Here is a 63329-nt window from a genome sequence, read left to right on the forward strand (position 1 = left end):
ACCATCGAGCACCTATTGTGTACCTGTCCTCGCTACGACGTACAACGCCTCTCTCTCAGGTCAACTTTAAACCGGCTGGACTCGAGACCGTTCTTTGAGTCAAAGATACTCGGACCGTGGCTACACCCGTCATTGGCACAAAAAGCGTTGCGTGCATTAGTACAGTATTTGAAGTGCACCGGTTTAAGAGACCGCCTATAGTGTCCCTGTACATCGTCCCACGTGTACTCAGTGCTCATTCTCTCCCTATTTTTCTCTTTCTATTTCCCCTTTCCCTTACCCCTAGTGCAGGGTAGCAAACCGGATGCTCTTCTGGTTGACCTCCCTGCCTTTCCTCTCCTTGCTCTCTCTCTCGTTTCTCTCTCTCCCCCTTCCACTCTCTCTTTTTATCCCCCTACTACTTCCCCCCGTGAGGGGAGCCAACCGGAACTACCTCTGGTTAACCTCCGTGCCTTTCTATGCATCCTTTCTCTCTCTTTCCATCCACAGAATACACAGCCTTTATAACGCTTACTTTCGTGATCTTGATATCTTTCATAACCCGTTGTCATCGTTCTTTTCAGAGCTTTGCCTTGTTGTGTTATAGTTTCATGCATTTTTCAAGTGCCCTTCTCCTCCTTTTCCTTTTGTATTTACTTTGCGCTTTGTTGTAGGTACTCTCTTCTTTTCACAATTTTTCTTTTTATTAATTTATTTTTTCATGTTATTTTCCTGCAGTGTTCTTGTTTTTTAATTTATGCGTGCGCCAGCACTGAGGCCTTAGGGTTGTTCCTGGGCATGCTAAATAAACACGATTGATTGATTGATTGATCGAATGATTGATTGATTGAATGATTGTATGTTCACTCTTATTCTCAAGATTGTTATTTTTCATTAATTGTTGTTTCTTTACTGATATTCCCCTGCTGTATTTTTTTCTTGTTCTATGTATCCGTGCGCCAGCACTTAGACCTCATGGTTGTTTTTGAGCACGATAAATAAATGATTGATTGATTATTAAAGACATGCTGCTAAGACCAAAGTCATGACTTTCACCCGCAAAACAGCAAGCATTTATTTTTATTTTTCAATAGATTCTGTACCATTATGTAAGGTCCGTGAGGTCAATGATCTCTGTGTACTTTTTGGTACAACCTTACACTTTTCAGCTCACACTAAACGCGTTGCAATGCGGGGTATGCGCACTCTTGGCTATAGACTATAGTGAGAAATAAATTCTCCTACACCGTTCCGCAAGTTGTACACAACAATCTGTCTTTCTCAACTCGAATACGCGTCGGTCGTCTGGAACGGCATCTCTAGATCCAACAGTTACATTATAAATCGGGCCCAGAAAACGTTTCTAAGCATATATCGTCACCAGGGGCGTAGCCAGGGGGAGGGGGAGGGGGCTGATGGGGCTTCAGCCCCCCCCCCCCCCCCCGAAATTTTTTCGTGCTGTCATGCACCGCCGACCACAACAACCACGGCGCCGGGAATCATTCTGGATTTTGTCTACAATGTCTTTTTCACGCTCGAACAGACATTTCAGCGCGAACATTGCGAACTCGGGCTGGATTTCGTGGCAACGCCCATGCACCTGTAGTCATATAATGCAAAGAGCCCCATCCGAGCACAAAGTTCAATGGCTTTTCGATAGTGAGCGGGCGCGCGTCGCGGCATATCGCAGCGGCCGCGGAATCTATACGGAGCGCATGGATTTCAATTCCGAAACTTTATGGGTATAAAGTTCTCATAGACTTATGACGCGAAAGGTGCACTGACATTTCCAAATGCGTGCTTTATATTTTCAATTCTGGAACTTCATGGGTTTAATGTTCTTATAAACTTGGGCCAACATGCGCGCACTGGAGCCCTCGTGTCCAAGCCGATTCAGAAATGGAAGCACGCGCTCGCAATCTTCCACATACTAGAAAATATTAAATATCAATGTGACTGCCAGCTGGCAGCTCATAATTTTCTCCAAACATTTTCAGGAAGCGCGCCCAATGTGATACATCAGCTGGACCAGGGCAGGCAAAGCAAAATAAGAGAAAACAGAAGGAAGTTAACGGCCTATTATTGAGACAGTTATTTTTTGCGAGCGACAAGGTCTGGCTCTCCGTGGCCATAGAGACAGTGGTCCTATGGATTTAAACAAAACCCCCGCTGAAAATACTGGTATTTTCAGAGCCCTTCTCCGCATGCGAGCTGATTGTGGAGATATGCATATCTGAAGAACCATTTGGAAAGTTGCCCCAGTAATGCCTCGTATTTAAGCCCAGATGTACAAAACCAAATTATAAAAAATTATGGTGAAATTATCAAAGAAAGCCTAGATCCAAATGTAAACGCTACAGGCTGCTTCTCCGTACTTGCTGACGAAGCGACGGATATTGCTGGAATCGAACAGCTTACTGTTTGTGCAAGGTACCTAAACAAGCACAGGATTAGATGCCCTCTCTCATTGCGACTGCAGGTTCTATGTAAATGTGTACAAATTGCTGCAGATTCTAGTCACCCTTCCAGTGACCACTGCCAGCACAGAGAGAATATTTTCAAACATGAAATTAATAAAAAAAAGTACTTGCGTTCAACAATGTCTGAGGAACGCATCGTTAGGCTGGCGCTTATATACTCCCACAGAGACGTCGGCATCAACGTGTCCGAAGTCATTAACCGCTTCGCTAAACTTCCCCGCCGAGAGAAGTTTGTCCTTTAGATAGCGAAGCAGCAAAAATCAATGCATGTAAAAAGCTCTTCCTTCACGTTCATAAGCTCGTAATTATGAAAACGTATGACTGTTCATCAGCTTTTAAAACCGCCGAAAATTTCACCGTTTATTGTAACAGTTAGCATCATGATCAAAATTATCCTGCGAATACGAAAATTACGAGGACATCAATAAATTATTTTGAGCGACCTTGCTCATTGAAAGCCTGGCCCACGCGGCGTTTTCCAACAAACACTCAGATATGGGGTACTTCAACTTGCCGCATCATCTGTGGCTTTCGTTTCTCCTTTTCTTTCCTTTTTAGCTATCTGCTTTTACTACTTTTTTAAAACGAAGCAATACCCTTCTTTAATTTTGGGTGCTGAATAATTGTTGCCGCTGTGCAGGCAGTTAAAATACACATTTTCGTACTGATTTCTGCATATGGTGCTGTCGGCGACCGCAGCATGGCCCAAGTAAATATCACAATTTCTGCGATCATAGTTTTGTTCTTACCTGGATCGTCTGTCTTTATATGCGTGAAGTTTACTATCTGCGACTGCTCAACATGTTTATTTGTCTTGTTTGACGCATTATATACAGTGACGTTTGCTTACATACGTAGATTTATTAGAGACTTATACGTAGCATCGTCTGTTTCTGTAGCCTTATATCCCTTACATTCACAGTTGCTCTCAGGGTCAATCAGTTGCCTCTGTCCCGGTGTCAAGTCAGGCGTAGTCATGACGGAGCTCCTGCTGCTACCAGATCGGGCTCTTCTGCAGGCTCCTATCGAAACGGCGGGAGGCGAAGCCCCCCCCCCCCCCCCCCCCCCGGCCTCCAGTAGGGAAGGTATCTTGGCGAGTCGTCAGACGTCTTCGACACTTGCTGTTTTTATGGATGTTTCCAAGGCTTACGACTACGTGTCTGCAACAGCCATCATCAGCCAGTTAGAAGTTAGAGGCGTCACGGGTCATCTCTTGCACTTCATACATACGTTTCTCAATGATCGCCGCATCAGACTCCGTCTTGGTGACACTTTGAGCGATGAAATAGGTATATTTCGCGGCGTGCCACAGGGGAGTGTTTTATCTCCCTTATTGTTTAACATCGCCATGGCTAGCCTCCCAAGAGTACTAAACCATCGAACACCAGTGAAGATATCTATATGTGCCGATGATATCTGCATATGGGTCTCCGGCTACCAGGATCGGCGCCTCGCACGAATAGCACAGGAAGCAGTAAATGCCGTTCAGGGCCACTTGGCAACGCTTGGACTATCACTATCAGCAGAGAAATCATCATTCGTACTATTTCCTGGAGTTTAAAGAAAATCTACACGCCTGAAGCTGAATATGGACGGATACCACATTCGACAAGTCAACAACGTCCGATTTCTTGGCGTTACCTTGGACCACAGGCTACTCTGGCGCCGCGCTGTTGACCACGTTATGACGTCATCGTCACAGAGGCTACATGTGCTCAAGCGAGTCGCTGGCATACGTTGGGGCAACCACCCGACGTCGATGCTACGGCTACACACAGCGTTGGTTACCAGTCGGATCCTATACCAGCTAACCCTGATGTCACCTTCAGATAGCCAATACGAGCGCTTAGAAGCCATCCACAGAAAAGGTATTCGACTTTGCCTTGGAGTCCCTCAGCCAGCGTCGAACAAGAAAGTGCTCTACGAAGCTGAGTCACGCCCTCTGCGACTTCAGACTTCCCAGACTCTCATGATCCAGCTACTACGATTGAGTGAGTCTACGCCTGGCAAAGCCCAGTAACAGGCCGCGCTCACATTTTTATGCAGCACTGAGCACACTTCGCGTCTTAGGATTGCGCTACTCGAGACAGAGGGAAAATATAGAACCGCCATGGACATTCGAGGATATCGCATGTGACTTAAGTATACCACGATTGCAGTCAAAGAGCTGCATTCGATCTGCAGAAGCCAAGTCACTAGTCCTGGAACATTTGCACACGACTTACCCGAATCACCTACAAGTATACACAGATGGCTCTGTCAAAGTAGACGAAGACCACTGCGCAGCTGCATTCTATATTCTCTCTCTGAGATATACATGGTCTGGCCGTCTGGACTGTATGGGCTCGTCGACAGTTGTGGAAGGCGTAGCAATAGCTTCTGCTCTGCGCAAACGAAAGACTCTGCCTTCGCAGAATGTGGTTGTCCTTACGGACTCAAAGGCCGCATTACAACTATACCGCAGTCTGCCATCCATGTAGTTTCCACGCAAATCACTAGCCCTTGTGAAAGAACTCAACAACAAAGGCTTCACGGTAAAGTTTCAGTGGATTCCCTCCAACATTGGTATTACTGGCAACGAAAAAGCTGACGCGCTTGCATACGCAGCGCTCTATCATCCTCCCAATGTCAAGGTTCCAAAAGTAATCAAGTGAAAAAATCGGGTATTCGAAATCACCTTCGGTCGCTTTGGGTTCCACCACATATGCCGTGCGTAACCAAGAGATTTCATCGAGAGGAAGCCTCACTTTTATATCGAATCAGGACAGGATCTGCTAGTACACCGGCCTGGTTATTTAAGACGGGACGAATCAATTCTCCGAACTGTACGGCATGCGACGAGACGGAAGATATTGAACACTTTCTGTGGTCGTGCCCGAAATTCCAAGTTGAAAGGGACGCTCTCCTGGAGAATCTACAAAAAAAAGGACCTTCCGCATGCGTGCCTGCAACACCTTGTATTTCCCGAGGGATCAGTTAATTATAGCCCGCACAGAAACTTCACGACTCCTTATGGAATTCTTAAGAGAGACTGTTTTGATGGACATATGGCGAAACCCTTCAGTGATATTGTAAGAGACGCTCAGTCGGAGCAATTGCCGGCCTTGATCACCAGGCTAAACCCACCTGTTGCTACAATTCACCACCACCACCACGACCACCACCACCACCACCACCACTTATGCGTATACTTAAATACCTTGTTGCGAGGTTTTGTGTACACAAGCAGTGAACTTTGTTTCAAGCGACACTTTTTTTTGCCCTTCATCAAGTTGTATCTTCGCATTTGTATATTCCATTCTATCTTCGCACCCGCCGTGGTTGCTCAGTGGTTATGGTGTTGGGCTGCTGAGCACGAGGTCGCGGGATCGAATCCCGGCCACGGCGGCCGCATTTCGATGGGGGCGAAATACGAAAACACCCGTGTACTTAGATTTAGGTGCACGTTAAAGAACCCCAGGTGGTCGAAATTTCCGGAGTCCCCCACTACGGCGTGCCTCATAATCAGAACTGGTTTTGGCACGTAAAACCTCATAATTATTAATTCTATCTTCGCATTTCTAATGTATATTTTGCAGAACCTCCTGCTTTTTATATGTACTCACTGTTGCGACTATAAATTTCGGTGCAATATTACTCACAATACACGACCAGTAACAGCTGCTCCTGCGCAATCCATTGCAACGAAGGACAGCGTCATGGAGGTTTTTCCCTGGCAGTTGCATATGTACTAAAATGTAAACAAGGTTCCTGAATGACAAAGATTCATCAAAGTGTTTGTCCTCAACTTGTTCATTTCATGGTCTTTACGTTTTTTTTTTTTTATATCATCTGCATGCACTGCTTTGTTGGTTTCGAACTGATATAGTTCTAAAGTTCGCGTGATATTTTATTTACTTATTAAATGGACAAAAAAAAACGCGGAAGCATTGATATCAGTTATTTCTGCCACAATTTTTGGGACATACGAAGATGTTCTTTTATGAAAAAATACATATTTTACTTGTCTTGACAGTGCGTAGCGTTCAATAATTCGTTTGCAGCATCTAGACTGCACACTTCTAATCCGTCTATGGCTTGGAGTAGCATTTTCAAATGCGTACTCCTTTCGTATCGGAATGGCCAATAGCCCACTTTGTGAATCCTGCGGGTGCAACGAAACAATCGCACACCTTCTTTGTGAGTGCCCTCGTTTCAACCCGCAGAGAGCAGCTCTCTCAGCGACAATAGATCAACTGGACAAACGCCCAATAACAGAAAAGGACATCCTTGGAAACTGGCCTACACAAACAACGGCGCGAGCCGCCCTGAAGGCACTGCTGCGTTACTTGAAAGACACCGGACTCAGTGACAAATTGTGACTCTGCATTGTGTTACTTGGGACCGAAGGTTCAGACAATGCAACACGAGAACGCCTTCGCGGACTTCATGACAGTGCCCACAGAAACAGTTCTGTTTTGTGTGCGTGTGTGATTTTCTTGTTTCCTTCCTTTTTGTTTATTCTTTATTTTCACTTATTTCTCTCTCTCTCTCCTTTCGCATCCCTTTACCCCTCCCCCCGGTACAGGGTAGCCAACCGGAGATAACCTCTGGTTAACCTCCCTGTCTTTCCTTTACCTTTTTCTCTCTCTCTCTCTTTGCAGCATCTAGTATACAATGGTATTGGCAATGGCAATGCAGTTATTATTCATGTATTTGATCCCTCGACAAATTCTATCGAACAATATTTATGGCTACGCCACTGATCATCACCGCTTTGCTAACACGGACGCTTGACCTTGCTCTAGCCTTGTTGGGTTATTGTCATTGCCCTCATTTCGCTGCCGACGTAACCGTGCTGACATTCTGTTTCTATTCAAACTCCTTCACAGTATCCTCATCTGCCCCGAACTCCTCAGTTGTATCAAGTTTCATATTCCGCGCAAGATCACCAGAGAACACAGACCTTTCCATGTTGCTGCCTGTCACCACCAACACTCAACCGTCCACAGAATACAGAGTCTTTATAACGTCCTCTTTCATGACCTTGATATTTTTCACAACTCGCTGTCATTGTTCTGTTCTGAGCTTTCCGTTGTTGTGTCTTGGTTTCACACATTGTTCAACTTCCCTTCTCCCCCTTTTTCTTATGTATGCATATGGCGCCTTGTTGTATGTACACACTTCTTTTCAAGATTGTTATTTTTATTCATTGTTTATTTTTACTGATATTCCCCTGCTGTATTTTCTTCTTGTATCTATGCGTGCGCCAGCACTTAGACCTCATGGTTGTTCGTGGGCACTATGAATAAATTATTATTATTATTATTATTATTATTATTATTATTATTATTATTATTATTATTATTATTATTATTATTATTATTATTATTATTATTATTATTAAAATGATAGTGCATGATTTAGGTTATTCGCATATAAGGTACGACATTTGCTGTTTTTTTTTAATTGCAGCGGATTTTTGGAAACATAAAATTGACAGCCTATTAAAAAGCACACAAAAAAGTGTTGCGTACAACCAAACCACGGATAACTTATTTTGAGATTTAGAAATGCCTGATTTTGAGTCCTTGTTTCGTTCGACAATTGTGATGCGTTATTTCTGGAGCAATGATTTCCGAGAACCTGTACATAAAAGTGTTGCTTTGCGTAGACATTCCAGATATGTAGTTCCTCGGACAAGAACTCGTTATGGAAAAGGACAAAGAAGGTACTATATCCCCCACCTGTTTAATAACCTTCCCAGTGCAGTACTGGATCAGCCAAATTTGTTGGATTAAAAAAGGCCCTCAAGGCAATGGTAGAATAGTTTTCACATGTATAAAGTCTATTTTATTGCAGTGTGATTTTTGCAAAATGAATGTAAGACTGTGTTATTCGCGCTGCTTTCACAATTTTTTTTCTCGATAGGTTGTAACGTTGTTTACATCTTGTGCCATGCTTTCTCAGTTTTAATGGTTGGTGTGTGCTACGTGTTTTCATTTCAACATTAAGTATTGTTTACTTGGCATGTTATACGTTTTCTCCTTTTTTTTAGTTTGACCTATAGTGTGTAATAAGATTACATAATGCTTTGCACTGACTGCCAGATTTCTGCCATACAAGCCCACGGAAGGCTTCGGCAGACCTAGCAAAATTATGTGTACAAATTGATTATTATTATTATTATTATTATTATTATTATTATTATTATTATTATTATTATTATTATTATTATTATTATTATTATTATTATTATTATTATTATTATTATTATTCGGCGGCGATACAATGACCAGACATTGACAGCACATATTTTGCAGGCTCACAATTGCTATCGTCTGGGACACATCTGCCTCTGGATCGGACCTTTATCTTGGCTTCGAGCCATCACCACTTGGGAAACGTCATCGCAGAAGCTTTTTTTTTTTTTTTTTGGAAAAGCCAGATAGCCCCTGGAAACCCTGGCAGAGGCAACGCCTACTTAACCAGCCTGCAGTGCACGATGCTTTGCAGTCGGCGGCGATATAACGACCAGACATTGACAGCACAAAATTTACAGGTACTGTGCTTACATTATAAAGCTAACTAGGGTTTTGGCCGCCGACTGCAGAGTGTGCCTTGTTGAGTGGTATTATGGACAATTGTATTGCTTGTAACAAACTGCTGCCCGATGATGGTCGTTTTATTAAACGTGCAGAGTGTGGAAACCTGTATCATTTGGGACAGCAATGCTCAGGGCTAGCTCAAAGCACCTTCGCAGCGAAGAGTCAAAGTAAACGTGATTCATGGGTGCGCAAAACATGCCGCGCGCCAAAGCAACGAGGTGGGGCGGGCTCGCAGTCAACAAGTACGACTCCACCAGAAGACAGTCCAGAAGCTGCGTTAATGTCAGAGCTCGCAAGTATTAAGCAAACTCTAACCTCGTTGCTGACCTTAAATAGAAAAGTAGACTCACTACTCCTCCTAAAAGCTGAATTCACAAATTTGAGTGTGACAATAAAAGACCTTGAAGAAACAGTATCTTTTATGTCTATAAACAATACGACATGGTGTTAGCACAGCTTTCAGCCAGTAAAGAACGGGAATCTGCACGGACTACCTGTAGAACACGAAGAAAACCTAAAAGAAGTCTTATGAAACATAGCTGGTAAGCTGGAGCTATCACAGTGTAGCTCTGATATCGACGTGGTGCATCGCTTGTCAATCAAACATGAGACAAACCCGACAGTACTAGTACGTTTTTCTTCTGTGACCGCAAGGGAGGCGGGTTTGATGGACTCCAAAACGGACAGATACCGATACTTTTTATCAACGATAATCTGACAAGAATGAACCGAAATCTGTTCTGGCGAGCTAGAACTGCAGCAAAAGAAAATAGCTACAAATTTGCATGGGTTAAGGGCGGAAACATTTTCGTGAAGAAGGATGAAAATGCACCCCTGATCTGAGTTTAAAATGTAGCTGATATTCTTAAAATTTCGTAAGTAATATGGCAGTGAATTTTTAATAGTGGAAACTAATGTCACGGCAGAAAAGACGAGGAGGTGGACTGGCGTTGTTTGTTAGGACAAGAGAGAGAGAGAGAGAGATAAATGAGATGCGAAAGGCAGGGAGGTTAACCGGAAGGTAAATATCCAGTTTGTAGGCCTATCTCCCCCCCCCCCCCCCCCCCCACACACACACACACATAAAAGAACTCAGGAGCGTCACAGTCGTTCAAACAGGTCGCTTGACCGGAGGAACTTCAGTAGCGCCCTCGTCGCCTTCTGCTGTGAAGACCGTATCAGTCGGCATTCTAAAATCGTCTGCTCAGAAAGCGGCCGGTCGTCGAGGCGTGCCAACTCCGTTACGAGCGACTGTCTCTGGGAGCTGTAGCGGGGACAATGACACAGGATATGTTGGAGTGTTTCCTCGCTGCCGCAAGTATCACAGGCAGCACTGTCGGCCATTCTGATGCGACAAGCAAAGTCATTCGTAAAGGATACTCCAAGCCACAGTCGGCAGAGAGCAGTTGTCTCGATTCGAGGAAGTCCAGATGGAATGCGTAGTCGGAGGGATGGGTCCAGGCGGTGCAGTCGAGTATGTTGGAAACCAGGTGTGTTCCACATGGCTCGTCTGGAATCACGCGCGATTATGCGAAGCTTTGTTACTGCATCGGCTCTTGATAGCGGGATGGGTTCCTTCATAGCATTTTCGTGAGCCCTCCTCGCAGCTTCATCGGCCTGTTCGTTGCCCATGATGCCGCAGTGGCCTGGGAGCCACTGAAAAGTGATGTCATGTCCTTTTTCTGCCAGTTGGTGACAAAGGTGCCTTATTTCCAGCACAAGTTGGTCTTGTTGTCCACGACGTAGAGCGGATAGCAGACAATGCAGGGCGGCCTTTGAATCTGTAAATATGCTCCCTCTTCGTGGTAAGTCTTCGTGAAAGATATGACACGGTGGTTAGGACAAGATATGACACAGTGGTTATGGACGTGTGTTTAAACCAAGCCGAAAGCCTGCCAGTAAAAATCACGCTAACACAGAATTATTACTGCTAGCTATTTATCGTCCTCCTAATAATAGTGTCACACAATTGTAGAGTGCACTTGAATAATTTTTAGAGGGTCAAATAGCAGCGGATCAGATTTGCTTGGCGGGTGACCTAAACATCAATATATTGAACACTAATTCAACTATTGTATTGGATTACCTTTCCATTTTTTCGACCTACGGCTTACAAATGACTATAAATCAACCTACGAGAGAAGAACTCCAATAAAATAGACTAGTATCCTCCTGTCTAGACCACATAGCAATAAGAGCACCAAATTATTCATTAGCGGCTTGTGTCATTAGTCAAAAGATAGCGGATCACTATTTTGTGGCATGTCGCCTTAGCGCAAATTTGCTCCTTCCCAGAAAGGACAAGTCAGGAGAAAAAGATAATAGCAATCGAATAGAAGTGCAGATTTTTAATAGGAAAACATTTGATCATTTGATTGCACAGTTTGACTGGGCGCAAATGATTGGGGATTCGAACTATACTGGAGTGTATGAAAAATTTTGTGAGCAGCTAAAGAAGTTTGAGCTTTCTAGTATGTATACAATAACTAAAAAACAAAGGAAACATTACGCCTGGTTTACGGCCGACATACTGAGAGCTATTTCTTACAGAGATTGGTTGTGGAAAAGGAGCAAGCGTACGCCGAAAAATAAAGATTTGAAAACGGAATGTCAGATTGCGAGAAACAGGGTCGTTGCTCTCTTGAGATCAGCAAAACGGCGGTATTTTTTAGGTAGATTCAATCAAGCATACAAAAATTCAGCAAAAACTTGGGCCTTAATAAATAATCTCCGAGGCAATGGTGTCGCGCCTACGAAGTTCCTAGAATCTTTTTCAGATATAGTGGTAGATAAGTTCAATCAATTTTTTACACGTTTTTCTAATACTGCGCAGTCGCAGAGACACACTTGCTCGCTCAAACAAACTGTTGAAGCATCTGCTTTTTTGCCTACGTTGTCGAAAGAAGACTTGAGGAGAATAATTTTCAGTTTTCGAACTACGTAGTAAACAACCAGGTATAGATGGGGTGGCTGTTGCCACACTAAGAAAAAATTTTGACACATAAGCAGACATACTGCTTTTTATGATTAATGGTTTTATAAACAACGCATCAATTCCAGAGACATTAAAAACCGCAATTGTTAAGCCGCTGTATAAAACTGGGAAAAAAGATGATGTGGAAAATTATAGGCCTATCTCCATTTTGCCTATACTCTCCCAAATACTGGAAAAGTTTCTGTTTGATTGTATGACTTCCTTCTTAAAGAAATTTTCTGTACTAACACCAAGACAGTTCGGATTTATTGCTGAGCGAAGTGCTATATTACTGTTAGAAGAGTTTACCGATGATTTATGTTCTGCTGTAGATAAGAACCTGTATAGTTGTGCTTTGTTTTTGGATTTGGCAAAAGCATTTGAAACTGTTAACCATGACATTTTATTGGAAAAGTTGTTTCGTTTGGGTTTCAGGGGACCCTTTTTTGATCTTCTCTATAATTATCTGCATGACAGGTCACAGGCGGTCATGGGTAGTAAAGAAATTGTTAGAAATAGGAGATATATTACAGCTGGTGTTCCCCAAGGATCCGTGTTGTCACCGCTGCTTTTCAATTTATTTATGAACGACTTTCCCTCCATAATCAGAAAAGCGACGGTGTATCAATATGCAGATGATACGGTCCTACTCACACGCCACATACGTTATGAGGAAGCTATTAACACTCTGCAGAATGCAGTTCATAAGGCCATGCAATGGTTTGAAGAAAATTGTGTATTTACCAATGCTAAGAAAAGCAAACTCATGTGCTTTCGAAGTCCATTAAAACTCAAAACATAAACTTACCAATATTTTTACATGATGAACAATGCAATTCATGTACATGTACTGCTATAGAATATGTAGAGACATTCAAATACCTGGGTATAACGTTCCACAGCGGCATGTCATGGCAATATCTTATGGCATTTTTATGTGGTAAACTAAGGAGTGTTGCATATCTACTCTTTAACATAAAGGGCTTAGTACCTGTACCGATCAAGAAAATGATAGTTCACGCACTAGCATACAGTGTGCTGAGGTATGGCATAACAATTTTCGCCTTTTGTTCAGAGAGCTGGGAAAATCGGATTGATAAATTACAAAAAATATATTTAAAATGTGGCTTATGGTACTACACTACATTCCAATAATATATTTCATGAATTGGGATTTTGCACTTTCGAGGATTTGTTTATCGGACGGTTATTATTCGACATAATTGGAGTGATGAATTTAAAGCGGCATACGTTGCTCCTCGATTGTTGAGAGAAAAAAAACGTTTTAGAATACCCTATTCTGCTACTAAATATGGAGAATCTAGAAGAATAGTATACATCCCAAAAATATTTAATGATTTGTCTGATGAATTCTTTTCTGCAGCTTCAAAAAAACAGTTGAAGAAATTATTGACGAAATGTTGAATTATTGTTCCCATTCGTTATTTCAATTATTTATGCTTTTGTATCTTTCTTTGCAATGTCATTGTCTGTTAACATGTAATTACTACCAACTATGTGTCTGAAAGATGTTAAAAATGAGTTAATATGTAAATATGTAACCACATCGCTGTACCGACTCTGCCGGGCCTAGTCACACAAGACCTCATGGACTTAGACAGGCCCGTTTCTTTGTATTGCTATTGGATGTGTATGAATAAATTATTGTTATTATTATTATTATTATTATTATTATTATTATTATTATTATTATTATTATTATTATTATTATTATTATTATTATTATTATTATTTGCCATCAATACAGGGGTTGATGGAAGGCGTACGTGATACTAAAAGCGAGAAACGCTTGACGAAGGTCTCACACCTTTTACAGCAGGCAATAGCAGAGAACATCATACATTTACATTCATACACATCATACAGAACATAATACATTTACAGATAACGTATTCCGAATAGAAACAATTACTGGAATACATTTCGAGGCGTTTCATTCAGCCTCGGACATGTTACAAAAAAAAACGTGCAAATTAAGTTCGCAGGACATCAGCAATAGGTAAAATAAAGATAATAACGAAAAATGATCACGCTTAAAGATGGAATAATAATTCGCTGTACAAGTAGATTGGGCATTGTAACATGTTTGTTTATGTGAAGAGGCATTGCCGATGCGCGACGTTAAGAAGCTGTTCCTGTCACGCGGTGACCAATAGTATAACTGCGTAGATGTGTATTCGAAATGTTCTTAAAGAAAGTGTTCGAGTTATTCAGCTCATTTAAAAACACTGGCAGCTGGTAACTAATCATCTCGTAGCCGTAATTTGTCTGTACAGTGGGCAATGCCCAGACAGTCATCTGACAGAGTGTATACGGAGATTTGAAAGGGCATAAGGACGCTTTGATATAAACTTTAGCGATTGTTTTTGTTCTTTCTTATAATTGAAAAATAACTTATAAGCATGTAAATTGAATGGATCTATGATTTTCTGTTCGTTAAACAAGTGTTTGGTTGTATGTTCGTAAGGTATATTATACACAATACGAAGAATTCTTTTTTATAGGACATACTTCGTATATCTGTTTTAAGATTGTAGTTGTGGTGGTTGCCCACGTTAATGGACAGTAATTTAGATAAGAACAGAATAGGGCATTATACAGAAGCAACTTTACTTTATGCGACGTGGCACACCTGTGCCATGTTACAAAACCTATAACATGGCGATATGATTTATCTGTCTGTCCCACAACACATGTGAGCACCTCTACAACGAATTTTCCTATACAACGTAGGAATTTAAGTGTTCCCAATGGCTGATTTGTTGCTTTACAACGAATGTAATGTAGCAGTGCCACCATAGCACTCCGCAGGAAGTGCCAGCTGCGCACTTGACGAGTGTGCCGAGATCAGAAATAGTCCTGCTACACTGCTCCAGGAATCACTCAACTCAAACGCTATTTGTCATAACGCATCTACGGGCAATGAATACGTCGCAGTTGATGACGTGATGATGTAATCGTAAATGACGACCGATGACATCTTCGAAGCCATCTAAGGAGGAAAGGACGCAAATGTCAACGAAGTCAACAGTGTAAACAGTGTAAACGAACCAAGTGTTTCGACGGCAAGGGACGCGATAGCGGCATTCCACGACCTGCAGCTTTGATTTGCGTAGCTCCTGCGTTTCGCCACGGGGCATGCTGTGAACTTCCGCACAATAAGGTTGGCTGCAGTCACACATTCCGCCAGAGAAAGAGTGCAAAGAAAAATTAGCGACCTATTTCACTAAGTATCTCTTGAATTACTGTTAAATAAAGGTTTTCTTCTGTTGAACGTGCTTAGCTTGCTCTGTTGTGAACGGTACGGAGTGAGACATTTACAACGAAGTAACCTGTATAACGAAGTATTGTGGAGGTCCCCAGCACTTCGTTATATAAGCTTTTGACTATATAACGGGAATCGTAAGACAGTCCAAGCTAGCTATAAGTCGGTTTCTTTGCATGTTAAATATATACGACGTTCTACAAATAAATGTTCCAATGTTTCAGGCTCACTGCGATAGTAACATTGAGGGGAAGGAGCCAATCCAGGCATGTGGGAATAAAAACTAATCATTTGTATTCAGCAACGCATTCTGGTAAATGATAGTTCAATTTTTCTAGTAAAACATCATCTGATGTGCCAAGAGAATCTAAGATGCTGAAAATCAGTGTTGTGTAAGACGGATGATTTGGCATGTTCCTCATGAACAGAATTTTTTTTTAAATTTTGCTACAGTGATATATGGCGAAGGTTGTAGAATCTTTAAGGGAGACCGCCGGCTGTGCGTCTGCTGGCTCAGGTAGTCGGTCATGGTAACAGCCGAAAAAAATTAACGGGGAAACTTTTCGTATAGTGCTAGAATAATAATTTTGTCTGTAATTTTGGTGTGAAGTCGGGTAGGCGAAGGGAAAAAGACCGATTTATTGATGGTGAAAAAATGCCCACTCTTTCCTTCTCTTGAGTGATAGAAGCATCTTTGGTTATCACTTAATTTATTCGGAGGCTCTCAGTGTAGTCCTCTAAAAAGCTTTTTAGGTATCTAATAGGCAGGAGTTTAGAATTTTTAGGAAATACATTATCGAATTCAACGCTTACTGTAGCAGCCAGTATAATTGCGAAAACCACATCATGGATTATTACATGTAATGCTTCCATAAGCTTGTGCACAAAGATTACCTGGGGACAATACAGTCGAGGCCATTGATTCCCAAAAACGCGGTCAGCTTACGAAGGAACACATAGTAGGAACGTCTCTGGGGAGAAGCATAGAAGCATAGATGTTCAGTAATGTTTGGACTGTCAGTATACGAAATCGAGTTTGAGGAGAAGGGAAGTATGTTATTTGCTATAAACTTTGGAAGGCCAAGACATAAACGTAATGCCTCGCGTTCTAAAAGAGGGCGTAATTTGTAAACAGAACCCCCAGAGAGTAACACGCAACCAAACTCCAAAATGGGGCGGACATACATAAAATAAATCAGTAGAGTCTCTGCTTCTGCTACGACTTCAGCTTGATCTTCGTAACAATCATAAACCGCACGTGTTCCTTTAGATACAGCATACTATCTACCATAGGCGGAAAGTTTTCATTTTTCCGGGGGGGGGGGGGGGGGGGCTGGTGCCCGACCATCTTTCCGAAACCTACCCACGTATATATATATATATATATATATATATATATATATGCTCAGTACCCCAATGGAAAATGGTTAGCAAAAGGTGTATATATATATATATATATATATATATACACCATTTGCTATGAATTTTCTATTTCTCGCTTTCTGGCGCATGCAATTAATATATATATCGACACTCCAGGCAAATTTTCGCTGTTGTCGTCGCCGTGATGTTCCGTATTAAATCCAAAAGCCATATAAATGAGCGAACCATACACTGTGGGTGCGGGAAAAAGCACGTAACAATGATCCGAAAAGGATGGCGGCTTGTTGGGCATTATCTTCCCGTTAGTTGTAGGTCACGTAATCCAACGCGAATGGGAAGGAGAGCACGCGTCTTCTCCTGTAGCCCTGCCGTAGCTGTGAATGAATGTGCGCGGCTGACGCTTATATGACCCGCGTGCCATATCTAATTGTTGGTAATCATTGGTGGGTGCAATGATGAAGGGCGAGCAGGGATGGCTGTTACTTCATGCGTGCCGTCTTCCTTGCAGGGCTGTCTATCCACGCCCCTAGTGTTGCAGAGTTAAGAGACAGAGGTCATTGCAGATCACTGACAGAGGCCGTCTGTAGGGGACATAAAAATAGGAAGATAATGATGATGAATCCAATTTTCGGAGTTGCGGTGAATCGCGCGGCTGGACGAACCGTTCGCCTCCGCTGCCGGCGTTCTTCATAATGCTTGCGTTGTGAAAGCGAGTGCTCGAGGTCATCCAGTGAGGTATTTACAGGTTTACATGGTCCGTGCATGCTTGCTATTTTAATTTTATGTGAATTTTTACTACAATTTACATGGCCACTACAACTATTGACTCGTGTAAGGGCCGCACTTTTCTGTTGCGATTTTGACGGGCCTTTCATGGGACCAGGCCATTTTACCTCATTTCTCCAACTACGAGTATGAAATCCGCCGTAAACCTCCGCGATCACCTCCTGTCGACACCCAGTAGCGACGCGCGATATAGTACGCTGCGCGCGACAAATCGCTGTTGAGCCCGATCAGAATCAGCGCACGGAACGCGATCGCTTCTCGGTTGGATATATTTTTTTAATACTGGCTGTCAAGTTGGGGGTGCGGCCCTTACACGGGTGCGATCCGTGCACGGATTTACACGGTAAAAATCTTCCTTCGTGTAACTGTCTTCTACTTCGCGATCACTAATACTGCTTCGCCTTCCAGGCCAAACTGCACTCTTTTTTTATACTTTGAGTCCGAGTATAAGCGCTGCTGCGCATTACTTCTAGACTTCTATACATATTCTGATTTCGAATGAATCCGGCTTGGAATCATTTCGGCTACTGAGTGAATTCTATATACAAGGTGTTTCAGCAAACACTTTAAAATTTTTTTAAAGGTTGCCTGTGGCAGATAGCACAATTCTAGTTCATGTGATGGTCTACTCCAAGAGGCGGATATTACTTGCACAATAAATTGAAATTCATAATCGACTAATTAATAAAACTAACGAATTAAGTTTTTAGCAAATTACTTTATGACCCATGTGGCAATTTAAAAATTCTAGCCATGGAGTTCGGATCCACTTGTAACTAATTCTAAGGCTGACACCAGTGTCGAGATATCTCTAACTTTCTGGAGAAATGCATTGGCGTGCCAGTCACTTTATTAACAAAACGTCAATTTATGCATCGAAACACAAAAGTATGAATATATATATATATATATATATATATATATATATATATATATATATATATTATGGGGTTTTACGTGCCAAAACCACCATCTGATTATGAGGCACGCCGTAGTGGAGGACTCTGGAATAATGTAGACCACCTGGGGTTCTTTAAGGTGACCTAAATCTAAGTATATGGTTGTTTTAGCATTTTGCCCCCATCGAAATGCAGTCGCCGTGGCCGTGATTTGATCCCGCGACCTCATGCTTAGCAGTCCAACACCAAGCCACTAAGCAACCACGGCCGTTTAGCACAAAAGTAACTGGAACGCCAATGCATTTCTCCGCAATGTTCGGGGATTAATATCTCGAAACTGGTGCCATCCTAAGAATTAGTTCCTAGTGCATCCGCTTGCGAACTCCACGGCTAGAATTTGTAAATTGCAACATGGACCATAAGTTAATATGTTAAAAACCTATAATTGGTGAATTTGTGTTGATTAGTCGATTATGCATTTCAATTTTTTGTGCAAGTAATGTCCGCCTCTTCGAGAAGACCAGCTCATGAACTAGAATTTGGCTATCTGCCACACGCAACCTTTATAATTTTTTTGAAAGTGTATGCTGAAACACCCGTATTTATGGCATCTGCATACAAGAGGCGATGTTTCCATCCCTGATGCGTAAATGTTGTAAATAATTAGAAGAGCTTTTTTTTTGTGTGTGACCAGTCGTTAGCTGGAAAGAGAATCAATATTGAGGCACATATCACTCACGTGCTTTTCACACGCCGTTGATAGAAGACTCTGCCGAAGGGGTCACTGAAGTCTGCAGTTTTTTTGTTTTGTTTTTTTCAATGTCAAAAAAAGCAGGCAAAGGAATTTGAAGCGAGGTGAACATACATCAACATATTCGTTCTCTAGGCATAGGCTATCCATTTAGTTGGCTATCTCCTTCTCTTTCAAAATATAATAAACTTTGGCCTGTGTCAACCCCCTGTTTTTTTATCCGTCAACCCCCCCCCCCCCCTCCCCGCCCCTAAAGTGTCATTACCGGAGTTCTGTTACCCACATAATTTGAGGATTCTTTTGGTTGACGGATATTCAAATATATTGTGTTTGTGCATGGTGTTCCCAGCGTAAATTTAAAAAACATGTTGATGTGAGGAAACACGGATGAGGTAGCCGCCGCTGGTGCTTCTATTGCGCTCGTCCTCCTATTGTCAGCATTTGCCGAAATAAAGCGAAAGTAGAAATTAAAAGCCATGCACGTACGCGCCAACAATGATGCTGTAATCTTTTAGCCACAACAAACGTGAAAAGGTAGAGGCAACGCAAAAGAATCCTCAAATTATGTGGGTAACAGAACTCCGGTAATGACACTTTAGGGGCGGGGAGGGGGGGGGGGGTTGACGGATCGCCGGGAAAACTCCGTAGGGGGCTCGAGCCCCGGAGCCACCCCGTAGTAGGCGCCTATAGTGTTCACATTCGAAATAAAAAAAAGTTGAAGTGAGAAAAAATGCGGATGAGATAACCGCCGCTGGCGCTTCTAACGCGCTTGTCCTCATGGTCAGGATTGCAGAAATAAAGCGAAAGTATGAATGAAAAGCCGTACACGTCCGCGCCAACACTGATGCAGTAAGCTTTCAGCCACAATAAAATTCTAAGAGAAAGTGTTGAGGCACCTCTAAAGAAACCTCAAATGATGTGGGTAACAGAACTCTGGTAATGACACTTCGGCGAGAAAGGGGGGGGGGGGGGAGCTCTGCCTCCCCCCCCCCCTTGTAGTCGGCGCCTATGCTCTCTGCAGTGTGATTGCATATTCACGAAACATACAGAGTTTCATCTTTTTGAAGTCCACTAGCGCAAGAGGCGCTGGTTGTTTATATCCAGAATATCTCCTCTTCTTTCAAAGTGACCCATGGATGTAATGACCACATTCTTTCCATCTCTCGTCTTCATCTCTTGGGTCTATGTATAAGATTGTGATGTACTCTTCTTGCTGGTGTATAAACTGTAGTTGGCAACGCAGGGTGTGTGGAATTTTGTTCACCTGCTATTTCAAAAAAACGCGCATATGATGCGTTGAAGTAGCTGACACCGCGCAGTGGCGCCGCCGCAGAACGATGACCGACAGAGAAAAGGAAAAGCGGCCTGCAAATCGATCGCGCCGCGGCAAAGGAGCTAGGGAACGAGGTCCGCGTGGTAGCAAGCAGTTTCGTATTTCTTCTTGGTTGTGAGAAAAACAATGTGAATAAATAGAAACCGTAGCCGATCTCTTCCAATGGTATGCGTTCCGAAACTCGGCACGCAGTTGGAAAAACATAATGCTCCGCTAAATGCGTATCGTAGCCGTTAAATGTTAAGCAGTCGCGAAAGCTCTCCCAGAGCTGCGCTCTGCAAAAGTTGTCTCGTGGGTTGCTTTATTCTGGTGGATTTCACGAGATCCAGCGCCATCTCTTGTCCATCAAAAGAGCCTCTCGTGATCTCATACTTTGCAAAGTGAAAAGAATTGAACGAAGACGTTGCCTTTTAACATTTTTTTTTTCTATTATGCATCGTGGTGCACGCAATCCCCCCTTCTGTAGGCGCTCTTCCCTGTTTTCAGATACTTCTTTCTTTGCGTACATTTGAGACATTACGCCTAGCGTAAATGAGTGGTGGGTGCTCGAATTTTAGTAGAGTGAAACGGTCACGAAACGACGCAAGCACGCGATCCAGCCACTTTTCTGCGAATAGAACACCGTCTATACCTCATTTTACGCCCATGGACGCCGCTCTGCTGTATGTCGGATTTCAAGCTAACGACAGATGGCGCTGCGGTCTGCTTCGACTTTAGGGAAGCGAATACATCTTCGAGCGAATCTGCGACCCGATGGGGAGTCCTCCCCTTCTGCGACACGTGAGTGAAAAACACTACTGCCGCGGCTCGGTCTGTCCTCAAGATGGCTGCTGCGTTGTTGCCATGGCAGTCTCGGTTCGCCGCCGTTGCACGAGATAAATCATTAGCTGCTGCGACAACGTAAACAGGAAGACGTAGTCGGCCGGACATGTCATCGAGCGAATATTCAGAAGGCGACAGCCTAAGGTACGTCCACGCGAGGGGGAGGCCGGAATGCGTTCGCGAACAAGGGCGGGAAGGGTTCATTTGGGCGGAGCTGTGCGTGCATCTAGGTCTGGTGCGCCTCGATGGGGCGCGGACTCCGGCTCGTCCCCTATTTTTTTAATCGCGAACATTCGCAGAGGAGCATTCGTAGAGGTCGTGCACTTGTCGCAGTGCTTGGTCTGCGGCTGAACACGCCTCTGCCAAGAGCTGACAGGTAACCTGTCGGCGGGCGATGTATTGTTCCAAAGGCGCCGTGTTTACCTGAACGAATTATGAGAAACACAATTCAAGACAGTAAGCAAATAGAACAACCGCCTTTTTTTCTTTGCTTTCAACGTGTGCTTTACCTCGTGTGTTCGAAACTTCTACAGCGTGTTGTTTCGTAAATGCTTCAACATTGCCTGCTTGCGATTGTGCTTTAGGTGAAAAACAATACCGTGCATGTAGCCTATAACATAATTAACACTGGCGCAGCAGGAAGCTATAGTAGCCGATCGCGGAAAGACCTAGCTATAGTACTGGTCCCGGCTACTTTATGTTAGCAATGTGTCAGTCACTGAAAGTCACCTGAAGCGAGACAACCGGAGGACGAGGCACCAATGACTTGGTGATCGCGTTCTGTTGTGCAGGTGATATTGGCGATTAGCGTTCTGCAGGAGTGACAACTTGATCGATTTATTTACCCATTACCCAAATGATCCAGTGTGAATCCACACGGCGAACGTTGGGTTTAGCACAACCCTCAACATCTATGCATCGGCAACAACAAACTGCATGCGACCACAAAATGCTGGAAACGCAACGAGTTTTGTAACACGAGAGCTCTGCGAGCTTTCATAAATGCAGAATTTTTATCCATCTCAAGAATGATAACAGCGAAGCGCCCAAACCTCCTCCTGTGCCCTCCAAAATAAAATTATAAAAGAATCGCAGAATGAATCTACTTCTGCAGCGCGGGCGTGCGCAGGCCTGTGAGAGCAGAAAAAAAAAAAAAAAAGCGCGCCGAGTCGCGTACCTCAGGACTTTCATTAAAGTTTTGCATCCATGCATCCATTGCTCACGGCACAACTATTCGAAACCCGCTACTGTCACCAGAAAAATCAAATGAGCTTCAGTTGTAATCGTTCGAATGCCAGACTGTCTCCCCTTCACCCACTTCTTTTCTTTCCTTTTTTCTGTTTACCTACGTGACAAGTTGAACGAAATGTTTGTGGTTTTCTAATGGTGAACGAGTATGAAAGCGTGGGATTGACGGAAACTGATCGACTTTCGTATTTCTGTTTTCGATAGGGCCAACCATTTTTCACGATGCTGCTGCGCGTAGGAGAAAGGCGTGTGAGAAGTTATTTAGCGTCTGAGTAAAACATATACGCGTGCCGCTGTCCTGACTTCAAAGTTATCTTCGCGCCTACAGGTACACGTGCATACGGCGAGCTCCAATTACATGTCCTAGTTCAGCTTGCAACAACTCCTTCAAGTGCTTCACTAAGTTTTCGCAACCAGTTCTTGCGCTTAAAGAAAAGGAAATGAACTTGACGCTTCGGTATCTGTAGAAGTGCGCTTTTATTTATTTTTTTGTATTTTTTTTTTGTCTTGGACATAAAATATACCTTTCTCACGCTAAGTTTCACATGTTGAAACTTACCAAAGAGAGTGAGTAGAAGCGGAAAGGGAGTGACGTCAGTGAGCGGTTTCATTATCTTGCGCAGGTGAACGGGCAATATGGCACACCCGCCGTTGTGGCGTACAGCGGCTATGGCTTTGCGCTACTATAAGCCCGAGGGCGCGGGATCGAATCCCGGCCGCGGCGCCCGCATTTCGATGGGGTTGAAATGCAAAAACGCCCGTGTACCGTGCATTGGGTGCACGTTAAAGAACCCCAGCTGGTCAAAATTCCCCAGGAGTCCCTCTTGCCTCATAATGAACTCGTAGGGTTGGCACGTAAAACCTCACGATGTGACGCAATATGGTACGAGCACTCAAAGAGAAAGAAAGGGGAAGAACGAGCGTAAATTAATCGCAAAAATGAAATACGCCATCACAGCCTATATTTATGAGCCCATGGACAGAAGGAAACGAGGTAGTGCACTAGCAACATTTAGCGCCGGTCCTCAATTGTCATCGCTATCCTAAGGTCGTACGCACCGATGGCAAGCGATTTTCCCGTCTGTCACACACAGTATACACGGCACTTACAGTACTCCGCTCTTAAAGCTTGGGACTCGACTCCAGTCATTTCACATTAATTATGGGCAGCATTAGGAGTCCTGAAATGTTAACTTCGATGTTAATTTGGCCACCTATCATTCGTTTGCTTTGGCGAGTGTGTAACTTGTGTGTGTGTGCTTTTTTTTCTCTCTTTCCAGGCGACGTTACATGCTTGCGACTGTTGTCTAACTCGCTTGTTGCATTTCGCAGCCGCAGCGACGAGTCCCTGTCGGCAGAAGACGATGGCGAGGATATCATGTACCAGCTGTCCGTGTTCTGGCCCTACCCAAAGGGCCCTGACGCTTCGCTGAGAAAGGGCCCCAGCCTCGCAAACCTCTCGTGAGTGTGCATTGATCGATAACCACCTCCATCAGGGGCGTAGCCGGGAGGAGGGGGAGGGGGGGGGATCACACCCTGCACACTGTGTGTTTGCGTGTGTGTGTGTGTGTGTGTGTGAAATCTCTGTTCTCTGTGTACCAGGCTACCTGGCATAAAACGACATGCGGCAAAATCTGCTTAAGCACCCCCAACCCCCCTCCATTTCTCAAGTACGTGCCCCCCCCCCCCCCCCCCCCCCCCCGTCGTCCGAAAAACATTTTTGGCTACGCCACGGCCTCCATGTTCCATCTGTAACACCGCAGAACACCGAAACACGCCCTAGCAATTGCTTCTGTTCTTCGAATGTTCCTCCTGTTGTGGCTTTCGGTCTGTGAAAATGCGCGCATATAAGAGCTGCGTTTTTCTTTCGTTTACAATAAAATTTAGCTGAGTGATCTTTTGTGTTGTTTTAAGTGTAGGTTACATTTTATGGCGTTAGTTCGTCGTATAGCAACAGAGAGCTGCCTTTTATACACGCAGCGCTTTGCTGTGATATATAACAGTAGGAGATACTTTGCTTGTTATATACCCCATCTCCCACACACAGTCACGCCCGCCCTTCAGTTTTATTTTTATTTATTTTTTAAGGGTACTTTTGACATTTTTGCAGGCGTATCTCAACTGTGTGCGTGCTGTTCTTGCACCAACTCTCCTCATTGCTCGCGGCTTCTTTTCGGTTCCGAGCGGAGACACCAGCTAATAATGTACCTTCTAGGGCATGTACAATATGTCACTTGATAAGACGGCGCCAGAAAAGGCTAGAAATTTATACAGAGGAAACGACCCGTCGTAAGTTTTATAAACTATTATTGAATTACGTCACCAGTAGGGTCGATCGAATCGAGAATTTTTCAATAACAACCAATATCTCTAATCGGAAGGTTCCATTGGAAAACGGCTGGGCCGTGGTAAGCAATGCTTATTTGAATCTTTCTTTTCAGCGCATGTAATGCAGGTTCACAAATGAAATTCTGGTCAACTAGGCAGCTCGAATGATGAACTATAGTGAGGTGATCATATTTAAAGTAATCTGGATGGTGAAACTAACAAAACGAAAGAGGCCACACGCGACTAGAGACGTACGGAGAGTGCAATATGTATGCAAGGCTATGACAGCTGCGCCAATTGCGGCGCTCTGATACTCGCGTAAACTTATGCACGAAGTCGCGCCAAAAGCATATGAAATTGACAGAAATTTCGCCTCGCTGCTCTGATACGGCGGAGCGCATGCTCATTCAACAGTGGCTCAGCTAAGTTGTCTATAAGCTAACGTCACTTTAGTCGCCTCCACACGGTGTGACATTCGTCGGTGCTGTACAGGGAACTATAGCTGACTGATTTCTCACCCAAACGGGTAGTGAAAATTTCCGGTCGCCTGGGAAACAAAATTTCGCTATAAAAAGTAAATGTTCTCGTATCCTGCTCGGCAAGCAAGGCTTGCTTGCGTGCCCCTCTTGCACTTCTTGCGCGCTCCGACGTCGTCGTCGTGACGAAGTAGCAAGAAAATGCTTAATTGACACTTTATTTGCTCTTGAATAAACGTAAATTTAATGGTCCAGAAGGTATGCGCCGGCCGCGGGAAGTTCAGGCAACGTTACGCGACTTTATTCACAGTCTTCAAAGCGCTTGTTGTAGTCCGAAGTTCAAAGAAACTCGAATCTTGCATAGGCATACCAAACAACTAACGCGCTAGGCGTAATACTGAGGCAAAATGAGGTAGGTACATAGGCCAACTGAGTTTGTCATACGAGCGTGACATCAGCTGCGCTGTCACGTAACGAACTATATGGTATCTCGGAGGGGACGGCCTATAGGCCCTTCTGCATAACCCCCCTGGAGCGAAAAAGCGAAGAACTTTCGGCGGCGGCCGCCCGCCGTCAAAAAACTGGCTGTTCGCCGCCGATCCACTCTCTCCAGCTTTCGCCGCCCAGTGAACCGGAAGTCGTAGGGCGCGGCGGAGAGCGTGGACCAATCGGGCCACAGCACAGAGGTTGGCTTCCGTCGGTCGCCCGTCAGCGGGAGTTTTGGTTGTTGACGCTTGGCTACTGTTGGGCTGTTTCCTACCTTCGCTTCAAACGTTTGTTTTCCAGCGCTGTTTCTCCTGCTGGTTTGTTGTTCTGCCTCAATGTTCTAGTAAATAATATGTGGTCACTGCTTGTTTTGTTTACTCTATGTAGTTAGAGGCTTCGCTTCCCGATGATGCTCTGCCCATACATACCTGCAACATGTCTAGTGTACCGCCGTGTTTTGGAAAGACGTTTGATTGAAGTTTGCAGGGTGTAGATAACTGGCACATCCGAGAAAAACGCGAGCTGAATCATCGCGTAGGCGCGGCATATGGGCGGCTCGCTACTTTAAGAGACAAAAGAGAGCCTTTTCGCAAGCCATGTACAGGACCCCCCATCTTCGGCGCGACGACAGGGGTGACCGTCAGGTGGTGCGTGCCGGGTTTGTAGGGATCTTTTTCTCCGGAAAAGTCAGTTGACTACAGCTATTGCAGTGACGACTATGGGCGCTATCGATGCATCACTCCTTCTCTTCTTGCTGTTGTTTTTATAAAAGCAGCAACTTCTTTTTCAACTGGAGAAGACGGTTTCGACGGACGATTGCCATGTCCGTCGTCACATAATAGCTTTCTGTGTTTCCTCGATGGCAAGGCAGGCTCGAAGGCGGAAGCTGACGGAAGAGAAACTGTTGGCGAGCGGAGCGAGCCGTAAACAAACACAGGGTCACAGACGAGGGTTACTATCGGCGAAATACCGACGTGTCGTGTTAAAAAAAAAAAAAAAAAAAAAAAAGTTCCGGCTAACAGCGGACACTTATGTACGCACTTTTTCAGGTCAGTTGCCTTATTTTATGCGTAAACACGTCGCTTTCGTAGCCCAGCTCGTCTGGCCACAATGACTCCTCGCGGGCGGCGTCGACTGCATGGTCGGCGGCGTTCGCCCACTCTTGGTTGCATGGACTGTGGCGTGACGAATTCGCGGCGGCGCTTCGCGCTGGATTTTTGGTCACGTGAAATTCGTCGCGAAAGTTCGCTGCATGGAGGTTACCAGGAAATGTTACGCCCTCTTGGTGTTTGTTCTGCTTCAATTACGGTTCTTTCTTCCCCTGTTCAGCCTCTTTCACTTTGATGTGACATGGCATATATTTGTGCTGTTTTCGGAATAAATAATTTGTTGAAGTTGGTGTGCTTCGCCCGCCATCGTTCATTCTCTGCGTTATTAGTACATTCACGGTCGTGTTTGGAACACTCGATGCTGCTGATCCGTCCAGCGAACAAGCGATTATCGTTGATCCGATCACCCACGGAACGCTTCTCATATAGGCTGGCGCCACTGAAGCGTGCACTCTAATCAGGTGGCAATAAGTATAGAATGGCCAAACAGGAAGGTGCCTAAATTATAGGCTTCGTGAACACGACAACAATGTTCAAGGACACTTGGGAGTGAATTACCGAGATTGCAGTCCGTTTTCAAAGATTGCATGGGTCGCACAGCTCACCATCCAGATAGAGAAATTATTGAGGCTGCAGAAGTTAATCGTCAGTGCGGTCGACGTCGATAGGGTTGTCGCAAACAGAGCTCAAATATCTATGGCGCTATCTACAGTTAAAAAACTAGCATTACTAGGTACGCGTAGCGCACAGATGAGTCCTTCGATGCCTGCAGCCCGTGTTACCATTTTCATTTCCCTCTTGTTTGTTGTTTTCTTGTTTCACCAACAGCATTCACGTCTTACGTCTATCGTATGAGCATATAACTTCACCATTTTCGCCAATAAAATTCAGTCGACAGTTCGCGCTCGTGTTTTTCAATTCTCCTGTCTATACGTTTCTGGTTTGTATACGCAAAAGCCTGCCATCAGGTAATCCGGAACTCACTTATATACTCGCATGTATTCGCATTCAGCGTAGGTTTAGGCACCGGATCGCACATGCTTTCCATACCGCCAGCCGTGCCAGATCGCACAGCCGTAGCGAGCGAAGAAATCACATCTAGTAGGCAACGCTGCGCACTCGCAATGCCCTCTAGCCAGCGCTTATCTCGATGTAAGCCCTGTTTCCACGCTGTACATATATTGTACAACCAGGGTCCTTTCAAGGAGGTTTAAACTTTTTTTTAAACCTCCTTGGGTCCTTTAATACTGAATGCATCTGGTAACGAAACCACCCGCCGTGGTGGCGTAGTGGCTATGGCGTTGCGCTACTAAGCCCGAGGGCGCGGGATCGAATCCCGGCCATGGCAGGAGTGCTCAACCCCCCCTTGGCCACAAGCCTTTAGGAGCCCCAATTACCGGCCGTAACAAAGAAGAATGTAACAAGGAGATTCTTTTTGTGCAAAGGAATGATCAACCATGCGTAAATAAACTTCCAAATTTTGCTCACAACAATGACTGACTTATTTTTTGTGCCTCCCTCAATGCAGCTAGTTCGGCTCCCTCTCCCTCGAGAAAATGGGAACGCTACACCTCTGGCAGTTAATATGAGTTTAATATCCCCAACTGCCGGTTCAAGGCGTCATATGAAGTCCAACAGGTATGAAAATTCCAGCGATATGCTTAAAAAGTTGCGAAATGCTGATTCGAATATTGAACAACTTTGTATCCATTAGAAGGAAATAAACAACGGCGTCATTCAAAATTCGCGAGACAAAGGACAGCGACATTTTCTAAAACAGTGAAAAAATCTCGAAGAGGCTTGCCCCTCCCACTAAAAGTGAACGGGTGCTAGATAAATCAAGCGGACACGTGTAATGAAAAGCTTGCGCCTCTATAGATTTGAGTTACACGCTTAAATAAAAAGAGAAAGGAGAAACAAGCTTGTAACAACTAATATAATTTTGATCCGGTAAGTAAAACAGAAGCCAGAATTCTATATCTGTTAATTTCCAAGACTCTGGATCAGCAAGAAACTGAATGCCAGTTACATAAATCTTGCTGATAGCTACTGATAGGAATACTTAGGCATTGCAAACTCTACATGACTGATTTCGAAACGTGCAGACGTCTTTAGAAAAATGTTGCAGTTGTTTGGCTTAAAGCGCGATTCAGTGGCAGGGATAGCGAAAGAATTATTACTCGCACTGAGACTCGCGCTGTTTCATGCAAATAATTTGCAGAAAACATTAGCAGCGATGGCCGCATAATTATGATTAGGTGCTCAGGAATTATGTCACGTAGTCACTGTGGAGTTCGGTTAATGATCGGGCGGTGTGAGAATGAGAGGGACCTTGAATTTAAAAATTACATCTATGAAACTTTGAGAGAAGGGAGAAAAAGAGGCTAAAAAGAGACAAAGGGAGATAGAGAAATGCGGTAAGAGTAAACAAATAGACTGCGAGATTCAAGAATGAAACTTTCCATCGCCATGTAAGCATTCCAATGATGGTGAATTATTGCTGGCATAACTTCATGAAGATGATCATTATGGGGGGAAGAGGGGGGGGGGGGGGGGGGTTACTACCACAACAACGGCTAACACGACGCACGCGGATGCCATTGCTGCAAAAATGTGCCGTAGCAAAATAATGACTTCCTCATCCATACTTAACTCGGCCCGCTTACAAAATGCAATAAATACAGGTTTAGCAATTATTGCCGTTCATTTCTGTTACGCAGATAGCAATACTTGCTCTGAAATTCCGCAATTTGGTTCAAATGTTGTTGCACATGTCAGTTCAACTATATTTCGCATAGAACTGCCGCAGATCTCCTGTACAGCGTCGCAGAGGTCATCAGAAAAACTTATTCTCTCTGCGTAGTGCATTAATGTAAAAGGATCCTCCCCCACCCCTTATTTCTTGTGGTAAATTGTAATTATGTTAAAAGATGCAGTGCGGTAAAGATGCACCGCGGCATACTGGACGCTTCAATTACAACTGCAGCTGTTGTGCGCTTGTACGTGTAATCGTCGCGTAAGTAATAACGATTTGGCTTACTGTGAGATACATGTTACTCAGCAGCCTACACGCACTTCTATTGCAAGTGAAAAGGCCAGACAACTAAAGCAGTATCTTATTTCTTGGCGATGTCACGTAACAAAGAGGTCGTCTGTTTTTGAAGTTGTGTAACTGCAAAACGTACTTTCGTGCTCCTAAATAGCTTCCTGTAGTGCTCGCGTTTGCATTGACCAGAAACAGTGAACCCTTTAACACGAGTAGAGCATGTTTACGACTCTCTCACCTGAAAACATGCGGAATGTGGATACACTAATAAGAGAAGAACCGCCTCCACTCGACGGTCGACGACGAAAACAGTCACGATGATTACGTGCATGCGAGGGCGTCCGTAGTAATAGCAGTCAATGCTGCCAAGAATATGATGAGTATAAAGAGAGCATTTACACACAGAAAGGTATTTCCGGGCAAAAATAAAACAACAGCCAGATATATGCATATTAAACTGTAATTTCGAGAACACAATTTCATAAGTACTGTCAGCAAAGCGCTAAAACATTTAATAACCTCTAAATTGCGCTCATATGTCAAAAGGGCCTGGCTTGGATACGCCGTCACATGTGCGCAACGCGGATACGCAACTGGATAAGCTGCCGGCTTTGTGGCACGTGCCCTAGCTCAAATCCGGTTATTGAGTCTACCTTTGAACCTCTAGAACCCCTGCTGCGGCTTCTCCTCAACAAGCCTAACCATGCAGGAAAGTGCTATTGCGGCCATAATTCAGATATTTGTAACTTGTGTGGTGGCTTCTCCTCAATAACTGTAACCGTGTGAAGAAGTGTCATTTCGGTCGTACATATAGGTTTACCACAAAGAACAAGAAAGTCGACTTGGTACTTCGCCTAACCCTTCAGAAAATTTCAGTCCAGCCGCTATACATAAGAGTTCACACGTTGTAGACTCGAGTAAATGCATATTCAAGCAAAGCTTGCATTGCCTGACTCGCGCCGGCGGTGTGGTTGTCGTCGTACGCGAAAAACCAAGTCCTCCTCACCCGCAGCAGGCGGCCGGAAACCGTCCTCACCCACAGCTTCTTGACAGGTTCTCCTCCTCACCCGCTCCGCGCGTGCCGTTTTCAAGCGAAGCCTGTATTGCCTGACTCGTGTCGCCGTCGGGTTGGCTGTCGACGTAGGCGAAAACTGAGTTGAGCGCCGGCACCGGTGCTTGACATTTTCTCCTTCCTGACCGCAGCTGGCAGCCGGAAACCCTCCTCACCCACAGCTCCGTTTCTCGCCAGTGCAAGGCCAGCTACGCTGTGGTTAGGCCGCTCTTGGTCCGTTCCGCCGAAGAGGAGGCAGCCTTCTAAAGAACGACAACGGGAGCGGGCTCGCCGAAGTAATCCTAGGGCGCGATATCGTAAAATGATTCCAAACTGTTTTGATTCCAATTTCTGCAATCAGCCTCCACAATTGGTCAAAACATTTTCGGGCCACTCCCAACTTCGCCTGTCTGTCACGCGACGTCACGAAAACCGCGATAGCTCCCCATCTGATATAAGGTGTACGCACTGATTATGGATGATTAAACCGCACAAAAGAAAAATAATCATTCCTGATTCGACGCCTTTTCACCATTAGCCCTCTGCTATTGGTCCAAATGTTTTATGGCTACGCCCACTTCGCCTGTCTGTCACGCGACCTCACAAAACCGCGAAAACTCACCACGTCAAAGTGACGTGTACGCGAAAAAATGCATTAATATGCCGAACAAAATTGACAATTTTTCTGAATAGCCACAGACTGCCCCGTTCCGAAAGGAATAGAAGATGGCTGCCCGCCGATCGCTCAGGCCCTTGCTACTCGCACGTGCCGGTGAGCATATTTATTTATTTATTTATTTATTTATTTATTTATTTATTTATTTATTTATTTATTTATTTATTTATTTATTTATTTACTTATTTACTTATTTATTTATTTATTTATTTATTTATTTATTTATTTATTTATTTATTTATTTATTTTCAATACTGCAGCCCTATGCAGGGCTATTGCAGGAGTGGGAGTACATGGAATACATATATGAAAGACTTAGAACATTAACATCACACCAATGCTTGTACAAAATCAGATGTCGCCATTTCACGAACACAACCGGGTAAATCATTCCAGCATTCAATAACTCTCGGAAAAAAAACTGTGTTTGAATACGTTAGTGCACGCAAAAAAGGGCTTTAGGTTAAGGTTGTGGCCACGTCTAGTCGGAAGAGCAGTAGCATGCACGATGTAGTTATCATTAGACAGTCGGCAAGACGAGTGAACAAATGAATGTAACAGTTTCAAAGAATCAATATCACGTCTGGTACACAAAAGCGGTAATTTCAAAGCGGTCATTGCAGATGAGGGTGAAAAATCACGGTCATAGCGATGGTGAATGAAACGAACAGCCTTCCTTTGGACAGATTCAATTTTAGTCATGTCGCACACTTTATATGGATGCCATACGCTTGAAGCGTACTCTAATATAGGGCGAATGAGTGCATTACATTAGTAATTTAGTGCATTTTGGAGATTTAGATGACGTTCGTCTTAAATAACCTAATTTTTTAGTGCTTTAGAGGTAACATAATCTATATGATGTGACCACTGCAAGTTGTGTGTGAACATAACGCCAAAGTATTTGTACGTCTGCGCCCGGGGAACTGTTATGTTGTTGAAAGCGTACACATGCTGTGATGGAGAATGGCTGTTTGTAAATGACACTACTGTTTTTTGAAAGTTTATGCGCATCTGCCCATCCGAGCACCATGAGCAAAACTGCCTGAAAGAATCCTGAAGTAAAGTGTGATCATTAGCAGTAGTTATTACCTGGTATAGCACGCAATCGTCGGCATAGAGACGGACTTTGGACCTAATATTGCTGGGAAGGTCATTTATAAAAATCAAAAATAGCAGGGGTCCCAGAACGGAGCCTTGGGGAACACCAGATGTTACTTTTATTGCTGAGGACGAGTTGGAATTAAATGAAACGATTTGAGAGCGCGAGTTGAGAAAGCTAGCTATCCAGTCGATCAATTGAGGATTATTTAATATTACGTTTAGATTACTTAGAAGCTTGTTGTGTATAACGGTGTCGAAAGCCTTGGAAAAATCTATAAATAACGCATCAATTTGTTTACCAGTGTCTAAATTGCTAGCAATGTCATGTGAAAATTCTACCAGTTGTGTTATTGTGCTGAAACCACGATGAAATCCGTGTTGTGTGTTGGACAGAAGGTCGTTCGATTCAAGATACTCAGTGATATGTTTATGAATGATATGCTCCAGCAGCTTCCCGGAATTGGAGGTAAGCGATATAGGTCTATAGTTAGACAGAAGTTGTCTATTGCCTCATTTATGCAGAGGCAAAACTTTAGCTAACCTCCAGGACTCGGGGACGGTACTTGAAGACAAGGATTTGCCAAAAACGATCTCCAAATAACGATCTCCAAATAACGTATATTTATTTGCGCATGATAAACCTTTTTTGCGTGGCAGTAAAACGTTATCGAGCCCTTTCGGCATGCATACGACTTCGCTCTGCCAACTCTTCCTTGCTGAGGATCCATTTTAGAGGCATTCTTATCCTTCCGTTGCACGCCGCCGCGATTTTCGACCAGCCACCGCAAGCTAAGTAAGGCGAAGCGGACCAATCGGAGAAGCCGGCACCACCCTCTTCATGCGGTTATCTATTTTCACTGTGCTGGCTCGGCCCCATCGAAACCATCTCCACTAGAGCATGCTTCTCGCTTCATGCCAGCCAATTAGATAAGAAAAACCGCTGAGTGTAGACAATGTTATTGGTTTTGAAAGCGAACAAAGGTGACCTCCTATAAATGAGGAGAGTATTTGATTGGGTTGTTCAGACAACGCTGCGGGTCACCGCCCGATGCTTGCGTCGGTGCTTACGTAAATTTGACATCAGGAGTTTGGAATCAAAACAGTTTGGAACCATTTTACGTTATAGCGCCCCTAAGTTCCGACAAGCCGAAGCAGAAGCGAAACGACAACGCCGGACAAATCTATTGTGAAATGTTGGGTTGTGGTGGGTCAAGCGTTGGGCATTTGGTTTGACAGGGATTTCCCAAGGGACTGGTTTACGACTTCACAGGACAAGCTTCGCCTGCCCGCCTGTTCCCGGTAGGGAAGGGGTTCTGATTTTTTTTTTTTTTTTTTCAGAACGCTTGTTGAAAAACGGGACGTTTCCATCTCGCGCACTCCCGGTGACGTGTAATAATAACTGTCTATCGTGAACGAGGTATACTGGCGGTATTTATTGCAATACTTGAACCAGCAAAGTCAAAGGATAGATTTGTGGACAAATGCTCAAAAGGCTAAGGTAATCTTCAATAGCCCGGCGAGGTAACTAGAGTTGGTGATTATTAGTGAGCGCGCAGGAGCGTACTTATTTTGATCAAGTAGCAGGGGCAGGATGTTGGAAAGAACTGTTTTTCGTTCTGATTTTAGTTTCGTTCCACTGAAGAAAGTTCCGTTCCGGTTCTGCTACAGAACGAAAAAAAATGTTCCGTAACGGTTCATAACGGTTTTAGTTCGCATGCAAAAATTGTCAAGCAAAGTAATGATAAAAACATAGTATTTATTTTTCTCAATAATTTGAGAATAGCTTTCTCAATATATTTCTCAAATATATTTATCTCAAATTATTCGTCTATGCGCGCGGTAACCGTTTTGCGCGTGGTTTGGTACGGTAGCGCGAATGTGATGCGGCTGACGACGAGGGCTTGCACTAGTCGTCTCGTCCTCGGTGAGGCCGTCCTTGCTTCGCGGTATTCATGCTATTAGGAATTCTGAGATCACGGTCAGTGAAGGCACTGATAAAACGAACTAATACGGGTGCGACACGACGCACTTTTGATCGCGATCAAGCCCGATCCGGATCGAATTTCTCGGTCGTGATTTGCTCCTTTGGGCAAGCTGTTCGAGGGAGCTAATAGCAGTCGCGAATTTCGATCCGGATCGGGCCTGATCGCGATCAAAAGTGGTCGTCTGACACCGGTATCAAACGAACATAAACGACACGATGAGCTCTGGGTTTTGCTACGATCCCGATGTGCTAGTGTACCGAGCGGCAGGCTTAGATTAGTGGAGCGCTCGACCGGCCATCACTGCCTGAGATACGAACTTATGCGGACCCCCGAGATGAGCGCTAATTCTCACGTTGCCTGAAATCGGTTGCTGCGGATTGCCGAATTTCCCCTTGAACGGAAAACCGATGAAAAATATTTCGGTTTCACTCCGGAACAAAAGAATAAATAACCTTTCGGTTATGTTTTCCTTCCCGTCAAAAATATCGTTCTTTCTCGTTTTTATTCTATGCGAGTAAACATTGGTGCGCACAAGGCATGCATTCTGAAGCGACGAACGACAGCTTATAACGTTAACGTTGAAGAGAAAAGTAAACAATGAGTGCATTCTATGAGAGCTAACCATAGCGCTCGAACTTAGAGGATAAGAGTTAAGAAACTAAGGACCGTGCAACGAGCGACTGAACGGAAAGTGGTTAGATACTGTAACGTTAAGAGACAGGAAGAGACAACAAACGGGTGTAGCTGGTGCTCCAGTTGAAATTAAGAGGAAGAGGAGTTGGGCAGGTAATATAAAGCAGATTATCCATCGCAGTAACAATATTAGAGTACGATTAGAGTACCCTATAGCAGTGTTCGAGTAAGAGTATTAGAGTACCATAACAGTGTTCAAGTAAGAGTATCAGAGTACAATTAGAGCGCCCTGACAGTGTTAGAGCAAAAGTATTAGAGTACTATTAGAGTACCCTAACAGTGTTAGGGTACTCTTAATAGTTATGTTACCCTAACAGTGTTAGGGTAACAGTATTAGGTTCCAAGGGAGGGGAAACGCATCCGAGGACGGCATATGATTAGGTGTTGTGAAAAAATAAGGAAACTTGCGGTCATAGAATGGACAATAAATATATTGTGGGATTTTACGCGTCAAAACAACGACATGATTATGAGGTACGCCGCAGAAGGGGACTCCGGAACAATTTTGACCATCTGGAGTTCTTTAACGTGCACCCAAAGCACGGTACACGGGCGTTTTTGCATTTCGCCCCCATCGAAATGCGGCCGCCGCGGCGGGGATCCCCCGATCCCGTGCTGCAGCAACGCCATAGCCGCTAATCCACCACGGCGGGTGCTGTGCTGCGGCACCAAATGCGTATCTTGCAACCGGGCGCAAGGGTAACTGGCGACGCAATCTCCCGCGCGAAAGGAGCAAAGCGGGAAGGCAAAAAATTAAAAATTAAATTAATTAAATTACGGGGTTTTACGTGCCAAAACCACGATCTGATTATGAGGCACGCCGTAGTGGGGGACTCCCGAAATTTCGACCACCTGGGGTTCTTTAACGTGCACCTAAATCTAAGTACACGGGTGTTTTCGGCAGCGCGGGAGGGAGGGAGGGAGGGGGGGGGGGGGAACATCACTTTCGACCCCGTGGGTCCTCTAGAGAGTGCACCCAAAGCACCTTATTGGATATATTCACACCGAATGTCAACGCTCAATCCAGGCAATACCGAAACCGAGCGCACCGGGAGCGCAGAAAAGGCGGCCCCGCTATCATATCAGACGGATATTAGCGCGACGTGCCGTGCGTATCCATATGCGCCGCGACATGCCAGCATTCCAATTTCGTCACACACTTTGTCGCGGGGCATTTCCGTCTGGCAAGCAGCGGAGCGCGCTCGGTTTCGACAGTGCCTAGATTGAGCGTTGGAATTGGATTATTATTATATCGAATTAGGTAAAAATATCAAGATTTTTCTAAACAGGGTGCCTGCCTCCCAATTTGCATTTATAATCTGTTCCAAGACACTAAAGTAGTTAACAATTTTTTTCTAATTGCGCTTATGAAACTCACGTTGTTAGCGGCGAAATACGTCCGCCTCGCCGATAAACTGCGCTGCAAGAAGACTACCTTCGCTACGCTCACAGCTTTTATTGCGATAGCAAGTATATGGACACTGGAAATTAGTTAGTTATTTACACTAGTTAAAATTAGTTATTTACACGACAGACAGCAAGAGGTTTGCATTTCAGGAGTACTTTCTGACACAAAAATAATTAACACTGGCGTTCCACAGGGGTCCATACTCGGCCCCCTCTTATTTTTAATCTTCATTAATGATTTCCCAAACTGTCTAACTTCTACAGAATGTCTTTTGTACGCGGACGACACCACTGTTTACGCTTCCCATAACGACATCTGTACGCTAATTGAGCGTTTTAATGATGAACTAAATAATATCAGTAGTTGGTGCAAAAAAAATAAATTGCTAATTAACCCTCAGAAAACGAAGTTTATGGTATTTAGTTCACACAATAAACCTCGCCCTAACCTTCCACCACTGTACATAGCTTCTCACCCAATATTACCATCTAATGAGTGCTCATTTTAGGTGTTCAATTAGACTCCTTTCTAAAGTTTAATTTGCATGTCAGTTTCATAAAAAAGAAATCCGCTTATGGTATCAGGGTGCTTTTAAAGGCCAGACACTACTTTCAAAAGCACACTCTCCTGACATTGTATTATGCCTTTATTTATAGCCATTTTAATTACTGTATCAGTTCTTGGGGCCTCACATATCACTGTCATATAGCCCCTTACAGCACATCCAAAATAACGCTGTCCGTATCATTGCTTCGGCTCCATATAATGCTCATGTTACCCCCATTTTCACTGAGTTAAATCTCCTCACAATAAATAAAATTATCTGGTACAACCACAGCATTGTTATTTACCGCCTACTTAAAAATCCACAATTACATTATATCATTGGCAGGAATAGTCTTGCTAATCCTAACACTACCAGGTTCCCTTTACAAAATAACCTTTTACTTCCAAAATCACGCAGCAACTGTTGGTTTTGCTAGTGTGAAAATGTGGAATCACTTACCTGCTCACGTGAAATCCTCACCTACATTATCGTCGTACCAACGTTCACTGAGAGCTTATATTAGTACCTTGTAAACTGCATCTCTTCTTTGGTGTATTTTTTATGCTGCTTATTATGCACATTTTTTATGTGGTGATGTGTTGCCATAACTTGTATTGCTTTAACACTGTAGAAATTGTGTAATTCGTTCTTTTTTCATAACCGCAATTGACGCCTTTTTATTTATATAATGTTATGTAACTAAGAACAAGAGGTCCCGCTGCAGTTTCTAACTGTGGGACCTCTCTCTGTATATTTTCTACTGCATATATGTACCACTAATGAAGCAATAAACTTGAACTTGAACTCCAGGCGCATTTGTGCCGTCGTCGTCGCCGTTATGTTCCATATAAAGCCCAAGGGCGATAACACCGTCGCCGCGCACCGCATGCTGTAGGTACGAGTGAAAGCGCGCGATGGGAGCCGACGTCGCGACTCAATCTCGCGCGCGCAAGAGGTAACGCACCGTCTTCCGTCGCACGAAAGGCCCCGGGGGGAGGGCAGTGAGGGGGGGGGGGGCTGAGTTGTACTCTGGCAGCAACTGCGCATTGCGCAACCTTGCCCGAGGGGCGCCACCTAGTGGCTCAATCTCCCGCGTGCAAGGGAGGAAAGCGGGAACGAAACGCGCCGTCCTCCGTCGCGCGCACGACGCCGGGGGGAGGGTGGGGCGGCGTTTCACTCCGGCAGCAACTGTGCATTGCGTGGCCGCGCGCGCCCTATCTTGAAAGCGATCTGTGTTGGGGGTTGAGTCCAGGTGCGACGGCGGCCCATACCTTTGTGCGTGTTGCGTTCTCGCCGCTCAGTTTGCGTTGAAGCGATACATAGCGCGAAGGTCACTTCGCTCGCTTCTGCGCTGCCGCGCATCCTCACGCCAACGTTTTGACAGCCAGTGTCCGCGGTCATCGAGTGTGATGTGTTCATGTTTGCCTGTGCGCGTTGACACCATATGCTTGTTAATTTACATAGTAAGCGAATGTTTGCAAGCTTATACGGCCGCTAAAACTATTATCCTTACTTCGTATAGCTGTCTACGCATTTCCTATCGCACTCGATGGTTCGCCTTTCGGGTGACACTGCGATTTTTTTTTCCGACAAAAGAAACTGTATAAGCGTTAGCATTACGTTGCACATCTTTGAAGTCCCGAGAACATGATTTAAACCTCTCGTATATGTATATATGATAATGACAACGCATAAAAAAGCCACCCTGAATAATTTTGCAAGACTACCGACATGAGCATGTAAAGAACCTAGTGCACAATAAATCTTTATATTTTTGAATTTTACATGCATGCCAAAATTACGATATGCCTATGCGGCACACCGTAGTGGGAGACTCCGGATAATTTTGACCACCTGGGTTTCTTTAACGTGCACCCAATGCACGGTATACAGGGGCGTTTTTGCGTTTAGCCCCCATGGAAATGCGACGCCGTGGCCGCTACACAATAAATTGTAACTACTTCCTGAAGGCATTTTAGCGGCGAGCAGGTTGACTTGATTTTAAAAGGCAGGCGTAAATACACGGACATAATAGAGACGAAAAAGCCAACACAAACCCTATGATGTGTTTTTCGTCTCTCTTGTGTCGATGTTTTTTGCCCATGCATTTTAAAATCATGAATCCCCCAACCTTCCAGCTTCAGCTTTCTATACTAGTTTTTATTGCGACAATAATAATTAGTTTGAGGCCGGCTGTGTTGTGCACATGTATCGAGCAACTAATACGGCTGTCTCGAATGATGCGTCTTAACTACTTTTCACGCGCGACGCTGCAAGTATAGTAGAGGAACCCATCAACACATGCGCAGGTTGGACGTAATGCGCCGGCGGGTACGGAACGCGTAATGAAGGCGTAATCAAAAACATGTGGCGATAATATATGGCGCTGAGTTTCTTGCATTTCGTTCCAAGAAACGTAAAACAAGCTTTTTCTGTAACGCCCCTTACCAGACAGTGAACAGAAAATTTTTACAAGAATTTTGAACCTGATTTATACCGCGTTCAAACAGGAAACAACATGTTACTGCGGTGTTTTACGTTTACGCGCGAAAACCACCATATGATTATGAGACGCACCGCAGTGAAGGGCTCGGGAAATTTCGACCATCGTATATATATATATATATATATATATATATATATATATATATATATATATTCCGCATATCGATGGAGGCGGAACCCTAGAGCCCATGCACCGCGCGATGTCGGTGCACATTAGAGAACCAAGGAGGTCGAAATTCCTGCTCTTCCTCGCCGTGTTGCTCGCTTGTGCGCGTTTGCGAATCGGTAATTACAGCCCGCAACGCAAGTGCCAAATCGCTCGCGTTCTAACACAGTCGTGCTTGGCGGTCTGATTAGCTGCGCGAACAGAGTGCGACAGTGTTGGCCTTTCCAGACGTGTGCTTACACAGCGGCACGCTTCGCATGAGCACGGGCCGGCACGGCAGCAACAGCGGGTAGCCGAGAAGCGCCGAGTCGCGGCCACGGTGTAAGAGTATATATCTTACACCGCGTGGTCGCGGCTAAGGCCCGTCCACGTTATCGGCACGGTAACTCGCCGCACGCCGTTTGCCATTCGCGGGCCGCCGTTCAACAGCGGCTTCGCGCGCGAACGGCGACATTTCCTTGCCGTACGTAGAGAGGATGAGACCGGGGCCGGTGTTTTGTAGCGGTGCCTTTCCGGTGCTAATGCCTTTTCGCGCTTTGTCAGTGGCCAGAGTGACGGTCCGCTCGCGTTATCAACGGGATCAGCCAGCTGTGAGCGGTGGATGATAATTAGACTAGTATAGAATAAGTCATAAGGCATCGCTACAAAATACCGGCCCGGCACTCATTTGTGCGGCAGCCTCACCGCCGCTGATCGCTCGACGGCGCCGATATCGTCGCTAGGCCTTTTCCGGTTCCCTTCAAAGCTAAAGCAGACGACGCTTCGAAATGAATTACCGACGCTCACGAGCCGTAATATTTTCTTATTGTTGTTGTCGCCCTTCGCAATAATTGTACACAAAGAAGAAAAGTACGCTGATATTAGGAGCGCCGTCCGCTGCGATGCGAGCACAGCCGAGCCGGTCGTCTCCGGGCCCGTCGGTAGCCGTGCGCTGCAGCTGAGCTCGGCAAGTATCGGAGCTATCGTTCATGTTAAACGTTTGACAGCTGATATTGTTTTATTGCGATAGCAATTATATGGACACTCAAAAGCAGATTTCTGCCGTCGGCGTCGCCGTCGCCGTGAGGTTCCGTATGACGTCATTTGGAGATGAAATCGTCGCCGCGCGCCGAACGCTGTATGTGCGAGTGAAAGGGCGCGAGGGGCGCGTCTTTCACGGGGAGTGAACGCGCGGCGGAGAACAAACGCGCGTTCTGCGCCGTGCTCGCTTAAGGGCTGCAGAAGTAGGCGTCTCTTTTCTCCTTTACAATCACCATATATGTAGAGCAAACGCGCCTTCTTCAGACGCGCGAGAGGCCGTGGGGGAGGGGGAGGGAAGGGAGGCGACGTTTAGCTGCGGCACCAAGTGCCTATTTATATCAGAGGCTCCAGCAACAGTCACCAACGCCGCACGCATTTTGAGCTAACGCGGGCAAAACGCCGATGGCGTCGACAACAGTTCTGCGTGTTGTTGCTACCAAAGCCGCTCACCTTACTTCGTATGACATTGCTGTGTTGCTATCGCATTCATTGCTTCGCCCTTAGGGCGAAACTGTGACATTTTTTTGTAAAATGTACAATTTATGCATCGCTTTATCTAGCGGAAATAATTTACTGAACATCACTGTGGCGCGCAGTTCAAATTTGATTCAATGTTCATGTAGACGCCAGTAAAGTTACGATTTTGGTGCTTATACAGCACTCCAAACTCGGAGGCTATCTCTAAACTTATGGTTGAGTTCACGGCGTCTCACCCCTTTGCTGTGTACAGTGCGCGGCTTTGTTTTCTCGCGCCCAGTGGCAAGTAGCACACTTCCTCTCGCACTTATCTTTACAGCGATCACACAAGTTCCGAGGGTTGAACGAAACGCCTTTATGTTCGCTCGTGCGAGTACGATCGGCAGCGCCCACCAGTGGCGTAGCCAGAAATTTTGTTCGGGGGGGGCTCAGGTTACAGCGCAGCCTCCAACTTATAGAATTTGTCGAGGGATCAAGTGCATGAATAATAACTGCATTGCCAATTCCATTGTATATTACATGCTGCAAACGAATTATTGAACGCTATGCACTGTCCATTAAAATATGTATGTTTTCATAAAAGAATATATTCGTATGCCCCAAAAATTGTGGCAGAACTAACTGATATCAATGCTTCCGCGTTTTTTTTTTGTCTAATTAATAAGTAAAGAAAACATCACATGAACTTTAGAACTATTGACCCTTTTAGCGGAGCAGTTTGTTTTAGAGAAACGAGATGGCGCTCACGGCGGCGCGCCATACCTCTCCTCAGCGACCGCTCACGAATACGAAACCATTACCGCTTCTACCTTCCTTCTGTGCTATCAGCTGTCGGAAATGCAACTGAGTTTGGGCTATCACACTGTGCTCCAATCTTGCTAGATTGAATAATGTGGATTGAAGACGTGTGCAGTAGTTGGCTGCAAAAATAGTGACTGGTATGTTAAGCAATAGAATGAATCTGTGTGGCGAAGTTCGCGGACCGCTGCTGCAACTGCCCGAACGCGTTACCGGCACTTCGTGATGTACGGATTTCCTCGAGGATACATAAATTTGCTCATCCGCCAGCCTTGTATCGCTAACCTTCAAGGAAAGGGCTTCATCGCCAGAACGTCGGCAAGAGTGAGTACCACTCGTTAAACAATGACAAAGGGATTAGCGCCGCTTCCTGTGATAGTAAGTTTCACGCACGTTATCTATACACATCTGTCCAAATGGCAGGAAAACTTACGCCCACTCTATCGCCGACGTATCAAGAATAAGCGAATGGACGCACAGTTGAATATATGCGCACTGTATACACGCAATAAATGACGGACTACACCTATGGCGCACCAATGGTCGAAGCTAAATGTTTCGTGACGGTCCACAAGAGTAAGCAAGTTACTAGCTGTAATATATATTTGCTACAAGGTATTACAATGTAAAAAACAGCTACGTTTCAAGCCTTGTGCGCAGCAAGAACAAATCTATCGGATTCGGAACTGAGCACACCAGCGAGTGATTAGGCAGAAAATAATCAGTTAGTGGCGGCACCGAGAAACTTCACTGAGTCAGAAACTGACAAGCCACTGCTTCAAAATATTTGCCGAATAAAGAACAAAGAGCAAAACACGTTCATCCTGACTGAATTCATAATCGGAAAGCTTGGAATGCATATTTAGCCCCGCTTTTAGAAGAAGCACCATATACACGGCTTGAGCCGTTTGGACATAGCTTAATCAGCTCCGAAAGCACTTTTGCATGTTCTCTAAAGCTGTGATCAAAGCTTCGTGTCGTCCACCTAGTCACCGTCTACGATATCTCCGAAAACAGAGGTTTTCTAAGCCGCGCCGGCGTCATACACTTCCATTGTAAACAAGGAGGCAACGGAGGCATTTGAGGCAAGCAATGGACGCGTCACCACGTGATCAAATATAGCAGCGCCCATGGGATCGCCGCGAAAAGGGTCAATATCAGTTCGAAACCAGCAAATCAGTGCATGCAGCTTATATGAAAAACGTAAAGGCCATGAAATGAATAAGTTGAGGACAAATACTTTGATGAATCTTTGTCATTCAATAACCTTGTTTACATTTTTCTACATATGCAACGGCCAGGAAGAAACCTCAATGACGCTATCCCTCGTTGCAATCGATTGCGCAGGAGCAGCTGTAACTCGTCGTGTATTGTAATTACACCGAGATAATACTGGCAGCAGTGAGTACAAATAAAAAGTGGGAGTTCTGCAAAATATATATTAGAAATGCGAAGCTAGAATGGAATATACAAATGCGAAGATACAACTCGCTAAAGGGCAAAAAAAGAGTCGCTGGAAACAAAGTTCACTGCTTGTATACACAAAACCTCGCAATAAGATATTTAAAAATACGTATGAGTCTCCAATAAATCTACGTACTTAAGCAAACGTCAGTGTATATAATGCGTCAAATAAGACAAATAAACATTTCTCAGCTCAGTCACAGATAGTAACTTTGCGCACAAAAATACAGATGATCTAGGCAAGAACATAACTATGATCGCAGAAATCGTGTTATGTACTTAGGCCATGCAGCGGTCGCGACAGCGCCATGTGGGTAGAATAATAGAGGAATAATGCATAAATCAGTACGAAAATGTGTAATTTAACTGCCTGCACAACGCCAACAATTATTCTGCACCCAAAATTAAAGGAGGGTATTCCTTCGTTTCAAAAAAGAAATAATAGCAGGTAGCTGAAAATGAAAGAAAAGGACAAACGAAGGCCACAGATGATGCGGTAAGTTGAACTACCCAATATCCGAGTGTCTTTTTGGCAAACGCCGCGTGGGCCGGGCTTTCAATGAGCAAGGTTGGTCAAAATTGGTTAATGGTATTCTCGTAATTTTTGTATTCGCGTGATAATTGTGATCATGATGCTAACTGCTAGAATAAACGGCGAAAATTTCTGCGGTTTTAAAAGCTAATGAACGCTCATACGTTTTCATATTTAAGAACTTATGAACCTGAAGGAACAGTGCTTTTTACTTGCATTGATTTTTGCTGCTTCGCTATCTAAAGGACAAACTTCTCTCGGCGTGAAAGTTGAGCGAAGTGGTCAATGACTTCGGACACGTGGATTCCGACGTCTCTGTGTGTGTATAGAAGCGCCAGCCTAACCATGCGTTCCACAGACACTGTAGAGTGCAAGTAGTTTTTTAGTAAACTCTTGCTAAAAAAAATATTCTCTCTGCGCTGGCAGTGGTCACTGGAAGGGTGACTAGAAGCTGCAGCAGTATTTACACGTTTACATAGAACCTGCTGTCGCAATGAGAGATGGGCATCTATTCCGGTGCTAAAACCTAAAACACTCCCTTGATGTCGTTGTCATACTTGTTTAGGTACCTTGCAGAAACAGTAGGCTGTTCGATTCCAGCGATGTCCGTCGTTTCGTCAGGAAGTATGGAGAAGCAGCCTGCTTTTGAATCTAGGCTTTCTTTGATAATGTCACCACAAATTTCTATAATTTGGTTTTGTGCGTCTGGGCTTAAATACGAGGCATTACTGCGGCAACTTTCCAAATGGTTCTTCAGATATGAATCTCCACAATCAGCTCGCATGCGAAGAAGCTAGCACTCTGAAAATGCATGTATTTTCAGCAGGGGCACTGCTTAAATCCATAGGGCCCCTGTCCCTGTGGCCACCGAGAGCCAGACCTTGTCGCCCGCAAAAAAAAAAAAAGAAAAAAAAAGAAACAATAATAAGCCGTTTACTTTCTTCTGTTTTCTTATATATTACTTTGCCTGCCCTGGCCCAGCTGATCAATCACATTGGGCACGCTTCCTGAAAATGTTTGGAGAAAAGTATCAGCTGCTAGCTGACAGTAACGGTGATATTTAGTATTTTCGTGTGTGTGGAAGATTGCAAGCGCGGGCTTCCATTTCTGGAACGGCTTGGACGGGAGGGCTCCAGTGCGCGCATGTTGGCCCAAGTTTATAAGATCATTAACCCCATAAAGTTCTAGAATTGAAAATCTTTTAAAGCATGCCTTTGGAAATGTCTGCGCACCTTTCGCGTCAAAGGTTTATGAGAACTTTATACCCATAGAGTTTCGTAATTGAAATCAATGCGCTCCGTAGATTCCGCGGCCGTTGCGAGATGCCGCAACGCGCCCGCTCGCTATCGAAAAGCCGTTGAAAGTTTGTGCTCGGATGGGGCTCCTTGCGTTACGTGACTCCTGGTGCAAGGGCGTTGTCACGAAATCCAGCCCGAGTTCGCAATGTTCGTGCCGAAATGTCTTTTCGAGCGTGAAAAAGACGTTGTAGACAAAATCCAGAATGATTGCAGGCGTCGGTGGTAGTTTTGGTCGGCGGTGCATGCCAGCACGAAAAAATTTCGGGGGGGGGGGGCTGAAGCCATGCACTGTGGCTGAATTACGCTGAACCCATGCACTGTGGTAATCGCTTAAAGAAATATTTACTCTATGCGGAGGTGGATGCTACGTGGCCTTCATTTTGAGGCCCAATTTTGATGTTCAGCGCGCAGAGAGTGCTACACTGCAACCTGCAGGGAGCGGAGAATCCTTGAGGTCACGGTAAACGCTTGTGCGTGAATGAGATGCGAGATTCATGTTTGGTCTTTCTGTTTTTCCATTTTTAAGTCAACATACTCGTATGCACAATATGTACAGTACGAGCACTACCCCTATGCTTAGTCGTAAAAAAGAACCCCAGGTGGTCTAAATTTCCGGAGTCCCCCACTACGGCGTGCCTCATAATCAGAACTGGTTTCGGCACGTAAAACCCCATAATTTAATTTTTTTTTAGTCGTAAAATTTACAATGTGGCACATTGCCCTCGTTATCGTTAAGCTCCGAACGACTAGACTGGGGAATGAGTAGAATTTACAGATGGTATCCTGGAGAGCTGGCTTCACAGCGAGCACTGCTAATGCTTGCGTGTGAGGTCGAGAGAAAAAGAATCTTCCCTGCTTTGTCATCAGCTGCAATGAAGATACTACTTCTTCCCGTAGGAATTGCTGCCGTTGAAAGAAGGTTTTCCACCATGAACAGGCTCTTAACATCAGATAGATGTCACATGAGGCCGGCCCATGTCGACGCGCTGATGAAAATTTCTATCGAAGCTCCAAGTATCCCCAATATTAGGAACACAACAGACGAAGAAAAGGATGAGTATTTGCAGTTTGTGGACCAAGCCTACATGAAAACAAAAATATTAACTTCAAATTTTCAGATATGCCATGAAAATTGATATTAACGATTAGAATTCATTTCATATCTCATTCTTAAATAAGAAAATCCTATTTAAGTAATCTTCCCTTTTCTACCCACTGTCGCCCGATTCATGGCCAATCCCCTGTAGTGGGTTGTACTATACATATATGCACCAAACCAAACCAAACCAATATGATGTGAACCAAGAAACCACGTCGGGTATTGTAGATATATGCAGGGTGACACAGTGCAATTGTGTAGCTTGTGTAGTCCCAGCTTTTTTTTTTAATTATTATTTTGTGAATGTGGCAGCCACGGTTGGCCTAGTAGTTTCTTTGAATATTGTATGTACCGGATTGTAGCGGACATGATGCGCATATATACTTTTTAAATTCGAATCATTTCTTGGTGATCATATACTACTTTGAGAGTACTTATATATATATCTATCTATCTATCTGCCTACGTCTTGGTGCTCTCATGGTCGTTTCATTAACTTGGTATGTGCCAAAATTGGCATAGTATGACAAGAGTGTATGACGAACAGAAATGATAGGTCATGACATGCATGTCATGTAGGTCATGAAACAGCCGCCTACGTCTTGGTGTTCTCATGGTCGTTTCGTTAACTTGGTAGGCTCTCCCGCACACTGCATCGCATAACACCGATCCCCACAGGGCGTGAGATCTGCCGTTTTTTTTTTTTTTTTTTTTTTTGTTCTTAGTTCTTATGTTTTAATTGTATTGTTTAAGGTATATGGCTTCTCCGTGCCTATTGTGCTTGGTATTTTTTTTTCGTGCAAAGTGATATTGTACTTAGTTTTGGAAACGTCTGCACTTTTTTCATTCACAATAAGACTTGTAGATTAAGAACTTGCTTCACTTTGTCCTGCATAGAAAAAAAGAATAAACTTCGTGCAATCAAATGAAAACTCTAAATGCTGTCCCTTATGTTCTTGCAATTTTCAAACGTGGTGACAGAATGCCATGGGTGTTTAAATATAGTACTGAATTTATAATCCCGAAAAACTAGGCACACATTTCGGCCTTCTATACAGCGCTCGTTTGTGCCTACCTGTCTCCACCTTTGTTGTAGTATTGTTTGCGCAACAACATCAGCTCTACATGCACCAACAAGGTCGAACTCCCTTGTAAGATGTGGTTTAATATGCTTGCTTGAAAGGTGAATTAGTGCACTTCTGCTAATTAGCAGCTTTTCCATCACCATTTGTTGAAAAAAGCGTTAAGCCTTAATTAACTAAAACAACGTGGTAAAAAGAGCGCTAGCCACTTGAACCTCTTACCCCCCCCCCCCCCCTGCCTTTCGCTCAAAAAAAGAAACACTTCGTATCCCCCCCCCCCTGCATTCTGTGGTAACACTCCCTCAAAGTCGAAATGTTGGATAAACCCCTGTGCGTAGGATAGATAACCGGTGGACCATTAGAGTTACAAAATGGATACCAAGAGATGGGAAGCGCAGTTGAGAATGGCAGAAAACTAGATGGGGTGATGAACTGAGGAAATTTGCAGACGCAAGTTGGAATTAGCTAGCGCAAGACAGGGGTAATTGGAGATTGCAGGGAGAGGCTTTCGTCCTGCAGTGGACATAAATAGGTATAGGCTGATGATGATGATGATGACATGGATCGCGCAGGCACTCCACGTGGCTCAAGGCTTAGTGAAAAAAATTGAATTTCTCAAATCAAAATCCGCCAGAAAAATGATAAAGTACGACTTAACCACAACCTACAGACATGATAGCGTAGGATTGTAATTTGAATGTACGAGAAAACATAATTCTGTTACAAGGAAACTCAAACACAAACCCATTTTCCAGCATTTCTACCATACCAACAGCGGCACGTCTAGGTAGATTACTTGCAAAAACACCATCCAGATGGCGCTCGCCTCCTCGGCAGCGTAGGGAGCTTAAAATGCCAGCGGCGCGCAGAGGCGGCAGTGGAGAAAAAAGGAAGCTGCAGTTGCTGGGAAGCCTGACAAGCATTCAGGAATCTGAATACTATATCGCATTCCACTCTTAAAGGCGAAGCTTAAGCGTCCTCCAAATTTATTTCCCCGAGCCCAAGGGCTGGTTCAGGACCCCTTTAAGTGAGCATCTATAGAATAACTTAAGTCCAGCTGCGATATCCTTACAATGTTACAGCAACGTGATCTGGATTGGATTTAGATTATCCATGGTATGCATGTTGATTAGACAAATCTAGATATATATGATGTGTGCAATGTTCAGAACATCATGTTGCATGAACATCTATGGAACATAAATGGTTATCATGGGCAAATAGCCGACAATCTATCCAATGCAATCTGTCTTCATTCTCATCGCAGAAAACGGACTGTGCTCTGCAAGGGCCCGAACCCGCAGAACCGGCGCGGACCAGATCCATCACTGCACAATGGGCCTGATCCCAAGAACCACAGTGGCATCAAGTGGCGGGCTGACTGCCCCGGCTGGAAGGGCCCCAAGGCAGACGCCATGCTTTTGCTGGCAAAGCCCAAGAGGCGCCGCAGGAGGGGTGCCAAACACGTGGCCACGCCTTCCGTTGCGGGAGAGCGCGCCGACGAGGACGAGTCCGACAGCGGCCGTGCCAACCGCACGCCGCCTGTCAGAGTGCACCGCAAGGAGTCGGAGGTGTGACTCGCGCCTCGGCTGAATGATCATTGCTGCCATCTCTGCTGCTGCTGCTGCTTGCACGCTGCTTCACCTTCACTGATGCCACACCTAGGAGCTTGCTAGGAGTTACACCTGGCATCGTAGGAAATACAGAGAATTGATGGTCCCGTCAATAAGGGGACAACAGCGCCCGAATCTGGCACCCGAACAACGGTACTATTTGCACGTGAGAATCATTTATAAGAACGGGCGCTGGCCAATAATGACTGCGAACGAGGTGGCATACCGAAGGTGCCAGCCAATGGCAAACATTTCTTGCTAACGGAAACAGCTGAGAACCAGACTGACCCCAGGTCCGCAAAAAAAAGAAATATATATTGGAAGAATGTACAGAAAAGCAGTTTGTAAAAATGGGTGCGAAAAGCTTTGTAATTATGGTACCTGAAGAGAGACTCTCAAGTCATACATCCAAAGTGTACAGTGTGTCGGTGGTACCGTATTTATTCGAATCTAGGCCGATAGTTTTTTTCAAATAATCACATACGAAACTCTAGGGTCGGCTTAGATTCGAGGATTTTAAAAAACGCGCCAGTTTTTAACTGAAACTGATAAATATGGTGCATAGTTAGCGCCATCTAGAATAGTCAGTATCGCAACCGCTACTAGCCGCGCCAGTAGCCAGCTGAAGCTGTGGCTGAAGTACACGATCGACGTCGCCATTTTGACCTGCGTCGTATCGGTAGTATCGGATCGGTATGGTGCAGCATCGGCGCGCGGTGTGGCGTTATCGTAATGGCACCAAATGGGCGATGCCACTATAGTGCCGCTTTCTAAACGAATACTGTATTTACTCGAATCTAACGCGCACTTTCAACACGACCCTAATTCTGCGTCGGCATTTCAAAATGGCCGCCTCGCACGCGCGTCGTGCCTAGCTACCGTAGCATGCGGAAGCTTACTCCGTGTGCTGCCGTACACGTGCTTAGGCAATAGTCTACCGTCTGTCTTCACGTTCTCAGCGTCTGCTCTATCTATCAGCATGAAGTACCGAGTTCATCATGATGCCGCATTTAAAAGGAAAGTGATCATCTGTGCGGAGACGGACGGAAATCGGGCCGCATCACGGGCGTTCGGAGAATCCGAAACTTGCGAGCGGGACTGGCGCAAACAGGAGAGGATTTTCGCCAGCAAAGCAATGCGGAACGGTTTCAGTGGACCGAAGCAGGACGTAATCTGCGACGATCCACTCCGGCGATACGATCAGGCTTGGCCCTATCTTGAAAGCAATCTGCGACTGGTGAAGTCCGCCGCGCGCCGTGTTTTCGCCGCGTTGAAGCGAGAGGCATGCTAGCACGAAGGCGCGCTTCGTCTCCAGCGTTTTGACAGTTCGTTTCCGCGGTCAACGAGCGAGGTGTGTTCATGTTTGCTTGAGCGCGCGTGACACCGTGCTTGTTAATAGCGGTCTACTAATTTTCTACCGCATTCGATGCATCGCCTTTCGGGCTAAACTGCGACTTTTTTTATTCATCGCAACATCAGTGCATCGGGAGGAAATCTATTTTTCCAAATTTTTCCTCACGGAAAACGGGTGCGCGTTACAATCGAGGAAGCGTGAGAATCGAGTAAATACGGTAGTTGAGCTAGCCGTAGAGGCATCGTCAAACGTTCAAACCGGGCGGAACTTCGGCATCGGTCTGTCGTTGGAGGGGGCCACGGGAGATGGATTTTGCGTGCGCCGCAACGTGCGCTCCTTCCAAAAATGCAGCATCTCTAATGCGCTGGATGGTACTGAATATAGCGCACTGTTTGAAGATGTCAGCAGTAAGGAAGATAGCGACGAGGCTAGCAGCGATGGTGACATAGAATGAGCTCGGCATGTTCAAATTTAATAAATGCTGTTTCATTTTGCGAATGCTGTTCTCGCTTTTTCGTTCGGCCTACATTCGAGGTAAGTTTTTTTTTTCGGACTCAAACTTTTGGGGGGTCGGCTTAGAATCGGAGTCGGCCTAGATTCGAGTAAATACGGTAATCGAAAAACCACTCATTTGTTACCTGCAGTTAAACGGCACAAAAGTTACACTGCACAGTCGACTTTTTGGTTGCAACTGCCAAACTAGTCTTGCAACCATGAAATAAGTAACTTTCATAGCCAGCACCATAGCCGGGACATGCCAATCCAGTAGCCAGGTCTCGTTTGTTGAGCCAGCGGCTGCAGTGTGTTAGGCCTACGAGTGTGCCGACGTGCAGCACGATGGAGAACACGAAGAAACGGCCGCATCAAGCACTGCCGCTTGAAACGAAGCTTCAAATTCTCCAGGAGCTCGATGGAAGCGGCCTGTCCAAGACATAGGTGGCTAAGAAGTTCGGTATCCCCAAGTCGACGCTTTCGCGGATCTCAGAAGGAACAAAGAAGCGATTGAAAGTGCCGTCAAGAATGGAACCTTTACGTCAAAACGAATGCGGATGCGGACGACACCTTATGAAGAACTGGAAAAGGTTCTTTTTTTGTGGTTTAAGCATGCAAATTTCCCCATAAGCGGACCCATTTTGGAACAGAAGGCACAAGAAATAGCGCTGCAAATGGGCATTGAAAATTTTGCCGTAAGCGGCGGATGGCTAAGCCGATTTAAGAAGCGTCATGGCCTCGTCTTTAAGACTAATCTCAGGTGAGAGTGCCACTGTAAACAGAGAAGTTTGCACCGGCTGGCAACAAGGGCGGCTGCAGGAAATTTTGCGGAACTATGAGCTGCAGGACGTTTTCAACGCCGAGATGGGCCTTTTTTACAAGATGCTTCCATCAAAGACTCTCGCCTTCAAAGGTCAAGCCTGTACAGGAGGACAACGGAGTAAGGATCGAATTGCTGTACTGGTGGGCGCAAACATGGCAGGGGACGAGAAATTGAAGCTGTTGGTAGTGGGAAAGTCGAAGCACCCACATTGTTTCAAGGGTGTTCGAGACCTTCCCGTTACGTACCATGCTAACGGAAGAGCATGGATGACTATGGCAATTTTTGAAAACTGGCTACGGGAGGAAGATGCAAGATTTTCCAAGCAAGGCAGGAAGGTTGTCTTTATCGTGGATAATTGCCCTGCTCATGGCAAGGTGGAAGGGATTGAAGTCGATCACTCTTGAATTCTGGCCAGCCAATGCTACAGCTGTGATCCAGCCAATGGATCAAGGCGTAATTCAGAACATAAATGTTCTTTACTGTCGCCAGCTGCTTCACCGAATGCTACTTTGCACAGACAATGGAAAGAGCTACAAAACAGATTTTTTGTCGGCAATCCACATTCTGGCCCATGCCTGGGAACAAGTGCAGGAAACCACACTACAGAGGTGCTTCCACCATGCAGGCTTTGAAACACAAGAACAAATGCTTCATGAAGAAGAGGAAATTCCTGCCGATGTTGATGCCGTATTCACTCAGGTAGTGCCCTCTGCCCCTTTTACGCAGCAGGAGTACGAGGCAATTGATAATTTGAGCACCTGTCACGAGGAGAGCCTCAAGGAACTGATTGCTGAAGCACAAGGCGAAGATCAACCCTCCTCCAGTGATGAGTGCGATGACCTTCTTCCGAGTGCAGTGGTACCAGACAGTGCAGCTAAAGGAGCCATTGAACTTTTGCAGCGCTATTTTGAACGTGAAGGGTGTCCAGAATTTCTGGCAAGCATGCCAAGCAAACCACAATTGATTGCTTTTTCCCTGCCCATGTAATAAGTAGGGGTTAGTACCACTTAATAAAGTTGTGCTTCATGAAACGTGTACTTTGCTTACATGAAACTTCTGACAAATGGAACACTTATGATCCCCTCCAAGTTCCGTTTAAGAGGAGTGCACTGTATATATACATTTTTTCACTTAGCTTAGTGCCCGCAAACATAGTGCATGGCGTGCTGTTATTGCATTTATCTCTGCTAGTAGAACTGTGATGGGCAACTTCAGTGACACAAAACTTTTTCTAGGCCACTGAGTACCAGAGGACGAGTCCGAATGACATTTTCCAAATAGAAGAGGGTCGAATTAACCATAGCATTTACTGTGGTTAGTGGTAGTTCTGCCAACAAGCTTGATAACTGTCATGATTGCCATGTGCTGAAACAACAGTGTTGTGAAAAGCTATACCAGCCGCTACGTTGCATAATTACAACAGCACTTAGAGGCTGTGAATTTTGTTCTACTATTGTATTTTTTGCATCAAATATATCTAATTGCATTCTTAGTATAGCCAAATAAACTAGGCCTGAATAGACTGTCAAAGTTCAGTAAGTCACAGCGAACTTATGCAGAAACTTGCAAGATGCTGTTGCCATCTGTCTTGTATTTGATGGTATTGTCAAAAGGGTCATTTATTTACTAATGCAGCTAAAGTTTTCTTTTCTGTAGTGTTGCTTTAAGCTTGCTTATGCAGATTACCTGTGCAGTGCCTTGTATTCTGCTCAAACTACTGCTCTTCATGTGCACATGCGTAAAAGATTATTTTGTCATGTAATTGCACTGATAACCTGCCGCTGTGTGGTTCAGCACGATGTTGCGTAATGGATTTCTAACCGCAGCGATTTCATTTCTATAGGGACAAATGCAAAAATTTTGCTCATGTGCTTAGATTTAGGTGCACATTAATAAAGATCCCCAGGCGGTCAAAGTTATCCGCAGCCGACCGCCATGGCTTCCCACATAAATCACTGTGCAATTTTGGGACGTTATATTCTTATAGTAGTACCCCATAATTTTAAGTGCACTGATCATGCTCAACTAGTTTCTGCCGAGTCGGATATATGTGTGTGCACATAAGTTGGGGATTGGAACCCAAAAACTTTGCCACTGTAGTGTCCATCTAGATTTGTACTAGAAATTCTTGTGTATGTGTCCATATATATGGTTGTGTTGAAGAAATTTCTTCAGTGCTGGCTGTATGTGGAGCTCATCACTGGTGCAGGATTTAGGAAGTTTTAACTGGCACAAAATGTTCGATAAGTGCCCGTAGTGCTCTCACTGTGCTGCTTCCCTTTTCACAAGCTCGGAGTACTCATTGTGGTATTGCTCCGCATCTTGCGCAGGTACCACGACCTGTACTTGAAGGCCAAGGGCAACGTTTTCAAGAACAAGCGTGTCCTCATGGAGTACATCCACAAGAAGAAGGCTGAGAAGGCCAGGACCAAACAGCTCAAGTGGGTGGCTTTTCTGGCCCTTTTGAATTTCTTATACTTCATGTATGCACTGCCCCTCTTGAACCTGCCGCGGTAGCTCAGTGGCTGCAACGCTGCACTGCCAGGCACGTGGTCATGGCTTCGATCTTGGCCACAGTGGCTGCATTTCAATGGGGACGGAATGCGAAAAACACTGGTGGACCTTACATATGGTGGTCAAAATAATCTAAAGTCTGCCACTATGATGGTGTGCCTTATAATCAGATTGTGGTTTTGGCACTTAAAAGCATGGAATTTTATTATTTTTAATCTTGTGCAGCAGGCGGCCAGCAGAAAGCAGGGTTTAGGTTTAGTCATGCATGTCTGAAATTTGTGGAGCAAGAAGAATGAGGGGAACTGAGGAGCTCAATTTTCATTTACAGCTTATGAACCATTGAAAGCGTAGAAAAAGTTATGCCGGAGAACACTGAAGATTCTGAACTGTTTGACTTAGGGCTATAAAATTGTCAGTGGTGCAGTTTGGGCATGAGATAAACAGAAAAAAGGAAAATTCAGCTTCCTCCTACCACTCTCACTTGGTCGCTTCCCTTTGTTTTACTTTAGGCTTTAGAGATCACGATGAATGGTTCCCTCACTGTCGTTGTACTGTAGTTTTTACATGGTATTCTGTGCTTATATGTGCGTGCTATGTCTTTGTGCAGCGACCAAGCGGAGGCCAGGAGGCAGAAGGTTCGCGAGGCCCGCAACCGCCGTGCCGAGAGGATACAGCAGAAGAGGGCAGAGATGCTGCTTTCCCTCCAGAAAGAAGAGGCCGCAGCCGTCAAGAAGTGAAACTGCCGCACTGGTGTGGAGGAGAAATAAAAATGTGGACTGTTCATACTGTACACCACACTGTGATTTGGGTCTTCCCCACCTGCAGCCTATGGCATGTGCTTTGCACACTTCTGCTTCGTGCAGATAAGTGTTGCAACGCTGTTGTACTTCTGTTCTTTCAGGTAATTTTTGTATGTGCAGGCAACTAACTCTGTGCTTAAACTGTTCGTTTCGTGTGACATTGCCGTGCTTTAGGATGGTTTGGGGAATCGCTATGTATAAACTAGGTCGTAGAGATGCAGCATCCACTGTAGTTGCGGTCATCAAGATTATAATGTACACTGCTGCCTGGGAAGATTGGTCTTATTTTTTCTTGAGAAGATGAAACTTGAATCTACAGAGTTCATTGGGGCTTCATGTAGAATACAAAGCGTAAGCGTTCTTAGCATTGCTGTGCTATGAGATGGAAGCAGGTCGGTCATGTAGTAGTGATCACCGTGTGGGGAAAGATGGATTGCTCGATATAGAGCCATGAATCCTTGAGAATTATTCTGGGTGTCCTGCACAACTTTGTTCGTTCCTGCATATGGGAAGGTTTGCAATTTCTGTAGATGTCATTTGTGTTATGTGCTCATCATTGAGTGCTCGGGTGGCCAATTGGTATGCTGAAATATATTTGCACTCAATTGTGGAGACATTACATCGATTAAACCTATTATGTAGAACTATGGCAAGAACGAGTATCAAAATTTCATTATCCTCTTAATGGACCTTTCAATGCAAAGCCATTTCTCTCAATCATGCCCGTCTTGATTTGCACTGCACCACATTTGCATCAGGCAGCTATCGTTGCTGATACCCTCTCATTGCACGGACACATGCCATCTTGTAATGCTGCACAACCACAGATGAGGCTGCATAGGCGGCAATTGGTAAAATGTTTTATACGTTGATTCCCAGAGTGCATGAGATGGAATCTGCCTACTTTTGATTTAAGTGTTTCCTTTTCTGCCACAAATATTGCGAGCGCCAGTCTTGTGGCACTAGTGTGGCATACAATGGCTTGATCAGGGACTTTGTTGATGGCCGCAGTGGCCTGCTCTGTTGAGCAGGAGAAAGCACATCAAGGCACCTTATCGGAAAAGTGGAAGTTTTCTAGAGGCATTTTCAGATATTTATGCCATATACCTTCAAATGCAATAAATCTATAGAACGGCCACGGCGGCCGCATTTCGATGGGGGCGAAATGCGAAAACACCCGTATTTAGCTGCACGTTAAAGAACCCCAGGTCAAAATTATTACGGAGTCCCCCATTACGGCGTGCCTCGTACTCGGGTAGTGGTTTTGGCACGTAAAACCCCATAATTTTTAACTCTGCATTACAAAGAGAGTGGTTACATATTTTTAAATGGTTCTATTGCACAAAGTGGGAGAGGAATGAAACATCAAAGGTTGAGAAATGCAGTCCAAGGACCAAACCGACTAGCTTCCGTTTCCATGTTTGATTTCCCTTTGTCCGCATGTCAGTTGTGTGCAAGTGTCCCTTGCCGAAAACAGGGTGTCTATAGCAACCTGTTGGGTACGTTGTCTCAAGGGGTGGAGTTGCAATGTCCAAACCACGTTCCCGGCAGCGTAATGCATCACCCAGGAGTGCGAGGTGAACATCGTTTGTAGTCTTGGCCCGTTATGAAAAATTTTCTGCGGCTTAGCTAACCCTGGATATGAAAAGCGAAAGTTTTGTGTAACCTTTGATTCAGCTGTAATTATTATACTTGGGTATACACTCATCGATATAAGCCAGGTATAAATTATAAGCCGACAAGTCCAACTTCTGCATAGGCGCAGATACGGGGATGTCATTACCGGAGTTCTGTTACCCACATAATTTGAGGATTCTCTTGCGTTGCCTCCACATTTTCACTTTTGTTGTGGCTAAAAGCTTACGGCAACATTGTTGGCGCGGACGTGCCCGGCTTTTAATTTATACTTTCGCTTTATTTCGGCAAATCCTGACAATAGGAGGACAAGCGCATTAGAAGCTCCAGCGGCGGCTACCTCATCCGTGTTTCTTCACTTTAACAACATTTTTTTTTTTCCGCTGAGAACACGGCACAATATATTTAAATATGTACAAAGAACAAAGTTTATTACATTTTTTAAAGAGAAGGAGGTAGCCAACTAAATTGATAGCCTATTCCTAGAGAATGAATATGTTGATGTATGTTCACCTCACTTTAAATTTGCATGCTTTTTTGACCCTGAAAAAACCTGCAGACTTCAATGACCCCTTTGGCAGAGTCTTCTATCAAGGGCGTGTGAAAAGCACGTGAGTGATATGTGTCTCAATATTGATTCTCTTTCCAATAGGCAATGCTAACGACTGGCGACAAAGCTCTTCTAGTTATTTACAGCATTTACGCATTAGGGATGGAAACATCGCATCTTGCATGCAGAGGCCATAAATACGGGGTGTTTCAGCAAACACTTTCAAAAAAATTTTTAAAGGTTCCTGTGGTAGATAGCACAATTCTAGTTCATGAGCTGGTGTACTCGAAGAGGTGGACATTACTTGCACAAAAAATTTAAATGCATAATCGACTAATTTAAAAAATCACCAATTAGGTATTTAACATAATAAACGTGTTGCAATTTAATTCTAGCCGTGGAATTCTCTAATTGGCGCCACCAGTTTCGATATATTAATTCCCGAACTTTGCGGAGAAATGCATTGGCGTTCCAGTTACTTTTGCGCTTACCCGCCGTGGTTGTTGGACTGCTAAGCATGAGGTCGCAGGATCAAATCACGGCCACGGCGGCTGCATTTCGATGGCGCGAAATGCTAGAACACCCGTATACTTAGATTTAGGTGCACGTTAAAGAACCCCAGGTGGTCTAAATTATTCCAGAGTCCTCTACGGCGTGCCTCATAATCGGATAGTGGTTTTGGCACGTAAAATCCCATAATTTGTTCTTTTCATACTTTTGTGCTTTGATGCATAAAACGACGTTTTGTTGAGAAAGTGACTGGCACGCCAATGTATTTCTCCGCAAAGTTAGAGAATTAATATCTCGACACAGGTGTCAGCCTGAGATTTAGTTCAAAGTGGATCCGCACTCCACGGCTAGAATTTGTAAATTGCAAAATTTGAACCATAAGGTGGGCCATAAGGCATAAGGCCATTGGCCGTAAGCTAAAAACTTAATTGGTTAATTTTGTTAATCAGTCGATTATGCATTTCAATTTTTTTGTGTGCAAGTAATGCCCGCCTCTTCGAGTAGACGAGCTCATGAACTAGAATTGTACTATCTGCCACAGGCCTCCTTTAAAAATTTTGGAAACTGTTCGCTGAAACACCTTGTATATAGAATTGACTCAGTAACCGAAATGATGCCAAGCCAGATTCACTCAAAATTAGAATAAATAGAAGTCTATAGATGTCATGCGCAGCAGCGCTTATACTCGGACTCAAGTTACTAAAAAAATAAAAAAGAGTGCAGTTTGGCCGGGAAGGCGAAGCAGTTAGTGATAGCGAAGTAGAAGACAATTACACGAAGGAAGATTCTTACCGTGTAAATCCGTGTAAGGATCGCACCCGTGTAAGGCGCCGCACCCATAACTTGACAGCCAATATTAAAAAAAAAAAAAAAAAAAAAGAAAGACATTCATGCATGCAAGCGAGAAGAAATCGCGTTCCATGCGCTGATTCTGATCGGGCTCAACAGCGAATTGTCGCGCGCAGCGTACTTTCCCGCATCGCTACTGGATGTCGAGAGGAGGCGATGGCGGAGGTTTATGGCGGATTTGATACTCGTAGTTGGAAAAATGAGGTCGAATGGCCCGGTCCCATGAAAGGCTCGTCAAAATCGCGACAGAAAAGTGTGGCACTTACACGAGTCTATACGTTAGTTATAGTGGCCATATAAGCTGTAGTAAACATTCACCTAAAATTAAAATAGTAAGCATAGTGGACATAGTAAAGCACGGGCCATGTAAACATGTAAATACCTCACTGGATGACCTCGAGCAATCGCTTTCACAACGCAAGCATTGTGAAGAACGCCGGCAGCGGAGGCGAACGGTTCGTACAGCTGCGCGATTCACCACTCTGAAAATTAGATTCATCATCATTATCTGCCTATTTTTATGTCCACTATAGACTGCCTCTGTGATTGATCTGCGATGACCTCGGTCTCTTAACTCTGCAACACTAGGGGCGCAGAAAGACAGCCCGGCAAGGAAGACAGCGCGCATGAAGTTAGCAGCCATCCCTGGTCGCCCTTTATAATTGCACCCACCAATGATTACCAACAATTAGATATGGCACGCGGGCCCCATAAGCGTCAGCCGCCCACAGTCATTCACAGCTACGGCAGGGCTAGAGTAGAAGACGCGTGTTCTCCATCCCATTCGCGTTTGATTACGTGACCATTTATTTAAGGTTGCCTGTGGCAGATAGCCCAATTCTAGATAATGAGCTGGTCTACTCGAAGAGGCGGACATGCACAAAAAATTGAAGTACACAATCGACTAATCAACGAAAAACACTAATTAATATTTTAAGTAATTACCTGATGACCCATATTGCTATTTACAAATTGTAGCCGTGGAGTTCGCAAGATGATCCACTTGGAATTAATTATCAGGATGACAGCAGTTTCAAGATAATAATTCCCGAACTTTGCGGAGAAATGCATTGGTGTTCCAGTTAATTTTGTGCTTCAATGCATAAAGCGACGTTTTCTTAAGAAAACTGGAACGCCAATGCATTTCTCCGCAAAGTTCGGGAATTAATATCTCGAAACTGGTGTCATGCCGAGAATTCGTTCCAAGTGGATCCGCCTCGCGAACTCCACGGCTACAATTTGTAAATAGCAATATGGGCCATCAGGTAATTACTTAAAAAACTTAATCTTTTTTGTTAATTCTTCGATTATGCAGTTCAATTTCGTGTGCAAGTAATGTCCGCTTCTTCGAGTAGAACAGCACATGAACTAGAATTGTGCTATCTGCCACAGGCAACCTTTAAGAATTTTTGAAAGTGTTCGCTGAAACACCCTCTCTCTCTCTCTCTCTCTCTCTCTATATATATATATATATATATATATATATATATATATACTCGTCGTGGTTGCTCGGTGGCTATGGTGTTGGGCTACTGAGCACGAGGTCGCGGGATCAAATCACGGCCACGGCGGCCGCATTTCGATGTGGGCGAAATGCGAAAACACCCGTGTACTTAGCTTAGGTGCACGTTAAAGAACCCCAGGTGGTCCATATTGTCGGAGTCCCCTTACTACGGCGTGCCTCATAATCAGATCGTGGTTTTGGCAGGTAAAACCCCATACTATATATATATATATATATGGGTAGGTTTCGGAAAATGGCGGTGTACATGGTTGTTTACGTTGTCATGGCAACGGGATCGGCAGCTGCACGGCACCTCCTCTCCGTAGCTGCTTTTTTTTTTTTTTTTTTTTTTTTTTTTTTTTTTTTTTTTTTTTTTTTTTTTTTTTTTGCTGTCGCTTGTGCAACAGTCGCGGTTCTTGATAAGCGCGGATTTGCGCCGGAATGCCTGCGCTAGCTCTGTTAACCACACGTGATTCAACATAAAGAATGCCAATAATTCGTCTGCACCGCGGTAAATGGTCACGTCAACGCCAATTGGCACATGAAGGGATAGACGCAAACGAGGACTGACGCGAACTATAACACTCTTTTTCGCGATGACTCCACGGCTGACCAGGGAAGAGCGGCGAGCGATCGCTATAATGGGACGCACTCTGTTCCATAGAGTTATTTGTTATGTGACAAGGCGTCCAATGGGAACTGTGATCCGAGTCTTATAAAGGCGTACCGCGAAGAAGGTCGCATCGAAGACGCTCCACGTGGTCGCCCTGAAAGGGCCACGTCACACGAGGAAGACCTGCTGATTGTGGCCGCATCAGTAGCAGATCCCTTTCTAACTGCTAAGGAGATCATGGGCTGAGCTCGGCTTGACAAGTGTCAGCCTGCCAACGATGAGACGGATGCTCCACTAAGCTGGCATTCACAGCAGGGTTGCGTCCCAAAAGATTGCTGGAAAAATCGCACAGAAGGGCTCGCCTTGAGTTTGCCTCCGCATGCGAGTCGTGGAGTCCCGTCAATTGGCGCGCGGTTGTCGTCACCGATGAAGCGTCATTTTGCACCCGGTGGAGCGTTCAGCGAAAAGTCTGGCGGCCAGAAAGGTGTCGCGGCCAGAAAGGCGGCCAGAAAGATGGTAAGTAGGGAAAAATTGCATTAGGTGCTGCCATCTTGATGAAGTCGGTTTCCCTGCGTTATGTCTACAAGGTCCAGATATGAAATTTCGGCTTTCTATTTACCAGTACGATATAAATTTAAGCTGTATTATTTTCCTTGCTCAAACAACTGTGGTGCGTTGTCATTTGCCTTGTCCCGTGAACTCCCTGTTATTTTGTCTGCGTCTATAGCGTGCTAGTTATTTACTTCATGCACCCTTACCAGCCTGCCAACGTGCCGCTCGCGCAATTTGTTTGCAAAATTACGTCCGGCTTATACACACGGCATAAGCCGCAATCTGTATAAGAAATAGTGTGACTTGATTACTTAGAATATAGCAAGATAATCACCTTGAGTGCCACATTGAGTTCGCTTCATTAGTGTTAGCATAACAGCCTCATTTACTCCGCTCGCTGCCGACAGGGTTCGATTGTATTGTGCGCTCACCTCTAAGTTTTGTTTTACAGGATTTTAACATTTGTGGTGCAGGTTCGACGAACGATACAGGTGGAATATTCGTTCCAGCGGCAACACATCTGTCCAGGTGTGGGGTGCCATCAGCTATGCAGGCCTCGGACCAATTCACCGTGTAACAGGCCGAATGACGTCCGATGACTACATGGACATCTTGCAATATGGCCTGGTGCCTTACGTGCTGGAAGGACCATTTCCCGATGACCTTTTTTGGCTCCAGAAAGATGGGGCGTCAGTGCACTCAGCCAGGCGCGTCAAAGAATTGCTGGACAACTTAGTCATCTCGACGTTTGAGTGGCCGGCACGAAGCCCAGACCTGAACATAATAGAGAATGTTTGGGGCCTTATGAAGGGATTCTAGTGTCACCGGAAAACTGCAGCACCGCCGCTCGATCGTGGGACTGCACAGTAGCAAAGTTTGGGGTGCGAGGAAAAAAAGACAAAAAAAATTTTTTTTCGCGACCAATCTGCCGGGGTGCTTTCATTACGCGAGTAAATACGGTAATTCACAAGCTTCTTGAAGGCGATTGCACTGTACGACCAACTGTGACTGTCGCTGAACTACTCTGCGAATGCGCTCACACTGATACACCCCCCCCCCTCCCCTCTTTTTTTTTTTTTTTAGTTTTTTCTCCTTGCACAAGTGGGGGGTAGCTAACCGGCCACAGCCTAGGTTAATCTCCCTTACGTTTGTTTATATTTGTCTCGCCCTCTTGTGGTGAAGCTTAGCTTGCACACAATTCCATGAACCCGAAAACATACATTCGTCAAATGGGACAGTATTTTATGTAAGGGCGAAAGAGCGTACTTGATGAGCTAGTATATTAACTCCTTACATGTTGAACAACACACATTCATTTGCTTCTGCTGCAGATATTACCTTTACAGTAGGACACGTGCTTCCGAGCTGCAGTCGCCTAGTGCAGTCATATCGTGTCTTTCCATATACATTTTTCCTCTCCCGCATGCTGCTGTTCTCGTGGCCGATCTGAAAATTGGTGTCCGTGTGGTATTCTTTATAATCGCACTGCGTATGTGTATAGTGTTGCAGGAAAGTGCATAAAAAGGTTTCCACATGCGCGCCCACGATCCTTACGCTCTCCTGAAACGTGAAGGAAGCTGCAAAGTAAGCTGCTAGCTTACTAACAACAACTTCTGGCACACCAGGGACGCTAGTCGTAACT

At 44.7% G+C, this 63329-nt stretch overlaps 2 protein-coding genes and 1 pseudogene across 2 annotated transcripts; all 3 read left to right on the forward strand.

Annotated features, from left to right (window-relative positions):
* The first annotated feature begins 21301 nt into the window (after positions 1-21301).
* On the forward strand, positions 21302-50059 carry LOC119436340 (uncharacterized). Its single transcript, XM_037703161.2, has 3 exons — positions 21302-21424; positions 23861-23989; positions 49146-50059. Exons 1-3 carry the CDS (start codon positions 21387-21389, stop codon positions 49453-49455), a joined length of 477 nt encoding a protein of 158 aa, XP_037559089.1. The 5' UTR covers positions 21302-21386; the 3' UTR covers positions 49456-50059.
* A 1430-nt stretch (positions 50060-51489) lies between these two features.
* On the forward strand, positions 51490-53147 carry LOC125947570 (tigger transposable element-derived protein 4-like; annotated as a pseudogene).
* An 811-nt stretch (positions 53148-53958) lies between these two features.
* On the forward strand, positions 53959-55464 carry LOC125947584 (60S ribosomal protein L19-like). Its single transcript, XM_049672675.1, has 3 exons — positions 53959-53965; positions 54409-54601; positions 55282-55464. Exons 1-3 carry the CDS (start codon positions 53959-53961, stop codon positions 55409-55411), a joined length of 330 nt encoding a protein of 109 aa, XP_049528632.1. The 3' UTR covers positions 55412-55464.
* Positions 55465-63329: the final 7865 nt, after the last annotated feature.

The sequence above is a fragment of the Dermacentor silvarum genome, chromosome 1 (assembly GCF_013339745.2).
Source record: "Dermacentor silvarum isolate Dsil-2018 chromosome 1, BIME_Dsil_1.4, whole genome shotgun sequence".
Taxonomy (NCBI): domain Eukaryota; kingdom Metazoa; phylum Arthropoda; class Arachnida; order Ixodida; family Ixodidae; genus Dermacentor; species Dermacentor silvarum.

What these genes read in the sequence shown, in the direction of transcription:
- LOC119436340 (XM_037703161.2), top strand. Translation starts at nt 21,387, where the DNA reads ATGTCATCGAGCGAATATTCAGAAGGCGACAGCCTAAG. An exon ending in TCAGAAGGCGACAGCCTAAG is followed by an intron (nt 21,425 to 23,860) that starts GTACGTCCACGC and finishes TGCATTTCGCAG; the next exon opens with CCGCAGCGACGAGTCCCTGT. An exon ending in CCCAGCCTCGCAAACCTCTC is followed by an intron (nt 23,990 to 49,145) that starts GTGAGTGTGCAT and finishes TTCTCATCGCAG; the next exon opens with AAAACGGACTGTGCTCTGCA.
- LOC125947584 (XM_049672675.1), top strand. An exon ending in GCCAGGACCAAACAGCTCAA is followed by an intron (nt 54,602 to 55,281) that starts GTGGGTGGCTTT and finishes GTCTTTGTGCAG; the next exon opens with CGACCAAGCGGAGGCCAGGA.